Source organism: Prionailurus bengalensis, chromosome D1 (assembly GCF_016509475.1).
Source record: "Prionailurus bengalensis isolate Pbe53 chromosome D1, Fcat_Pben_1.1_paternal_pri, whole genome shotgun sequence".
Taxonomy (NCBI): domain Eukaryota; kingdom Metazoa; phylum Chordata; class Mammalia; order Carnivora; family Felidae; genus Prionailurus; species Prionailurus bengalensis.
The window spans coordinates 100554890-100626978 of record NC_057346.1 but is presented as its reverse complement, the minus strand read 5'-3'; the positions used below and the strand labels follow the sequence as shown (position 1 = coordinate 100626978).

The window sequence follows — 72089 nt, the reverse complement described above, 5'->3', positions numbered from 1 at the left end:
CCTGACTCTTGTGGGCAGTGGGGCTTGCATTCACTGGTCCCATAGGACTGCAGCAAACAAAGAAACACTCCTTAACCAGGTCCTAGAACAAAGGAAACAGACAGAAATGCCCATTCCCCAGTCTTTCCTGAAAGAGGCTTATTTATATACTTTAAAAGCTACTGCCTAAGGGTCTGGCTTTCAATCAGCCTGTTTCTTGATGAGATCCTCCCCTTTGGGACACTTACAGGTCGTGGCTCACCCTCATCTACTGAAAGCCACTAAACACAAAGAAAGCATCTTGCACATAGGTTTGAGAGAAAACCAAAAGCTCAGGCCAGGCTGAATAATTAGGTTCATTTCTTACAAGACACCGCTCCATCAAGACTAGGAGAGATGGCTCTTTTATCTAATGCACAGAAACCAACAGAGAGTCAAGGAAAACAGACAAACAGAGGAATATGTGCCAAACAAAAGAGCAAGATAAAATTCCAGGAATAGGCCTTAATGAAACACAGTGATTTATCTGATAAAGAGTTCAAAATAATGGTCATAAATATGCTCACCAAGGTTAGGAGAACGATGCATGAACAAAGTGAGAATTTCAACAAAAAGAAAATATAAGTACCAGAGAAATCACAGAGCTAAAGAATACAAAAACTGAACTGAAAAATTCAATAGAGGTTCAATACCAGACTACATCAAGCAAAAGAGAGGATCAATAAACTCAAAGACACGTCAGTGGAATTCATCCAAAAAGAAAAAAGTATGAAAAAGAAGATAACATGAGGGGGCTATAGGATATCATCAAGCAGACCAATATTCACATTACAGGGGTCCCAGAAGGAGAAGAGAGAAAGAAAGGGGCAGAAAGCTTTTTCAAAGAAATCATGAAAATTACCCTAACCTAAAGAAGGAAAATAGATGATCCAGACCCAGGAAACTCAGACAGTTCCAAATAAGATGAATCGAAAGAGACCCACACTGAGACACTTTGTAACTAAATTGTCAAAAGTTAAAGACAAACTTTAAAGCACCTAGAGAAAAACGACATGTTACATATAAAAGAACCCCCATAAGATGATCCACACATTTTTCACAGAAACTATGCAGGCCAGAAGGGAGTGGCATGGTATATTCAAAGTGCTGAAAGAAAAAAAAACTACCAACAAAGAATACTCGACCTGGTAAAGCTATCTTTCAGAATTGAAGGAGAGATAAAGAGTTTTTTGGACAAGCAAAAGGAATCACCACCACTAGACCAGCCTTAGAAGAAATATTAAAGGGAGTTCTTCAAGCTAAACTGGAAGGATGCTAATTAGTAACATGAAAACATATGAAGGTATAAACCTCACTGCTAAAGGTAAAATACAATTAAATTCAGAATATTCCAGTGCTGTAATGGCAGTAGGTAATAAATCACTTACAACTCTAGTATAAAGGTAAAAGACAGAAGTACTAAAAATAACCATAACCCCAATAATTTGTTAATGGATACACAGGTAATTGTGACATCAAAAACATAAAATGAGGGGAGGAGTAAAAATGTAGCTTTAAAGGGATACAGGAGTACTGATGCATAGGGGCACTTGTACCCCAATGTTCACAGCATCACTCTCAACAATAGCAAAATTATGGAAAGAGCCTAAATGTCCATCAACTGATGAATGGATAAAGAAATTGTGGTTTATATACACAATGGAATATTACGTGGCAATGAGAAAAAATGAAATATGGCCTTTTGTAGCAACGTGGATGGAACTGGAGAGTGTGATGCTAAGTGAAATAAGCCATACAGAGAAAGACAGATACCATATGGTTTCACTCTTATGTGGATCCTGAGAAACTTAACAGGAACCCATGGGGGAGGGGAAGGAAAAAAAAAAAAAGAGGTTAGAGTGGGAGAGAGCCAAAGCATAAGAGACTGTTAAAAACTGAGAACAAACTGAGGGTTGATGGGGGGTGGGAGGGAGGGGAGGGTGGGTGATGGGTATTGAGGAGGGCACCTTTTGGGATGAGCACTGGGTGTTGTATGGAAACCAATTTGTCAATAAATTTCATATATAAAAAAAAATGTAGCTTTAGTATATAATTGAACTTAAGTCGTTATGAGCTTAAAATAGACTATTATAAACACAAGATATTTTATGTAAACTTCATGGTAACCGGAAAGCAAAAACCTGTAGTGAATACACAAAAGAGAAAGGAACATCACTACAGAAAATCATCACAAGGGAGCAAGACAAGAAGAAAGGAAGAAAAGAATTACAAAGAGCCAAAAAACAATTAATGGCAGTAGTTAGTCCATACCTAACAATAATTACTCTAAATGTAAATGGACTAAGTTATCCAATCAAAGATACAGAGTGGCGGAATGGATTAAAAAACAAGACCCAACTATAAGCTGCTTACAAAATTCTCCCTTCAGCTTAATGATACACACATTGAAAGTGAAGGAATGGAAAAAAATATTCCATGCAAATGGAAACCAAAAGAAAACAAGAGTAGCTATACTTACATTAAGTAAAACAGACTTTAAGCCCAAGACTATAATAAAAGACAAAGAAGGTCATTATATAATGATAAAGGAGTCATTGCAACAAAAAGATACAACATTTGTAAATATCTATGCATCCAACATAGGAAGACCTAAATACATAAAGCAAATATTAAAAGACCTGAAAGGAGAAAGAGATGGCAATAAAATAATAGTAGAGGACTTCAACACCCCACTTTCATCAATAGATAGATCATCCAGACAGAAAATCAATTAGGAAACATTGGAGTTAAACTACATGTTAGACCAAATGGATGTAACATTTACAGAACATTCCATCCAAAAGCAAAAGAATACACATGCTTCTCAGGGACACATGAAACTTTCCCTAGGAGAGATCACATGTGAGACCACAAAACAAGTCGTAATAAATTTAAGAATACTGAAATCATATCAAGCATCTTTCCAACCACAATGGTATGAAACTAAAAATCAATTACAAGGGCACCTGGGTGGCTCAATCAGTTAAGTGTCCGACTCTTGATTTTGGCTCATAATCAATCATGAGATCTAGCCCTGCATCAGGCTCCATGATGTCAGCACAGAGCTTGCTTGGGATTCTCTCTCCTTCTCTCTCTGCCCTTCAGAGAATAATTAATTTATTATTATAAGTTTATAATAAATAAACTTAAAAATTATATAAAATAAAAGAAAAAATAAAAATCAATTACAAGAAGAGAACTGAAAAATTCATAAATATACAGAGATCAAACAATATGCTACTGAATAACCCATGGGTCAAAGAAGAAATTAAAAGAGAAATTTTAAAAATATCTTGAGTCGATAAAACAGAAACACAACATACCAAAACTTATGGTATGCAGCAAAAACAGTTCTGAGAGACGTTTATAGCAATAAATATCTACTTAAGAAAACAGAACAATCTCAACCTAACTTTATACCTCAAAAAACTAGAAAAGAAAGAAGAAACAACACCCCAAATTAGTAGAAGGAAGGAAGCAACAAAGATCAGAGCAGAAACAAATGAAATAGATACCTAAAAAACAATTGGAAAGATCAATGAAATTAAGTAGTTTTCTGAAAAAAAAAAAACAAGTAAGTTGTAAGTCTTTAGCAAGACTTACAAAATAAAATAAAAGATGGGACTCAAATAAAAAATTAGAAATTGCAAATGATATCACACAAATACAAAAGATTATGAGAGTACTATGAACAATTACATGCCAACAAATTGGACAATCTAAAAGTAATGGATAAATTCCTAGAAACATACAACCTTCCAACCTTCCAATACATAAAGAAATAGAAAATCTGAACAAACCAATTACTAATAAGGAGATTGAATCAGTAATCAAAAACCTCCCAACAGGGGCACCTGGGTAGCTCAGTCAGTTGAGTGTCTGGCTCTGGATTTTGGCTCAGGTCATAATCCCAGGGTCATGGGATCGAGCCCCTGGTCAGACTCCATGCCTGGCATGTAGCCTGCTTGGGATTCTCTCTCACAATCTCTCTGCCCCTCTCCCCTGCTCACTCGCTCTTTCTAATAAAAGAATAATAAATAATAAAAAAAAGGGGTGTCTGGGTGGCTCAGTTGGTTAAACATCTGACCTCAGCTCAGGTCATGATCTCACAATCCAAGAGTTCAAGTCCTGCATCAGGTGAGCTCAAGCCCCACTTCAGGTGAGCACAAGCCCCACTTTGGGTGAGCCCCAGTTTTCTCCCTCCCTCTCTCTCTCTCTGCCTCTCATGGGATTCTCTCTCCCTCTGTCTCTGCCCTTGCTCACTCGTACCTTCTCTCTCAAAAAAAAAAAAAAAAAAAAAAAAACCTCTCCCAACAAAGAAATAACCTAAGCATCCATCAACAGTTGAATGGATAAAGAAGATGGGGTACACAAATATACAATGGAATATTAAGTCATAAAAAGGAACGGAATCCTGCCATTTGCAACAACATGGGTGGGCCTTGAGGTATTATGCCAAATGAGAAGTCAGACAAATACTGCATAGTATCACTTATATGTGGAACCAAAAAAAAAGAAAAGAAAAGAAAAAAAATTAAGTCAAATTCATGGAAACAGTAGAAACCTGGAAACAGTAGGAGGTGGTTACCAGAGACTGGTCGGGGGGGGGGGGGGGGGGGGGGGGGGGAAGGAGGAGTTATGGAGAGGTTGATAAAAGGAAACAAACTTTCACCTATAAGAAGGTAAGAAGAATAAGGTCTGGGGTTCTCAGGTAAATCATGGTGACTGAATTTGGTAACACTGTTTAGTGTAAGTGAAATTTGCTGAGAGTAAAACTTGAATGCTCTCACACACACACAACCAAAAAAGATAACTGTGTGAGATGATGGATTTATCAATTAACTACATGGGGGAATCCTTTCAAAATGTACATGTATATGTATATCAAATCACCATAATGTACACTTTAAATATCCTACAATTTTATTTGTCAATTATACCTCAATAAAGCTGAAATTTAAAAATAATTTTAAGAAATAAAAAAAAAATGAATGGTGCTATGGACAGAACTGTCTCCCAGAAATTCATATGTTGAAGCCCTAATCTTCATCATGACCGTGATGGTATTTGGAGATGGGGCCCCTGGAAGGTAATTAGGGTTAGATGAGATCATGAGGGTAGGATCCTCTTGACAGGATTAGCAGCTTCGAAGAAGAGGAAGAGAGAGAAGGCACTGGGTCCCCCTCCATCCCCACCCCCCAACCCTGTGAAGACACAGCTAGAAAGCAATTCTGCAAGCCAGGAAGAGAACCCTCACCAGGGAACCAACCCCACCAGCACCCTGATCTTGTAACTTCTGGTCTGCAGACCTATGAAAAATAAATTCATGTTGTTTAAACCACTCAGTATGGTATTTGTTATGGCAGCCCAAGGTGACTAATAGATACAGGCTATGTATACTGCTATTAAAAGAGCTTCAAAATATATCAAGCATTAAAGGAAAAAAAAAGCACATTAAAAAACATTGTGCAAACATGATACTATAGATGTAAAAAAAATAATACTAGCTTGTTGTTCAAATCCATGTATTCTCAATTGTTTCCATTAACTCTACACAACTCAGATATCCGGCCTCTTCTTATTTAGCAGAAAAAGTTCTCTGCTGCTACAATCATCATCAAGGGAAGGAAAAGAGCCAATTAGTTCCCTGTTCTGTGAGATCTATGCTCTATCTTCTGTGGCCTGCACCCAGCTTTGTGGCATGATGACAGTCTTTGGCAACTAATTATACTCCAAGGAGCTGAGGCAAAGAGTTAGGAAAAGTTTGCAAAGAAGCAAATTAATGTCATCCCTTGGGGGGATTTCAGAGCTGGGAATTCTTTGACCTCCTTGAGATCCCCAGGAGCTACAGGCAAGTAATTAAAGGTGTGACTGGAGGCCAGTGAGGACAGGGAGGAACCAGACTCCTCCTATAACCACACTGTACACCCAAACCAGGACTCAGCACCCCCCAGTCCCCCTGTTAGAGCCACAGAACAAGACATTTAGAAGCAGTTGGGTCACCATGCCCAAGCAGAAGCACAGAGGCCATTTCTTTCCCATCTACTCCTTCCCCACACAGGTGTCTCTGGAAAGAGGGAAGATGCCACCACTTACGGAATCCCTGCTAGGTGCCAGGCACTATGCTAAGCACTGTATCTATGGCTTGCCCAATATGGCACAGAACACCAGCACTCACCAACACCCTCAGCTCTCCTCTGCTTCCTGGGTACCCAGCTAAACGCTGTTTCCCTGTCAATGGAATGTGGCTGAAAACGATATATGTCATTTCTGAACTTGACCCATAGAAACCTCCCAGGGGCGCCTGGGCGGCTCAGTTGGTTGAACCTCCGACTTCAGCTCAGGTCATGATCTCACGGTTTGTGAGTTCAAGCCCCATGTCAGGCTTTTGCTGACTGCTTGAAGCCTGGAGCCAGCTTCAGATTTTGTGTCTCCGTCTCTCTCTGACCCTCCCCTACTTGCACTCTGTCTCCTCTCTCAAAAATAAATAAACATTAGGAAAAAAATATTAAAAAAAAAAAAAAAACCCTCCCACACACTGTTTTCCACGTTCTCTTCCTCACCTGCCAGCTAGAAAGTTAACACTCTGAATGACCTTCATAGGTTTGGGTGAGATGGAATGGAACCTGTACCAGCCTGGGTCCTTGAATGGTGCCAGCTACTTTAAATTGTGACATGGCTATTAAGCCATTGAGATTCTGGGACTTGTTGGTTATAACAGCAGTTAGTTTACTCAAGTCATACACTCTAGCTCACCATCTGGAAAATACAAATGAAATCACATTTTTTATCTACACAACTAATAGCTCAAGGCCACACTTGCCTTATTAACAGAAGTCCACTATCTCCCCCACATAATGCTGGACCCCTTCTCCATCCCAAATTGTCCAAGAACTGAGGAATTCTCAATCCAAAGGACTGCTGCTGCCAAAGGCCATGTAGGAAGAGAGGAATTAAAAATCTGACCAGGCACTGTCTTTGGTCGTTGCCATGTAATTGGTCCTGGGTCATCTGATGGATGTGGGTCTACCGCCCAGGTCTAGACCTCACCATGGCAGGGTCGGACTCCATACTTGAGTCCCAAGGTCATGGGGTTCAGTATGGCTGGTACAGCCAGCACATGCTGTACAAATCAAGCCCCCACACAAACCCTGGTGCTGAACCTACATCACCAACACTGGCCCCTCTTTCCTTCATGGAGGGCTCCCTCTTGCAGCTTTTAATATTCATTCATGTTGATGGATCATGGTCAATGTTACCAGGAACCACCAAAACAGGTTTCCTTAATTGCAAATCTCAGAGACCAAAAGTTAAGGGCTTCCGTCCTTCCTTCCCAGAAAGCCCCTTGCTCTGTGTGCAAAATTGTGCATACCAAGGGGAGAGGTACTTTGTGCTCTGCCTCAGGAAAGACATCGTAACAAAAGGTTCCTACACTTACTATATCTGCATAACTAAGCAGGGTGCTCAATTAACTTCTCAGAACAAAGACATCTACTCCAAGGAAACTTCCTGCCTCTGCCTATACAGAAAAGCAGTTAGCAGTTAAACTTGAATTTTGAACAAATTATCTCACTTAAGCTATGAGTAAACGCTATTATGTTCCACGCATTATCAGTAAATGCTATTATTCTCACAAAGACCTAGAGGTTCCAAGAAGCGAAGTGACTTGTCTATAGAATCGCAGGCAAATCGGTCCGTCTGACTCCAAAGCAGTTTCTGAGGATCAGGAATCTTGGAGTGGCTTAGCTGGCAGGTCTGGCTCAAGGTCTCCCAGGAGGCTACAGTCAGCCTGTAAGCCGGGGCTGCAATCATCTGAAGGCCTGACTGGAGTTGGAGATTCTACTTCCAAGACCACCTGGCTGCCGGCAAGAGGTTCAGTTCCTTGCCACGTGGGCCGCTCCCAGGGCTGCTAGCGAGAGTGAGCTGCAGAGATGTTTACAACCTAAACATCTGAGATGTTTACGACCTAATCTCAGAAGCAACACACCATCACTTCTGCTACATTCTGCTGGTCACACAGACCAACCCTGGTACAAGGCCCAAGGGGACCACCTGGCTATGAGGACCAGAGAGTAAGCATCATTGGAGGCCATCTTGTTGCTTGGAGACCACACGGGATTTTCCCCCTTCTTTTTATCTAAATTTTTCGTATACTAAATTATAAGGGGGAAAGCTACAGAGTGCTGGCAAGGGCACTTCCTCAGCCCTGTTGATTTTTAGGCATCCCCTCTCTGCCTTCTAGTTACTTTAAGGATCCTATTTTCTTCCATCTCCCTCCCACAGTTGAACCAAGAATGGCTTCCTCCGCCCAGTCCTCTGGCTCCATCTAGTGGCCACATCCGAAATGGCTGCCCCAGCCAACGCTTCTCAGTTTTGGGGTCCAAGGATTTACCTGCCTTCAGGAAAGTGACTAGGATGATTTTCCTCAGAAGTCCCACAGATCGACATCCAGCTCCAGAAAGGAGCTGTGAAACCCCGGAAGGGATGGATGAGCTGTCAGAATTTTTGAGACCAGGGACTAAACTTGCCTCCTCCTTCTGCTCCCCAGATGTCAACCAGCCCTGCTCCCTGGCAGGGCAACACTCAGCCAGAAGCAGGAAGGTGCTCCCTTGTTTCCTCCAGCTTTACTGCTCAGAACCTAACATCCAAAAACTTAACGTTTTTTAACAAACTGCTAGCAGCAAGAGGGACTCAAAACCGGCCTCAGGTTCACGCTCATTTTAAAGAACTTTGTAAAACTTGACAAATATATTTAAAACTCTGTTGTAGCTACTTTTTTTCATCAAGGAGAAAAAAAATTAGGTTTTAACTAATTGGGTAGTCATTGAGAGAAAGTAAAAAATTTAGGCTGATAGATACCTCCGGGTTCTGTTTATAAATGCCTGGTTAAGAAATGGACTATTTTAAGGTGATGGGTATTAAGAAGGGCACTTGTAATGAGCACAGGGTGATGCATGTAACTGTTGAATTACTATATTGTACACCTGAAACTAATATAACACTGCATGCTAACTAACTGGAATTAAAATTGAAACTTAAAAAAAAAAAGACTATTTTAAATGAAATCTTCTACTCTTGAAAGAGATGACTAAGAACCAAGCCTCGGAGTTGATTCAAATCCCAGCTCCACCAAATACTAGCTGTGAGGCTGTTTTAGTTATTGCCACAAAAATGCAACATAATAAGAGATCCCAAAGTCATAGATTCTCCTGGAGTAAATCATTCTCATGGAATCGTAGGTCAGCCAGGGACCAGCTAACTAGGCAGGGCTGGACCCAGGTGGCTCTGTTCCGAGGCACAGCCCAGCTGGGCTTGGGTGGGGCAACTCTGCTACTCAAGTGTTCATTCCAGGGCTCAGATTCACAGGGCAGCAGCTGCCTGGCGGGGGTATTTTTCACGGCAATGGTTGAACCACAAGAGGGTGAACAAAATCAACCAAAGTGTCTTATGATCTAGGCTCGGGACCAGTACGGTCACTTCTGCTCACATCGACGAACCAAAACAAATCGCCTGACCTCATGCTGATTCAGAGACAAGGGAGGAGGAATGTACTGGCCCATCGTCATCCTCCACGAAGTCGGACCCGATCACCCGCCTACCTCTCTGGCTTCATATTGTGCTCTTAGGTCCCCTCTCAGCTAAGCTCCAGAGACTGCAGTCTCCTGGATCCCTCTTCAAAGTGCCAAATTCATTCCTGCCTCAGGGCCTTGGCACACTCTGCCACTCCCTTCCAATCCTTTCTCAGTCTAGCTGCAATGTGTCAGCGGGTAGGTTTAATCCCTTTTAAACTTCCTGACTCTTCAGTAGGCCCTAAAATTCTACAGGGGCAGCGATCATGCCTGCTTTGTTCTCAACTGTACATACCCAGGGCCCACTGCCAGCCCATAGATGATCAACAAAATTTAAGTTGATAAATGAATAGCTACCATCTACTGGACGTTTCATGCATCCCAGGCAATATGCTGAGTGTTACAGCATCAAAATTTTAACCACATTCGTATTTGCAAAAACCTGAACCGTCATCTCTATTCTTTCTGAACTTACCTTCAAGCCTCCTCTTTGCTGAGAGGCAGAGTCTGAGACATGAGGGTAAGTAAGCCCAGAAACTTCCCAGTTGAAGGTGTGATGGCCAGATGACATCGGGGCTCAAAACACCCTTGGGAAGATGCCCTCGTAGGGGCTGGGGTCTTTAAACTTCCCCAGCTTCAACAAGACATCAACCCACCTCTGCTTAGGTACGAGGGTTGTGTATTCAACAAGGCCCACAGACTCCACTCCTGACACTCGGGGAGAACTTCAGCTTTCGGCCACCTAACGCTTATCAAAAGCAGGAAAGTTTGTGATTTCCACTCAGTCCATTCGGGCAGGGGAAGAACAAAAGCTCAGGCCTCCAAACTCGGACCTGTCTACCACCATACATCCATCAGGAAGCATCGCTTGTAAAGCAAAATACTTTCTATCCTCAACCAGGAATAATTAAACGGTAATATGCTCCAGATCTGTGCTTTCTTGCCTAAGGAGAAAAGTCATTACAGTCGTGGCCTCAGGCAGACCTGGACATACCAGCAGTAAGTAGCCTTCCTGGAAAACTGACCTTCCTTCAACACAGCATTTCACAGTCAACAGCTCAGGCATGTGCTGGAACTGTTACTAGTTATTTTGCACTTGGCAAGCAGGCCAGCATGTAGCCGCAGTCTCCAGATGGTTGGGAGAGGCAAGGAGGATGGGGGTGGTTAGGAGGGAGAGACAGCAGGAGCCGGCTATGAGCAAGGTCCTGGAGGAACCTGGAGGAACCCCCAACCACTGCTGAGGACCTAGTGGGGCCTGGCGGCGGGGAACCCTGTCTCCCCACTGAAAGGGCTGTAGGCGCCCTGTTCTGTGTGGTAAATTCTACCCCTGGCTCCCATTAACAGGGCTCCATTCCCCTCCACCAGCCCAGCGTCTGGTAGGTGCCCTTCCTTCCAGCCCGTGTGACACCACGTGATCACCATGCAGCTTCCATCCAGAGAAAATAGTGAAGGTAAATTGTGTGTGTGTGTGTGTGTGCGTGTGTGTGTGTGTGTGTGCGCGCGCGCACGCGGTTACTTACGTATCATGTACACGCACACCTGGAGAAGTGTGTCAGGCGTGAGACTGCTTCAGGAGACCACACAGTCCCGGAGCTTCTTCCCTTCCAGGCTCGTCCGCCGCCCGCGCGCTCACCCTCCGGTGCTCCCGCTCCGGCCTCCCCGACACGCGCAGGGTCCCCGCGGGCGCAAGGCCTGGGCTTTCACGCCCCCAACCGCCCCCCCCTTCTCCTCCTGCGAACAGTCCGCTTAAGACTCGGCTCAAAAACCACCACCCGTAATTCCGGAATCCGGTTCCCTGTGCCTTTAAACCTCCCCTGGTACCTCGTGCATTCCTTTTGGGTTTGAGGCACCTGGGGCGGCTTCTTACGCGAGGACCTCTGCTGTATTCATCTTCGTTCCCTGGCCGGCCTGTGGCGTGTGCACCGCGGCTCTGGGAACGGCCTCTAGTCTCCCCGCAAGCAGGCATGCGCGCCGAGCACGCGCCGAGCACGCGCCGGAAAGCTTTCTCTCGTTGGCATGGGGGTGTGCACCGCCTGCCGTGTGACAGCCACGAGTTCATGCCTCCGAGGGTGAAATGCTGGTTTTCCTTACACCTGCATGACCCAACATACTAAAGCTTTTACTTACATAAAATAATTCACATAAAAGAGGGGGATCTGTTTCCCCCTCTGTTTTTGCTCCATGAAGGCAAAGGTTTTTGTCCTTTTTGTTTGTGGTTGAACCCGCTATTTTGCTTTACCAGCCACAGAGGCAGAGTGGCTGGTGCATCACAGGCACTAAGGGATAGTGGCTGGTGCATAGTTGGCACTCAAAAACTGTCCAGATTGCTACAATGTCCCAGAAATTCTAGGATTCCCCAAATCCATCACTGGAAAAAAAAACAAAAAAACAAAAAAAACAAAAAACCTCTGAAAATCCTGGGGACTTGCCTAAGGTATGTGTGCTGAGACCAAATGGCACAAATGGAGTGTCTGTCCATCTGTAGACCCATGTGTCTGACCCTGTGAAAGCACACGCAGCCACATCTCAGATGCACACTCACTTCTTCTTCCAAGTCTCCTCTTCACTTAGTCTCCCTGGATGTGTGTTTTGGGCTGGATTATGTCTCCCCAAATTCATAGCTTAAAGTCCTAACCCCAGTACCTCAAAATGTATTTGGAGGTACTGTCTTTAAAGAGGTGATGATGGTAAAATTTAAGTCGTTAGGGTGGGCCTTAATCCTTTATGACTGGTTTCCTGATAAAAAGGGGAGATCAGGTCACAGACAGACACAGAGGGAAGACCAAGTGAAGACACAGGGAAGATGGCGGCCATCTGCATCAAAGAGAGAAGCTTCCGAGGAAACCAACCTGCCAGCGCCTTGATCTTGGACTTCTGGCCTCCGGAACTGAGAGAGATTAAATTCCTGTTGTTTAAGCTTCCTGGCCTGTGGCACTTTGTTGTGGCCCCAGCAAACTAACACAGTGTACAACATCCAAAAGGGACACATGTTTTTGTTAAGAACGCCCCAATTAAACACAGGCCCGTACACTGCTCAGGAAACGAAATGGTGAGGACCTAAAGTAAAAAGTGGGACAAAAAAGAAACAAAAGGCACCGTGTGTTGACACTTTTTATATTTGGTATTTGTGAGTCTTTTAAAAAAATTTTTTTTTCAGGCCATTTTTTCCTTAAAAAAAAAAAAAAAGCAACCAACAGCAATACTCTGTACAAGTATAACAAACATTAGAAATATGCATCATTCCAAAATAGTTACAAGAAAATTACAGTTTTAGAGTCCATATCAACACATCCTGTTCATACGTGCCCCCGAGGGAAAAATGCTACAGTATGTCGAACACTTGGCTGCTATACAGTCTGAAAACGCAGAACTTGGACTTTTGAGGCAAACCAACATAGTCACCAAGCCTTGTTTAGCGCAGTAAGTGCAACCCAGCACTGCAAAAGAAAACCAGCCTTTTTCATCTCTGATGAAAAGCAAACATGAGTCAGATGCAAAGGTGGCCCCACCCCCAACGAGCCTCCGGCTCGACGAAGCACAACTCCAGTGCAGTCAAATCTGCCAAAGTCCACCGGAGGTCACTAGGTGCCCACAGGGAACAGACTCCCAAATGTCACTTCCCACCGGTGCCAAACGTCACTAGGTTTACCTTTGAAGGCAAACGTCCTCACTCTTGGGAGAAGGTACCGATGCCCCAAATCCCCCAGACCAACTGACCACCAACCTTCAGGCCTTTCACTGATAACTAATCCCACCCTGGCCATTTTTCTGTGTGCAACAGGCAAATAGGAAAGCAGGGGTGATCACACCATCTCCGCGATTCCGCTGGACTCCTCAGATTTTAGTTCATCGTTCCTGGGAGGCTTTGGGGCAGGAGCTCGAAAGCACCTTCTCTTTTCTATGGCCAATCCCCAGCCCGTGTGTCCTTTATATTTACACAATTATCTTCCCTTTTCAATCACTGTGCTATAAATACCCTCACCACCCCCACCGGTCCCCAAACCCAGCCCTCTTCAGGATGCAGAGAAGCATCGTGACCTTCACATGACCTGCCATGTGGAATCCAGACCTCTCTACCACGAGCCTTCCTCCCAGGACTGGGAATGACATCTGAGAGTGGCTTAGCTGGGGCTCCTGCCCATTTCCCAAACCCATACCAGGCGGAAGGAAGGAGAGTTTCTGGGGTTTTGTGTGATTTTACACAATATGTTTATAATTATTGTTGCTTTAGCCTTCTAAAGGAATTTTTGGAGCCAGTCCTTCCCTCCGATTTCTCTGTGGCAGGGAATGTAGGCAGGGCCGGGCAGAGCATCTTTGTCAGAAGTGACTTCTACACCCCCATTCCAGTGGCTTCCTGACAAGTAAAGTGGAGAGGGGCATGACCCACAGAACTGCGGCCCCGGGCAGGGACCTCCGAATGCCATCATGGAACTCTGAGAGCTGCACGCATGGAGGGGCAGACCAGTGTGAAGGTTTGGAAGCAATCTGCCCAAAGCCAGCTTCACTCAACAGCCCGGGACGGTGTGGCTTCCCTGATGCAGGCCTAAAGAGCCGAAGGCCCCTCTGAAGGGGAGTCAAGATGGCCCAACCAGGCCCGTACAACCCACTCCTCGCAGGGCCTGATGCTGAATGAACTGCTTGCCACAAGAGAGAGCAAAGGATTTGGCGAAAAGTGCAATTTCTGTGTGGGAAGTAAGTCCTCCCCAGACACTGACACGACCACCTCCTCTCCTTTTAATCCTTTTAGTACCTCAAAGGGAAAAAGGGGACAAAAGACGTACAGGCGCTAAGCCTCTGAACCGAATCAAGGGCTTTCAGTACGTTGTGGTTCACCCTCCATAACCCACTAGCACGTCCAGTCAGTTCTCAAGGTGCTAGCAAGTTGAGGAACACGGCAGCGTCGGGAGACGGGCTCCCCCAGGTCAAGAGTGACCGGGGCACCCGGAGAAGACCCCGCTCCCATTTTCACTAGGACACAGTTGTCCTGAATTTACAGCAGGATTTATTACTGTGGAAAACGGCCACAGGAATCCAGGGACTTGGTAATTCCTTCATAAGACCTTCTCTACTTCATTGCCTATAGGAGGATAAATTCAAAACCTCTTCAAAATATAACCTGAGCCACAATATATAATAAAAAGAAACAAACCCTTTCATGTTAATGCCTTGAGAAGTTTACAGATTATGTACCAATAAAATAAATCCTCATAAATTCTGAAATTCTTGGTGGATACACACCTGAAGCAAAAAAAAAAAAAAAAATTAATCTACATTAAAAAAATCAAAAGTAATTACAGCAGCAGTATAGTGAAAAGAGGTTTTAAAAATAATTACATCTTTGATACAAATTCAAACTCTGTACACCTCAATTCAAAGGAATGACTGTTTTAAGAGTTTAGTATATATATATACAGTAGATACCGATATGTGTCACTGCAGATAGACTAAAGCCAGTGGACTTTGAGGGAGGAGGGATTAATCAGACACTGTTTTCACACTGAAGTGTTCACAGATTGCCACGCTTTTAAACACACACACACACACACACACACAGACACGGACACACAGACGCACATAAAATGCCAACCTGAGTAAAACGTTACTAAAAACCTAGAGCATCATGAATCACTAAGTCACATATTGCACCTTTAAATAATCCTTCTTACCAAATACAGAAATGAGAAAAAAGGATGAAACAGGGACAAGAGAAGGAGATTATATCACTGTAGGGTTCCTCTGCTTTCCCCCACCCCCAGAAATTCTCAAGGTGATACTTGGTTTCCACTCTCACTCAACCAATGGGCTGAAAATGTGGCCAACAGAAATGTCTTTGGGGAAAACCGGGAGAGAAAGGGGAAAAAAAGAATAGAGCACGAAACATGGGGGACGGGGAGGCCTCCTCTAGTCAAATGAGAACAGGAATGTTACCGAGAAGGCTGAACCTCAGATACTAAACTACTGTTTAAATATTCCTTATATTCCAATTATGAGATTCAATACAAAAATAGAGATATCTACTGAGTTTTGCCTGTGGAAGCATAATTCAGAAAAGGCACATGTTCAAATAGAAAACCCAGGCAGAAGAGGTACCACGTACCCCTCCCGACATGATAATCATCCACAATCATGTATTTTCCATCAGCTAGATTCCAAGATACAGTAGGTAAAAATAGATCTCTGATACTTAAAATATATTCAACCCAACACAATCCTGGCTTTAGCATGTGAATCATATAAAATAGTCTTTTTTAAAAAGAATCTGTTTTGAAAAAGAAAAAAAAAATCATAGCTCACTTTTCCTGGTGTTCCATAATTCTCAAGGAAAAAAAAAAAAAAGTGAACTCATCCCATTGGTAGTCAGGAATGTAGTTGATTAACTCAACACCCATCCACAGCCCCTGACAGCCCCAACTTCTCATTTGTCATGTTCTACATGTGCAGCTTCACACCCTCAAATTAGTTCTAACAAAACAGAACAAAGAATAAGATATTAGACATATAAAAAACATGTCGACATCGGGGCATTTTCCTTCGCTGTGGGTGTGACGGTCCGGTTCACTCCAGAAAGGTTTTACTTTGGAACTAGGCGATGTAACCATTTGTCTTTCCAAACGCAGTCACTGGTGCAAGGTTTTCATAGATTGTCATTGCAGTTGTGTTCTGATAGATAAGATCTACTTTTGAGTCCTTCTGGGATCTGATGATATCCAAAACACACTGGTTGAGGAAAACATACTGGTCCTGTTAGAAAAGTAAAAAGAGAAAGCAAATGAGCAGAGGTCCCAGAGATTAGCACCCAAGGTTACTTTCAGATGACCACCACTCCCCCAAACCCATCGGCCCCACAATGAACAAAGCCAACAAGATTTTCTTGGTTAGTGAGCATGGGCGGTGTAAGGAGTCAATTGTGATTCTCAACAGAGGGGGCAGGTTAAGGGGGATAATCTGGGTAGAGTTGGGTGGGGACCACCCTCAGGCAAGCTCGTCAGAATATGCAGGTAGCCATTAAAAAAGGAAGAGGAAAAAGGTATATGCTGAAAGATATCCAGGGTGCTGTAAGAGAAAAAAAAAAAATCACAGGGCAGAATTAGATATAACATAAAATCCAATGAAAAAAAATATTCCATGTGTCAATATCCAAGATATATTAAAAAAACCTACACAACTCGACAGCCAAAAAACAATCTGATTAGAAAACGGGAAGAGGAACTTAATAGACACTTCTCCAAAGAAGACATATAGATGGTCCACAGACACACGAAAAGATGCTCAACATCACTCATCATCAGGGAAATGCAAATCTAAACCACTGTGAGATATTACCTCACACCTGTCAGAAGGGCTAGTATCAAAAAGACAAAAAACAACAAGGATCGGAGAGGATGTGGAGAAAAGGGGACCCTTGTGCACTATTGGTGAGAATGTAAATTGGTACAGCCACTATGGAAAACAATATGAAAGTTCCTCAAAAAATTAAAAACAGAAATACAATTGTGATCCAGTAAGTCCACTACTGGGTATTTACCCAAAGAAAACAAAACACTAATTGAAAAAGATATGTGAACCCCTATGTCTGTTGCAGTATTTTTTATAGTAGCCAAGATAGGAAAGCAACCCAAGCAGCCATCAATAGATGATAAATAAAGACGTGGTATAAATACGCAATGGAATATTACTCAGCCATAATAAAGAATGAGATCTTGCCATTTGTGACAACATGGATGGATCTAAAGGGTATTATGCTGAGTGAAATAAGTCAGACAGAGAAAGACAAATACCATACGCTTTCACTTATGCATAGACTCTAAAACTCAAAACAATCACACAAAAAAGCAGAAACAGACCCATAAATACAGAGAATTGGTGGTTACCAGAGGGGAGGGGAGGGGCGAGGTGGGCAAAATGGGAAAAGGGGAGTAGGAGGAACAGGCTTCTGGTTATGGAATAATTAAGTCACGGGGATGAAAGGCACAGCATATGGAATAGAGTCAATGGTACTGTAATAACCTTGTGTGGTGACAGATGGTAGTTACACTTATGATGAGCAGAACATATAGACTTGTTGAATCACTCTGTTGTACACCTGAAACGAATGTAACATTGTGTGTGTGTCATCTGTACTCAGTTTTTTTAAAGAGCACCAGCCATAACAAAAAAAAAAAAAGTACTGTGTGTGTGCGTGTGTACATGTGTTTTTCTACAGATGTACATAAAGAGACCTATAGTGATATACACAAACTGTAAGCATTGGCTACCTCTAGGGAAGAAAAAGTAAAAGAGAAAAATACATTCTATATAATCCTGTTTTGTTAGATGTCTTAATATGAACAAGTTTACATTATCTTCAAACTACAAAAAAAAAAGGACCAAGAAAAGAATTTGTGGGCAGGTATAAGATTTCTGTGTTTCTTCAAAGGAGATAAAAGACTGAGTTCTACTCTACATAATTATAGCAGGAAAAAAAAAAATCTCTTCTGACCAACACAGGAGGTGAATTCTACTCTTTCTTCCACAACCATGCTGCTCGCCCAAAAGCACACGATGTACCCAGGCCTCCAGAACATTCCCTGCTAGACTCAAAAACACAGCACATATTCATGGAGTTCTAAATTGGTACAGGGCGACAGCCTGATACAAAATTAATATTCTGCTCTCATCCCAGTCAAGACACATTCCTTCCTACAGCGTTGAAGAAGGCGATTTCCCAATATACTTGCTGAGAACATGACTTGAAAACAATGTTTGTCAGGAACATTTCAGGGAAAGCCGAATCCAACGGGTCTTACCCAACTGACATTGTAGATACTAAGCATGAAGTTTCTCAGCTGGCCAGCCATCCTCCGGGGACTATGATAATTGATGTTCTTTTACATTCACAGGGCTAGGTGAGGATACACTGCTATATGAACATTACGCCTATTTCATTCACATTGCTAACATTTGAGAAGTCCGTTTCATCAGCTTGTTTTAAGGAGGGTCAGACCTTCTCAGAAACAAAGCATGAAGATACCAGTTTTAAGAGTTTACAACCCGGAAGCCAGAGTTCAGAGAACTGCTAAGATTATTTGATGAGTTAGTGGCTGCAAGGTAAGGAATCCAGGTATGATCTTGGTGTGTACTGTTCCATTGCTGGTATCACTACCACCGTATCACCATATCGGATAATTCAATCGCAGTTAAAGATCTAAAAGAAGTCCAGTGTTACCTCACAGCCCAGAACCAGAAAGACCTAGAAGGGTGAAGTGTTTCAACACAAGTATGTGACATGATGCAACCTTTTGAAAACAGGATTGAAAAAGCGGACTGCCAAACACAGCTCAGCCTCACCTCTGTTTGCACCATTAAAGGCCTGTGCATTCGAAGGTCATACACAATCCCATACACATCCACAGTGTTCTCGTTCTCTATCTGGTAGATAAGACGATCGATGGCAATGAACGTGCCTGTCCTTCCAACCCCAGCACTGAAGAAAAAAAGACATGAACACATCACCATGGGTTACCTCTAACCTAAAATGCTCAAATGTGCATTTGTGCATGTATCTTGCTCCCCTCCACTATCAATGCCCAGGATCATGAAACATTTGCTCAACTAAAACCTCAGCAAATTGGATTACACTAGCTTGGGACTGGGACCCAAACCCTAAAGTTCATTTTGTGTCAAATATCACAAATAAAACCTCTTGCTAGAGCTGCTTGAATCTCAGTCCCATTCAAGTTATTAACCATAACCCAGGATGGCAAGTTTCATCAATTTGTTTCCCATAGGGCAACAAAGCCCCTCTTCATCTTTCCTAAATTAATTGCTTTAGCCTAAAAGCTAGCTAGTTGTCTTATTGGGCTAGAGCAGGAAGTGGGGACAAACTTTTTCTGTAAAGGACCAGATAGTAAATATCTTTGGCTTTGCACACTAAATGATCTCTTTCTGCCATTTTAGCATGAAAGTAACTACAGGCAATATGTGAACAAACAGGCATGGCTCTGTTCCAATACAACTTTATTCGTAAAGGGATTATGGTAATAGTTTCACAGGTGTATACTTGCCTCCAAACTCATGCAGTTGTATACATTAATTTATGTACAGTTTTGTATCCCAAAAAAAAAAAATGTTTTAAATAAACCAATAAAATGAACTAAAACTATGCATTTCAACTTCACTAAATAACAAACCAAAATGCTGAATGAAGAAAGCAGGTTGCAGAATGATGTCTACATCATAAAATCTGGCAAAAGCTTAAAGCTATATAAAACCACAGATATACATACATATGTAATAAAATATAAAAGCATACAAGGGAATGATTCAGATCAACTTTAGAACCACGTTTAACTGTGTAAGGACACTGATAAGTAGCAACTTTATATCTGGAACATATTATTAACAAAAAGAAACATGGCCTCATGCCATAGTTTATTAGATTATTACTCTATATTTTTGTAAGGTTGAAATATCTTTTTTTTAATTTTTTTTAATGTTTATTTATTTTTGAGACAGAGGGAGACAGAGCGCAAGAGGGGGAGGGGCAGAGAGAGAGGGAGACAAAGAATCTGAAACAGGCTCCAGGCTCTGAGCTGTCAGCACAGAGCCCGATGAGGGGCTTGAACCCACGAACCGTGAGATCATGATCTGAGCCGAAAGTCAGATGCTCAACCGACTGAGTCACCCAGACACCCCTAGGTTGAAATACTTTATAAGAAAATGTCATAGGGGCACTTGGGTGGCTCCGTTGGTTCAGCATCTGACTCTTGATCTCGGCTCAGGTCATGATCTCACTGTATGTGAGTTCAAGCCCCGTGTCAGGCTCTAAGCTGACAGTGCAGAACCTTCCTGGAATTCTGTCTCTCCCTCTCTCTGCCCCTCCCCAACTTGTTCTCTCTCTCTCTCTCTCTCTCTCTCTCTCTCTCTCTCTCTCAAAATAAATAAACTTAATAAAATGTTATAAGTAAGATATAAATTAGAATATATTATAGTCTTAAAAAAAACACAGGCAACCTACCAGATCTGGCCCATGGTTATAGTTTGCCAACCCCTGTTCTAAAAGCCTCAGGGCTTAGGGAATAAGTCCATGGTCCCTTATCCAAACCTTTCTTAAATTTCCAAATGCCTGTTGCATTCCCTCTCACGCCTTGCTTTTCTAAAGTGTCCTCATTTATTGGGGCGCCTGGGTGGCGCAGTCGGTTAAGCGTCCGACTTCAGCCAGGTCACGATCTCGCGGTCCATGAGTTCGAGCCCCGCGTCGGGCTCTGGGCTGATGGCTCAGAGCCTGGAGCCTGTTTCTGATTCTGTGTCTCCCTCTCTCTCTGCCCCTCCCCTGTTCATGCTCTGTCTCTCTCTGTCCCAAAAATAAATAAACGTTAAAAAAATTTAAAAAAAAAAAAAAAACTATTAAAGTGTCCGCATTTATAATGGCGTTTGAAATCGGTCCTACATGGAGCACCATCTGCATACCTGCAATGCACCAGAATGGGAGACTCAGGAGGACTCTGCTTCATGTAGTCACGGACAAGGTACCGAAAATTGATGAGCAGGTCGGTGGTGTCGGGAACGCCGTGGTCCGGCCAGGAGGTGAAATGAAACTGTCGCAGAGGGTGACTCTCACTTGTCTGGAGCTAAGAACCCAGGAAAGAGAAAAGGGCACGTGAAATGGAGCAGCATCCGAAGGCTGGGCCGCATGGGATAGCTGACAGGTAGCTACAGAGGAGTGGTTACAACTAACAACTGCAGTGTTACGTTGGTACAGCAACTGAGAAAGTGCTTGCTCACCAAATCCCCACAATGTGCCCAAGAGGGAGGGTTTATCATCCCCTTTAAAGATTCTGAAAAGTGAATCAACTCCCCCCACTCAGCCTAGATGCACTACAAGTGCATCATCCTCTGATCCTGAGTTCAGATCTTCCTTTCCCACTACAGGTGCCTGCCAGTAATGCACTCACAGTCTCACAGTCCTATATCTACACCTTCTTAGAGCTTCATGAAGCCCGTCCCTGAGCCCACATGGGAAGGTCATCAACCAAAACACCAAAAATGAACTATACTGATGCAACTCTGATAATCAGAACCTTTGGGGCGAGAGCTGCCTCACAATCTGTGAGCCTTCCGGAGAGTCTCACGAAGCGACAGGCAACTGGCGAGCACCAAGGAAGTATTTAGAATTGCAAGAGTTTGAGAAAAGACCATCCCTCCTCAAAGGAAAAAAAAAAGAAAGAAAGAAAAAGAAAAAGAAAAAAGCATCTATTTCAACATCAGACAACAGGAAGTGGATCTCGTTATAACAGTTAGTTATGACACAGACTAGTTTCCTACCGCAGATTGAAGCATGTACCTTTTGTCATCGGAACTCCACCCAGGCTGGGCCATTCCTGCCCTGGATTCAAGTGTTCTCACTACGTCCATCCCTGGCACTGACCTCACCCACGTACCTACATCTGGACTGCAGGCATTTCCATGTCCTTTATGACAGCTACCTTTTGAAGCTTTTTTGTTTTGTTTGTTTGTATATATGTTATAAAAGGAGTGTATTCGCATTGTTCAAAACATGGAAAAGAGTAGAGAAAGGGGCAGAGTGAGGGACAGGGTACTGGGAAGTCTCATACACACAAAGGTGACATTCACAAATTTAACCGAAAGTGCTGATCCAAAGAAGGACAGCAGTTATGTGAGATATGGAGAGGAAGGGGTGGGGGGAGTTCAGACCTTTCAGTATTTATCTCTGTAGAGGGGCAAGGGGGCTCAGGTTAGGGGTGGCAGTCAAAGGAAACTTTTAGTTCTATCTGTTGCCTTCCCGCTTTTAAAAAAGAAAATAGATCTGGGGCACCTGGGTGGCTCAGTTGGCTAAGCGTCCAACTTTGGCTCAGGTAATGATCCCACAGTTCGTGGGTTTGGGCCCCACGTCAGGCTCTTATACTGACAGCTCGGAGCCTGGAGTCTGCTTTGGATTCTGTGTCTCCCCCTCTCTGCTCCTCCCTTGCTTGAACTCTGTCTCTCTCTCTCTCTCAAAAATAAACATTTTTTAAAAAAAAAGGAATGGATGCATGCATTTTGTGTAATCAAAAATTACTATTTTACTAAATGCTCTGTGGCATCCTGGATTCGATCCACAGGATCGGGCTTTAGCGGAAACAGGAACAGGAAAGGGCTTTAGCAGAAAAATGTGAAACCCAAATGAAGTCTGGAGTTTAGTTAACAAAAATGGTAACAGTCACGGTAATTTTCTTTAAATAATGTAGACAATTCCACCCGTGATTCCCCTCTTTAAATAATGTGGATTCCCCTCCACAAGGGCGAACCCCTAGCACTGAAAGCAACAAAGGATAATCCAATCTGTTTTAAATGGACGAAATCTATAGAAATAAGTATATTTTAAGGGCTTCTCAACCACTATTATCAGCGTGTGATAACAGCTTGGGCAGCACTTCCAGAGGAGGAATTGAAATGTTAACTGAAACCAGGACATCTGAGGCACAGCCAATCAGTAAAGAATTAATACTTCTGTATCCGTGCCTTATGGAATCTTCAACCTAACCTACCAGCACCCCCATAAAAGTCAACACCACTGAATCTACTCCCAGGCTTTTCTTTTGTGCACTATTCACAATATGCATAAAATTTTGTCTGCTGGTATGTTTCACTTAATTGCATTCTCACATCTCCTCATGGTAATTATGCAGTCTACACAGCCATCATTTCTAATAGCTAAATAATGATACACTGCGAGATAACCTATAGTTTAGTTATCCATCCTCCAAAAGCTAGAAATTTGCACGGGTTCTAAATTTTCCTCCATTAGAAATAGTGCTGAGACTCCTCTTTGTGAGTAATAAGCCTTGCCCTATATTTCAGATTATCTCTTTAAGACAGAGTCTCAAACTTGGAACCCCCAGATCAAAGGACAGTGGTCATTTTTATGCTTCCTATATCAACTGCAGAAGGGTTATACCAATTTACACGCCCACCAAAAGATATCAATGTTGCTTCATTGTCCCTAACCACCCTTAAGAAAAAAGGCAGGGGCACCTGGGTTAAGCCCAGTGGGTTAAGCGTCTGATTCTTGATTTCCCCTCAGGTCATGATCTCACGGTTCATGAATTCGAGCCTCGCATCGGGCTCTGTGCTGACATCGTAGATGGAGCCTGCTGGGGATTCTCTCTCTCCCTCTCTCTCTCTGCCCCTCCCCCACTGATGCTCACTCTCTCTCTCAATACAAATATATAAACTTTAAAAGAAAGAAAAAAAGGACACATAATCTGCCTACACAATGTAATTGGATTTTTCAAATAACCTTTGGGGGTTAAGGCCATGTGCATACGCCCTGAAATCCAATTAATGTAACTGCTCTCATAAACTGCTCCCAAGGCACACTGCCATTCCTGGTAACACATCTGCAAGTAAATAATCCAAAAGGGCCTTGATTTGTACCAAAAACTCTATGAGCAAGTCACCTGAAGATAGAAGGAACAGTTACTGCTGCTGATCCATTCTCTTACGATCCATTTTGTTTAGGAATAATTTATGGGGGGGGGGGGGGGGAAGGAAGGAAGGGGGAAGGGAAAAGGGAAAGGGGAAGGAAGGAAAGGAGGAAAGGAGGGAGGGAGGGAGGGAGGAAGGAAGGAAAGGAGGAAGGGAGGGAGGAAGGAAGGGAGGAAGGAAGGAAGGAAGGAAGGAAGGAAGGAAGGAAGGAAGGGGGAAGGGGGAAGGGAAGGGAGGAAAGAAGGGAGGGAGGGAGGGAGGAAGGAAGGAAGGAAGGAAGGAGAGGGAGGGAGGGAGGGAGGGAGGAAGGAAGGAAGGAAGGGAGGAAGGGAGGAAGGGAGGAAGGGAGGAAGGGAGGAAGGGAGGAGAAAAAGAAACAGACTGACAAATAGAACAAACTGGTGGTTGCCATATGGAAAGTAGGTCAGGGGATGGGTGAAATAGGTGAAGGGGCTAAAAGGTACAAACTTCCAGTTATAAAATAAATAAGTCACAGGGATGAAAAGTACAGTGTAGGGAATATAAATGCTATATGGTGACAGATGGTGACTACACTTATTACAGTGAGCGCTGTGTAACATGTATAATTGTTGGGTCACTGTGCTGTACCGCTGAAACTAATATAATATTATACGTCATCTATACTTCAGTGAGAAGAAAAAAATAACTTATGAAATTTCTCAATACAGTAAAGCTAAAGAGTTGCCTTAGAGTGTATGTAGATAGTTTTATTCCGTAAAAAGAGAGCAAAAGTATTTTTCTGATGCATAAAAAAACATATTGGTTAACATCAACCTAAAAAGTATCACCCCAAAACTAATATATAGTCATCTTTTCTGAGACCTATCCATCTCGGCCTCTTACTTACATTTTTCACTGTGAAGTCTCTGATGGTCCACTGTGGAAGAACAATTTCTGAGGTCATTGCCACAGTTATGTCCCCATAGTCCTGAGCTTGCTTGGAGGGCCAGTATTCCTCACATTTGGTCTAGAATAAAATTGCATTAAAAAAAAAAAATTGGGTCACATCGTCTGTCATCACTAAAGCCTCAAAAGGGAGACCAGATATTGAAAACTGGCATCAGAGGCTGGGAGTTCTGTTTGACTCCCAAAACTGTTTTTTCATTTACAATTATTGCCAACTCTTTTAAAATTGGGAGGTTTCTCATAAAAATGCAGACTTCTGGCTTCTCTTGAGAAATCAGAAGATCCGGCCAACACTGAGCCCCAATTTCTGCATGAAAATGGACTTAGAGGGGCGCCTGGGTGGCGCAGTCGGTTAAGCATCCGACTTCAGTCAGGTCACGATCTCGCGGTCTGTGAGTTCGAGCCCCGCGTCAGGCTCTGGGCTGATGGCTCAGAGCCTGGAGCCTGTTTCCGGTTCTGTGTCTCCCTCTCTCTCTGCCCCTCCCCCGTTCATGCTCTGTCTCTTTCTGTCCCAAAAATAAATAAACGTTGAAAAAAAAAAAGAAAATGGACTTAGAGCAGAACAGACATTGTCCCTTGTCTGGGGACATCGTGTCAGCCAGTTCCACTTGGCCCCTAGAGCAGCCAGTCCATAACTATTCACTGGACTAAATTCAGACTGACCCATAACCCCTTGCAGCTGGAAGAAACGAGGACTTCGCCCAATACTTTTAGATCCACGCTAATTATAATACAAATACAGACACCAATAAAGAGAATCAAATCAAATCACTCTGGGCCTTTGATTTTCATAAGCTGGTGGGCAGATGTGAACAGAAATAAAAACCAGGAGGGGCGCCTGGGTGGCTCAGTCGGTTAAGCGGCCGACTTCAGCTCAGGTCATGATCTCGCGGTCTGTGAGTTCAAGCCCCGCGTCGGGCTCTGTGCTGACCCCTCAGAGCCTGGAGCCTGTTTCGGATTCTGTGTCTCCCTCTCTCTCTGACCCTCCCCCGTTAATGCTCTGTCTCTCTCTGTCTCAAAAATAAATAAACGTTAAAAAAAAAAAGAAACAAAAATCAGGAAACATCGGTTCTCCACGAATATCCAAATCCCCAGATTTGGTAAATGATTACACACACACACACACACACACACAGTCTCCCACTCTCTCTCTCCCTCCCCACCCCCTCTGAGAGGCATACTCTACTGCAGGTGGCTTCCAATTATCTAACTTCTGCAGGTGGCTTCTATTATCTAACTCACCTGGGAGGTCTGTTTTGCTTTAAAAACAGATGCCCAGGCCCCACCTCCAGAGCTGCAGACTCTGGTTGGGGACCTGTATTTTCAAGAAGATCCCAGTTTCTAGATCACTGCTCCCAGAAAGAACACACGTCTTGGACACTCAATGACATAGACCTGATGCTCAGCTCAGCCTCTTCCCAGCTGGGTTTCTGTTGCCACCCTGTAGGCAAGTTCTTAAACTCTCTGAGCCTCAGTTTCCCCATCGATACAGTAATTATACAGGAGGGTTGTTATAGGAAAGAAATAACATAAATGGAGTATCTAGTGCAGAAAGCTCACTGCCTCCCTTCCCTTTTCATCCAGAGTCAGTAAATCTACTTCCCTCCTGACTTTCGATACACAAGGGTGCACCTAGGTTCATTCTCTTCATGTTCTCCATTAATTTAACTATGTCATGTTCATTTGTCTAACAGATATTTAACAGAATGTTCCATGTACCAGGCCTGAGCTCCACAACACCATAAAGTTTATCTGCATTCACAAAGTTCTTTTGTTTGCACAACAGCCTATTCTCCGGATGCAAGGAGGTGGTGGAACCCAAGCTTCTATATCGCAAGCCCCGTGAAGGTGGGAACCAGTTCTTACCGTGTTTTGTGATCTTTCCCTCCCCCAGCTCCAGCCCCTAGCAGAGCACCTTACACATACTTGGGGCAGGATAAACATTTAAGTTAAATAAAGAACATTAAAAGAGGTTTCGGGGCACCTGGGTGGCTCAGTCGGTGAAGCATCCAACTCTTGATTTTGGCTCAGGTCACGATCTCACACTTCATGAGACTGAGCCCCATGTTGGGCTCTGCGCTGACAGCGTGGAGCCTGCTTGGGATTCTCTCTCTCTGCCCTTCCCCTGCTCACACACACTCTCTCTCAAAGTAAATAAACTTAAAAAAAAATTTTTTAAAGGGGCTTCAATGGGTTCCCACAACCACCCAGGGCAGAACTGCTCCAAGTGCGCACTCCAGAGCAGCAGAAGCAGCCGCACCAAGAACTCTCCAAAATGCAGTTCTGGGGATCCCAGCCCAGACTGCCCGAACCAGAAGCTCTGGAGGCAGAACCACCCTCCAGGGGATTCTGATGGACTTTCACGTCTGAGAAGCACTGGCCTAGGGAGTGAATTCCTATTCCTCAAGTAACAAACCCACAGGAAAACATTCCCAGAGCAACGTTAGGTCCTATTCCTTGGGTACAGAATTTCTGAAGTCAGCCTGTGTCTTTCAGGTCTTCTTAGATGCATTTATGGAGACATGGGATTTTATTACAAGAAGAAATCTTATCTTTGGTGGAAGCAGCCGGGGGGTTTCAGGCCATCACAGGGGAGAGGGGACTGCTGAGGTTTATCTGGGGAGAAGTCTGAGATTTGGGGTAAAGTAAGGGTTCCAAGGCTAAAAACTGGGTTTGATCACTGAGTTGGTCGAATCTATCATCTCACAGATGAACAAGCTGGATGCTTAGAGACACAGAGCTGAGACAGCCGGAGCCGTTTCTGCTCCGGACTGGGAGCTTTGCGCTGAGCGACCCCAACTCCTGTTCCTTGTAACTCTAGCTGCAGCAGCCTCATGAACAGAGAACACTGATATTCATCCACAAAAGAAGGCAACACTAAAACTCTTCTTTGTTTAAACTGATTTTTAAGCGTTTCTCTTAGAAAAGAAAAATACAGAAACCGAGTTTCTAAGACTAGAGGTGATGTTTGGGGGAGTATTTTCTTTAAAAAACAAAAATGCTTCTTAAGATATACTTTCACTGGGGCGCCTGGGTGGCTCAGTCGGTTGAGCATCCAACTTCAGCTCAGGTTCATGATCTCATGGTTCATGAGTTCGAGCCCCGTGTTAGGCTCTGTGCTGACAACTCAGAGCCCGGACCCTGCGTCAGATTCTGTGTCTCCCTCTCTCTCTGCCCCTGCCCCGCTCGTGCTCTCTCTCTGTCTCAAAAAATAAATAAACATTAAAAAAAATTTTTTAAAGATACCCTTTAACCACAGCCAAAATGAATTAATTAATTTAATTTAATAATTTAAATCAAAAATACTTACCCTTCCCTGTTCGACACATTTGGTCAACATAACAATGGCATATACATTTTTCTCCCAAACCATACGCCAAAAATCTTTCAGAGTGTTGGGTAAAGGCCCTTGGGTGGCAATAAATTCTTTCTTGGAATGGTAGCCCTAAAACACGGAAAGTGACAGAAATTCAGCGTCACAGAAACAAAGAGGAGCCCTGAAGATTTCATCCTTACAAGCCGTGCCATGGGAACGTCCCCCCACTTACAGGCATGTAGTTGGCATTGATGTAGTCGTCAGTTGAATGGGCCTGGACAGAAAGCTTGACACGGGAAATATCATCTATGACATTAACAGAAAAAAGGTCCCCATTAGAAGCAAATGTTTGAGGAGAATTACATATAAGAGAGAAAAGTACAAAATGGCAACACATTGTGAGGGTGTGCTGCGTGGCATTTTACAGAAAATGAGATGACCTTAATTTGACCCTCACAGTCAGCCTATGTGACTGGCACAGAGAAGTTCGGCAATTACCCGGCAAAGCTAGTAACTGGCAGAACCAGGGTTCGAACTCAAGCAGCCTGACGCTGGGGTGCAAGCTCCTAACCACACCAGACCACCTTCTGAAACAACACAAACCTACTACTATTAACATCCTTGGGTGTGTGCCGTGAGCCAGGGAGTGCACTGAGCAATCTTATTTATTCCTCAAAACCACCCTACCGGCCTGTGTGCCCATTTTACAAACGAGGAAACTGAGGGTCAGGAAGATTAAGTGACTTCTCCCAGCACTGATGTCTGGTCAAGAGCAGTCAGAATTCAACTCTAGTGCCCTTTCCACCATGGCAGGGTAAACACCCAAATTTGCATACTTTATTTCCATAGAAATGTTATTAGGACAAGACAGTACCAAATTCCAGAATAAACTGAATGTGTAAGACTATTATAGATGGAAAGATCTAAAACACAAAAATTCTCATGTTTTCTAAATACTATCATCTCAAAACCACACAAACGTGTCCAACTCAAGAAATGAAATAATAACTTGAGAATTTCAAATGTCAGGCGGAATAATCAGCAGCACCACGTGTTTCCCTGTCTTTGACTATATACCATCTCATCCTCCTCTTGGACAAAACAGTATGACAGTTCCAAGCTCGGTTACCAACATGACTCATAGTCTAGAACTTTCCCAATAAAAACAGTACCCGAGGGGCACCCGGGTAGCTCAGTCGATTACACGTCCGACTTCAGCTCAGGTCATGACCTCGCGGTTTGTGAGTTCCAGCCCCGTGTCAGGCTCTGTGCTGACAGCTCGGAGCCTAGAGCTGCTTCAGATTCTATGTCTCCCCCTCTCTCTCTGCCGCTCCCCCACTCTCACACTGTCTCTCTTTCTCAAAAAATAAATAATAAACATTAAAAAAAAATTAAAAAAAAACAAACAAACAGTACCCGAACTCTGGATCTGAAAACCTCTGCAGCAACTGTAAGATCAGGCCAGTGATCCTGGGTTAACCCTGGATACGCAGGATGGAGGCGTATCCCACTAGCCTGATTTTCAAAACATTTTTCCTGGAACAAGGTTCAATGCCTGCTGTCAATACAAAGGGGATGGGGGGGGAGGGGGCACAGGGAGGAGATGAAGAGAAAGCACACAAGCTAAAAAATCCTGAATCTAAACAGAAGTTAATGTTTTAGGCCAGGAAAGAAAAACACAGCCTCAAATATAAAACGACAATGTCTCTAAATGTCCTGGTGTAAAAAGTATCAGCAGAACCTAGAAATTACGCCTAAATCAGAACACAGCTGCAATCGACTGATACGTCTTTGTACCGTAATTCTCATCCGAAAGAAAGACCGCAAAGAACTTTTCTGTGGAGGAAGGTTCACATTTCATCTGAATGGATGATGTAACAAATAATTCTTATTTTAAACCCAATTTGTCGTTAGCCCCATGCATTCGGCAGATATTGTTAATTCTCAAAATGTGAATCCAGATACAATTCATAATTAGCAGTGGGATGCATTCGGCCAACCAGAGATGTATCCGGACAAGCAGAAAGCATTACTCCCTGACTGTCCTCCTCTTACCCACTTCCTTTCTAGAACTATGTGAGCTGAAATAAAGGGGCTTTGAGATAGAGGGGATAAGAGCACAGACTCTCACCCTTACCCTGAAAGAAATGACAGACCTAATCCAGAGCCAGGCCTGCCTGCCACGGGCCTCTGTGTGACTTGGGACAAATCACCTAGCTACCCTGTGCCTCGTTTCCTCATCTGCAAAATGAATATGCTACCACCTACTGTATAAGGTTCTCATGAGGCCTGGATTCAAAGGAATATGCCTAAATACAAGGCTAAATTAGCACACCGCAGGTGACTCCTGAATAATTGTGGAGGTGGTTAGTAACTGTCTTGACCCCACTTCCCTCCACTGTGAGAGGGGCGATGGCCAGGGACAGACAAAAGGGAAGATCGTGTGGGAAAAACAACTCACACGGCAGAACGTTATTATAGCGATTCTTTCCTCTGTTCTCAGCCAGTTCCGCTGTATATTTAGGTAGACTAATTCCAACAAGCTTCAGATCCTGAAAGCAAAACAAATGAGTCATCCATTTAGTTAGTGTCCAGATATTATTTATACTGAGCATCGCGTAGGACAAAACAGTGTGAAGGCAGAGGTGTTTTGAGTTAAAGGTATGTTGGAGTTCTAACCCTCAGGACCGGGGAATGCAGCCGTATTTGTCATCAAAATAAGATGAAGTCATAGTGGATTAGGGAGGGGGAGCCTTAATCCAACAGGACTGACGTCTTTACAGAAGAAGAGGCGCTGAGATAGACACTCAAGGGGAGGCGGCCATGCTGAGGTGAAGGCAGGCACAGGACTTAGGTTGTTACAAGCTGGCTGAAGCCAGGCGGGAGCTTCCTCTAGAGGCTTCGGAGGCACCACAGCCCTAGCAACAGCTTGATTTAGGTCCACTGGCCTCCAGAACTGTGAGAGAAGGATTTGCTGTTGTTCTAGTGCTTTGTGACCACAGCCCTTGGAAACTAATGCAGAGGTTAAAATAAAAGAAAAAGGATAATCCTTGCCTTCCAGGTGCTTACACCCCGGGAGAGAGGCACAGGCAGAAATAACTAACGTCAGGGTGCCTGGGGTCTCAGTCAGTTAAGCATCTGACTTCAGCCAGGCCATGATCTCGTGGTTCTTGAGTTCCAGCTCCCCATCAGGCTCAGTCTGACAGCTCAGGGCCTGGAGCCTGCTTCTGATTCTGGGTCTCCCTCTCTCTCTGCCCCTCCCCCCACTCATGCTGTCTCTCTGTCTCTCTGTCTCTCTCTCTCTCTCTCCCTCTCAAAAGTAAATAAACATTGGGGCGCCTGGGTGGCTCAGTCGGTTGAGCGTCCGACTTCGGCTCAGGTCACGATCTCGCGGTTAGTGAGTTCAAGCCCCGCGTCGGGCTCTGGGCTGATGGCTCAGAGCCTGGAGCCTGCTTCCGATTCTGTGTCTCCCTCTCTCTCTGCCCCTCCCCTGTTCATGCTCTGTCTCTCTCTGTCCCAAAAATAAATAAACGTTAAAAAAAAAATTTTTTAAGTAAATAAACATTAAATTTTTTTGTTAATTTAGAAATAACTGATGTTACAACGAGGCAGAATTAAATAAACACCACATGTCACAGATGAAACAGGTAGAAAGAGAATTTAAGTCCTCCTGGGCTGTGCTTTGAGTTGCACAGTAGGTTCAATGGCAGGCCCAAAAAAGCCAAGCCCCCTTCCTAACTCCTACAACCTGTGGATGTGACCTTATTTTGGAAAAGAGTCTTTGCAGATGTATTTAGGTTGACAACCTTGAGGTGAGATCATCTTGGATTTGGTGGGTGGGTCTTAAATCCAATAAGTGTCCTTATACACAAGATACCCAGAGGGGAACCATGGGGAGGGGGAGGAGGAGACCATAGAGAATGGAGTGACTGGGCCCTAAGCCACGGAACGCGTGGAGCCACCCGAATCTGAAAAGGCAAGCAAGAGGTTCTCCCCCAGAGATTTGGAGAAACCACTGCCTTGCTGACACCTTGACTTTGGACTTACTATAGCCTCCAGAACTACAAGAGAATAAATTTCTGTTGTTTCAAGCCACCAGTTTGTGGTGATTTGTTATTGCAGCCGCAGGAAACCAATGCAAAGAGGGAGTAGATTCAATAAAGGCAGAGACCACAGCAGGGCAGCCCAGGGAGGGCGAGTGTGCTCGGCCAAGCTGCTGTGGGGGGTAGAGCACATGGGGACTGACAGGCAGGAACTCTTTCCGCAGGACTTCACAGAATGCTCCGGAATCAATGTCGGCCACACAGCCGTCAAGCCCCAGCCCGGAAATGCCAGCCAGAACAGCTTCCTAATTACCCCAGTTAACAGCCCTCAGACTTGAACTTGAACGCCTAGTTTCTCTACCTTTTGCTCTCTCTCCCTCTCCGCATAATCTTCATTTATCAACAAGATTGAACACACAAACCACTAGAAGCGAGGGTACACCTAAGTGCTTGCAGCCCACAGGGCCACTAGGACCCGAGGTCTACCTGACAGAGTTCCTCTCCCCTCTAAGAGGGCCGCCTCTTATCCAGCGCTCCCCCACGCAATAAAAACAGGCGGTTTTCCAACTTGCAGGAGAAACATAAAGCAATTAAGAATACATTATTTACAACCACGTACTTCATATTCTTCTGCAAACCCACAGTTGGAGTCCGCTTGTTGTTTCTTAAAGTAGGCTTCAAAATTCTCCACTTTGATTAACTTGGATCTAAGAAAATAAAAACAGCTTATGAGGACTTTTTTTACATCCAGTGAAGTTCATGCTCAAAACAGAAAAAGACAAGTTATTTAAAAATTAAAGAGGCTACTCACTTTTTAGGTCTTCATCATAGAAAGGGAAAGAAAAGAATAAGAATTAGAAACACCGACTGGATCATGACTCTAGAAATGATAGTAAACATCTTCCCAAAGGAACAAAAACCAGAGTATAATGGGGGGAGGGCATGTCAATAGAACGTTATTTACAAAACAATGAAATGTGTGAATCAGGAAATCTCCCTTCTAGAGCCTGTCATGTAACTGATGGGCTTTGTGACTTTACACAAGGTCTCCTACCTATTGATAACCCGTTTATTTGTTCTCAAAAATCACAAAATATGAGGGGCACCTGGGTGGCTCAGTCGGTTAAGTCTGACTCTTGATTTCGGCTCAGGTCATGATCTCAGGGTTGTGAGATGAAGTCCTGGCATCAGGCATTGCTCTAGGCATGAGCCTGCTTAAGACATTCCCTCCCTCCCTCTCTCTCCCCACCTCTCTCTTCCTCCCTCCCTTCCTCTCTCTCTGCCCCTCCCCCCACCCTCACTCATGCTCTCAAAAAAACAAAAAATCAGAAAGTACATATTTATTGGTAGAATATGGAAGTAAGGTTCTACTTGCCATAGTAGAGCACGGCAAGGAAGCAGGCAGCTTCAGGAGACTAATAAACAGAGAGTCCTTGCAGAAAAACAAAGTTAGCAAGAACTCCTGCATGATCAAGGCCAAATGTGTCAATCAGGAAAAATGACAGCAAGTTCCATCAAAAATTCACTAGAGGGGCACAGGGGTGGCTCAGTCGGTTAAGCATCCCACTCCTGGTTTCAAATCAGGTCATGATCTCACAGTTCGTGAGTTCAAGCCCCTCAACATCAGGCTCCTCTCTGACAGCACTGAACCTGCCTGAGATTCTCTATCACTCTTTCTCTGCCCCTCCCCCACTCGCCTGCTCTCTCAAAATAAATAAACTTCAAAAAAATTTTAAACAATAAAAAATGAAATAAAATAAAAATTCTCTAGATAGTCATTGAGCAGACTGGGGGATTAAATGTTTTAAAGCCATAACTCCAGAGACTTACTTAATTTGAGAAAAGGATACTTCATTATTCTTTGCTTCTTTCCTGTTTTGAAAGAAACAAAGACCCATTAGACCAAGAAAGGATAATTCTGTGTTTTTTCCCTTCAACGTATCTACAAAAGGCCTTTTCCCCGGGCATTAGTTCACATATGGCACTAAATCCCATTCACTAATACTAAGCTTCATGGTCTAAGCAGCAAACACTGATTACAAATCTGTGAAGTAACTCTCTTTCATACCATCCAAAAGTATGGAAGAATCTTGCTCGGGCAACTTTTAGGAATATCTTTGGGTAAAAATACATTAGCAGCTGACCCTTCGGTAAAGCCAGACTCATTTTTTCATGCTGTTTCTTGAGAAAGGCCTTTCTGATGAGTTAATGAAACAAATCAGAAAATATAGCCACTGTAGATATGGAGGCGGGGCATCTGGCATTCTCCTGCATTGCTGGCCAAACCCCATACTGGTGTTAAAAAATAATAATAATAAAATAAAAAAATAAAAATAACCCTCTGGAGGGCACCCTGGCAGTACGTATCAAAACTGAAAACATGCATCACACCCACTGTCCCAGCAACTGCCCACCTTGGAATTTAGCCTAAGGAAATAATCAGGAATGTGCTCAAAGATTACTGTGGCAAAAACAAAAAACCAAAGAACAAACCTGAAAACATCAGGAAAATTGGTTGAATAATTTCTGTACAATTGAATACTCCGCAGCCACTTAAAATGAAGATTTAAAGCTGTCCACAATGTCTTAAATAATAAAGCAGACTAGAAAATAATACACATAATAGGATTCCACTTGTGTGTGAGTTTCACGATCCTATCAACATTCAGAGTCGTTTTGGGCTGTGATTATGAATCATCCAGTGTCTTTGCTCTTCTGTATTTGTTTTTTTGGGGGGCCACAAGCATGTATAACTTTTATTTTAACAAGAAACAATAAAGCTGCTTTGACCCCTCCCTCAGAAGACGTTTTTTTTACTCTGCCTGTCAGCCCTACAGGGCAAGATGGCGGCAGAGGGACCGGGCAGAGTTACATCAAATTCTCCAACTGGCAGCAGTTGACAACCAGGAATGAATCCCAGCTGATACGCAGGCTTCAACGGCCACACGGTCAGACAGGAGACTGAGCAATGAAGTGCAAACACCAAGTTCAAGTTCATTTCCATGCTTCCTACACTCAGCTTGTGCCTCCTTGCAAGGTGGCTTTAAAGACCTTCCTCCTAGAGGCCCGGTGAGTATGAGATTTGACAGAAGACACAAATCCAGGTGCAGAGTGAGCTAGCAAAACAGAGCTGTGATTTTTTTTTTACTATTTAACTACCTCGAAGGGTAGCTGTACAGATAACAATAGTAGCATACAGGGTCCAAGGCACTGTTGAAGCCTTGTATTTATTTTACGCTCCCCCGTGTCACAAGTTAGGTCCCGTTATTATCCCTACATCACAGACTATGTGGACATTACAGCGAAGCTCCCTAACCGCTAGTCAGTCAGAGCATGTGTTCAAACTTAGCTAACTCTCGAATGAAATCTCTTGGGGTTCCCGGGCGACTCGGTCGGTTAGGCGTCCGACTCTTGGGTTCGGCTCAGGTTATGATCTCACGGTTCGTGAGTTCAAGCCCCACATCGGGCTCCGCACTGACAGCATGGAGCCTGCCTGGGATTCTTTCTCTGCCCTTCCTCTACTCTCTCTGTCTCTCAAAATAAATAAACTTAAAAAAAATTTTTTTAATGAAATCTCTTAACACCTCAACACTGACTTGTGGACCAGAGGGCACTGTTCGAAAGGAGCACTGCACACTGCAGCGTTTGCCCCGACCTGATGCCATAGGGGCTGAGACAAAGTACAACTGGCCAGATAGTGAAGAGCCTGGGTGACGGGGACATGGGAACTCGTGACACGAGTCCTTCCAACTGTGAGAATGTCTGAAATTTTCCAGAGTAAAAAGCTCCTTTAAAACCTAGGGTATTATCGGGGCACCTGGGTGGCTCAGTCAGTTAAGCATCCGACTTTGGCTCAGGTCATGATCTCGCAGTCTGTGGGTTCGAGCCCCACATCAGGCTCTGTGCTGACAGCTTAGAGCCTGGAGCCTGCTTCAGATTCTGGGTCTCCCTCTCTCTCTGCTCCTCTCCTGCTCATGCTCTGTCTCTCTCTCTCTCTCTCTTCCTCTCAAAAATAAAAATAAAACATAGAAAAAGAGTTTTTAATTTAAAAAATAAAAAGTAGGGTATTATCAGGGTGCCTCGGTGGCTCAAAGTCAGTTAAGCATCCAACTTCAGCTCAGTTCATGATCTCACGGTCATGAGTTCCAGCTCCGCTTCTGTGCTGACAGCTCAGAGCCTGGAGCCTGCTTTAGATTCTGTGTCTCCCTCTCTCTGCCCCTCCCCCGTTCGTGTTCGGTCTCTCTCTCCTCTCTCAAAAATAAAAAAACATTAAAAAAAGAAAAGTAGGGTAATTATTAACATGAGCAACAGTCACCTTTTCTTCCTCCAGAAGATGAAGCCTCCCACAGCCACAATTACCAGCGCACCAAAGATACACCCAAAAACTGCTCCACAGATGACACCTGAGAAAAGTCCAAACGGAAAGCACTTCAGAAGATGTTCACGAACAAACAACCGACCCAGGGTCCTCAAACCAGAATGTGACTGTGTGTGTGTGTGTGTGTGTGTGTGTGTGTGTTAAACGCCTTTGGACATAAAGTTACCCTGGGCATTTGGGATCCGGGTTCCCTATCCCCAGTCCACCATAACAGGCTGGTCTTGAGAAAGTCAGTGCTCCTCTCTTCTGAGTATCCTCAACTGCAAACTTAAAGAACTGGGCCATCTGCGATTTTCAAGTTGTTCTTACCGCTGATGCCTTTCTTCACATGAAATTGCATGCAGCAGCCCAATATATAAAATAGAAAACCAGGGGTGCCTGGGTGGCTCAGTCGGTTGAGCGGCCGACTTCGGCTCAGGTCATGATCTCACCGTCCGTGAGTTCGAGCCCCGCGTCGGGCTCTGTGCTGACAGCTCAGACCCTGGAGCCTGTTTCAGATTCTGTGTCTCCCTCTCTCTGACCCTCCCCTGTTCATGCTCTGTCTCTCTCTGTCTCAAAAATTAATAAACGTTAAAAAAAAGTTATAAAAAGAAAAGAAAAGAAAAGAAAAGAAAAGAAAAGAAAAGAAAAAAGAAAAGAAAAGAAAAGAAAAAAGAAAACCAGGGGGTGCCTGGGTGGCTCAGTCGGTTGAGCATCTGACTTCGGCTCAGCTCAGGATCTCGCGGTTCATGAGTTTGAACCCCGCATCGGACCCTTTGCTGTCAGCACAGAGCCTGCTTGAGATCCTCTGTCCCCGCTCCTGACCCTTCCCCCATTTGTGCTCTCTCTCTCTCAAAAATAAACATTTGGGGCGCCTGGGTGGCTCGGTCAGTTAAGCGTCCGACTTCGGCTCAGGTCATGATCTTGCGGTTCAAGCCCCAAGCCCCATGTCGGATTCTGTGCTAACCGCTCAGAGCCTGGATTTCGCTTTGAATTCTGTGCCTCCCTCTCTCTCCGTTCCTCCCCCAGTCACACTCTGCCTCACTGTCTCTCTCTCTCAAAAATAAATAAAGAATAAAAAAAAATTTTTTAACAATAAATAAATAAACCATTTAAAAAATAAATAAATAAAATAGAAAGCCAGGCAGAAACGCTCTCGTGGAGGTCGGGTGGCAGCAGACAGGATCTCTGGACTGGCTCTTGTTTGGTGGAGTGACCAGTGTTTAAAGACTACGAGCCAAGGGGCACCTGGGTGGCTCAGTCGGTTAAGCGTCCGACTTTGACTCAGGTCACAATCTCGCGGTCCGTGAGTTCAAGCCCCGCATTGGGCTCTGGGCTGACGGCTCGGAGCCTGGAGCCTGTTTCAGATTCTGTGTCTCCCTCTCTCTCTGCCCCTCCCCCATTCATGCTCTGTCTCTCTCTGTCTCAAAAATAAATAAACGTTAAAAAAATTTAAAAATAAATAAATAAATAAATAAATAAATAAAATAAAATAAAGACTACAAGCCAAAATGTTCCACATGGTTCCCGCCACCTCTGACGTTGTGAGACTAACACCCACGTGTGAGCGGAAATACCGACAGCTCTGTACTCATGGGACATAACACCCTTTTGTTTATTGGGGAAGGCTGCAGGGACTCCCTGCACTTTGCTTCTGGGGCTTCTTTCCCAAAGCCAACAACTAAGGAGTACAAAAGCCAGACCAACCAACAAACCAGTTAGTCACGTTGTCTCTGGCCTGAAGGCAGAGTATGTACCCCGCTTGGGTCCTTGAAGCTCCTAAATGATTCTGTGTGACAAAAGACAGCTGTGCTTGACAAGGAGTCTGAGGCAAGACTGTCAGGCCTGCCTCTGAGCCACTGTGTAACTTTGGGCAAGTCACTGCCCCTCTCTGGGCCTTAACAGCCTCATTTCTAAAAGAGGAACGGGACAAGACAATTTCTGTGGCTCCCTCCAACCCTCACATTCAAAGGCTCTATGTACCGAAAGTGAAATTGTGTGCCTGGCACATGGTCACACAAATAACCACACTGATAACAAAGGCCTAAGCAGTGTTTGCAGAGTGGAAGTGTAGCTGGCACTCGGAGAAGGGAGAGTGTGGGGTGGGGGCTCGTGGGGACCTCAGTCGAGGGAACAGACATGGGTCCTGGTGACATCTCAACTTCTAGGAGGAGAGCCCAGCCCTCCCAGGCGGCCAAGACCTGCTTCCTAGAGCCATGTGACTATGAGAATTGATGGAAGACACAAATCCAGGCTTCCTGTGGACACCAGAAGCAAAAACCCACTGAGATGTTAACAGCACCACTGTTCTTTCTCTACCTGGATCCTGGGGCAAGAAAACAGCATCCGAATAGTGACTGAAGGACACATAGCTCTCGGGCCCATCTATGAGTCCGTCATTGTGAGGGTTAAAGGTGATGTTGGTGAAGCCGGCCACACAAGCCCTGTAGGATGACAAGAAGGAAAGAGGCTGCTGAGACACGGCCACCACCCCAGGCACGTAGGGCTTTGCGCTCGGGAGGCTCAGCCCCAAAGGGCAAGAACCACCAGGCATTACCGATAGGAGCCCAGGGGTTCCAGCTTGCCGTTGTAATAGCCGTGCGTGGTCGACTCGTTCCCAACGTCAATTTCGTATTTCAAGACTTCAGACAAGTCCTGAGAACGTCTCTTTTCTTCTGTTGTTATGAGGTATGTCACATAAGTATTTGAGGCCCCCTTTTTGAAATCTTCATATGTATATCTCAAAACATCTGCAGATGGGCGAACAGCTAAGAAAGACACACAGAAGGAAAGTCCTGAGAAAGGGATTCCAGACAAAGGTTTACGTCTCGCCCACGTCTACATAATGACATTGACACTGGGTGATAACGATGACAATGATGACAGAGCACAAGGGTGCTCTCGGTCCAGGCTTTACCTCTGTTGAGTTCTAACTGTTTGACTTACATAATCTCTCTGCACTAAATGATAGCAACTAACAAGAGTCTCATCACATACGTTGACTAGTCCCATCTTACAGATGGGAAAATGAAGGCCGGGAAAGCTAGCAGGACCTGGGCCCAAGGCCACACCACCCACACAGTGGGGTTGATTTCTAACCCAGACCATCAACTTGGAGCGTGTGGTCTCATCCACCACAGGCTGGTACTGGTCATTGTGGTCACTAGGAAATACTGCCTCCTCCTTCATTCGGCAAAGGTATAAGCTTGGATGTTGCTGAAAACCTTTCCAACACAATGACTTGAAACAGACCCCAAACAAAAAGCCAGAGAGACTGAGAGATCTCAGCATTAGTTGTTGAAACTCTGCCGTGCGTTTATGACACCAGCAAAGTCCTTGTGTTTCAGGATCCCCACTCCCCTTGATCTCTATGTCCTCGAGGAGGTGAGGGCAGTTATCATGGGCTGAGAGAACGGACAGAGGTGCCCCTGCATGATTCATATTTAAAGAATCAACAAAAACAACAGAACTGGGTCCTGAAAGCCCAGCCTTGTGCAAAGCACCCACACACAGCTAACAAAGACACCCTCTAGTCATGCCCTCCTTCCCACCAAAGAATGTAAAGGAGCCCTGTCAGGAAAGGGGGTTTGGGGGCCTCCTCCACTCTCAGCTGTGAGGATGGCTCTTTGCAAGTTCCCACCACAAATGCAAATCACTCTCTGTTTTCCTTCAAGAGACAGCCACCCTTTGAGTATGGTGGGGGGGGCGGGTATTTGAGTGTGTGGGTGAGAGAGGGAAAGAGAGAGAGTTGCTTAAGACTAATATTCTGCCACCTCGAGGACCCTGTGTTGTAAAAGAGAAGAAAAACCTAGATCAGAGGTCAGCAAGGTAGGATCCACAGGCCAAATCCAGCCAGCCACCCCTTCCGGTAGACTACATTTTATGGGAACAGCCACACTCATTCTTCACACATCTTCCACGGTGGCTCTCGTGCCACAACAGCAGGGTCAGGTGGCTGCAACAGAGATTGCATGGCCTGCAAAGCTTAAACTCTTTGCAATCCAGCTTTTTACAGAAGGTCTGTCAATCCTGACCTAGACCGTCGGGCAAATAGCTCACCCACCCGCTTCTCAGTGCCAAAGCGTGGGCTACCGTGTAAAAACAGACACGTATTTGTAGCTCTAATGTGCCTCAGTGGGCACAGGAATGGCACCCGGTCACGACACAGCTCACTGGCTGTTTAACCCGTAACTGACCCCTCCTTACCGTCCCCAGTGGTGAGAATGAGCGCATAAGCTTTGATGGGTCCGTGGCTGGCTTCAAACCCACTGAACTCAACCTTTACCGAATTGTGACTGATGGATGTAATATTCGGGGATCCGTCTGGAGAAGGGGGATCTGAAACAGAACGAAACAAAACATGATCACCCACCATTTAAAATCAAAGAAGAGGGGTGCCTGGGTGGGTCAGTTGGTTAAGCATCTGACTTCGGCTCAGGTCATGAACTCGTGGTTCATGGGTTCGAGCCCCGCGTCGGGCTCTGTGCTGACAGCCTGGAGCCTGCTTCGGATTCTGTGTCTCCCTCTCTCTCTGCCCCTCCCCTGTTCGTGCTCATTCTCGATCTCTCTCTCTCTCTATCTATCTCTCTCTCTCAAAATAAGAAATATATATAAAAAAAAAAAGAAAGAAAAAGAACAAAATGATTAAGGAGGCATTTGCTACCATGCTCTCAAGTCCTGCCCTTGCTGTGGGAGTGGTGTGCTGGGCTCATCCAGAGCAAGGGGCAGGGAAGGGCAGTGGAAGGCAGAGCTGGCAGATCCCCCAGCTCACAATGGCACCTCCAGCGTGCCCTGCCACATGCCTGGAGAAGGCTCCCAGCAAACTTGCTAGTTGAAAACAACCTCCCTTTCCTATGTTTCCCCAGCCCCTTCTGACCCAGAGGCGGCAGGTGCCATATCCTGAAAAGCAGGGCAGGAGGAGAGCGACAGATAAAAGGCCTGTGTGGCTGGAACTCAAGGAGGGAGCTGTCCACAGCACCTGCCCACTGCGTGGACGTGGCACCAGATGGCTTGGTCGCTGAGGACCATGATGGAACAGAACAGATACCCAGAGGGAAGCAAAGCTGCAATGGAGAGAAGGCACTTTCTCCTGAGACCTGGCTGTGTTCCTGTTCCACATCCTTCACACTGAAGTCCTCATTTTTGCCTGAGTTGGTTTAAAATGCCAACCAGAGAAACCCGACCGACCCTCTTCCTAGAAACCAGAAAAGCGCGCACAGGAACGTCCCACGCGTGACCCTCCTGATGACGTGCCTCCCCTTTCTGAGCTGAGCTTGTGCGGTCACCTCCAGATGAACACAAAAGAAGAAAATGCTGAATTAAAGATGATGCTTCTATACACACACACACACACACACACACACACACACACACCATACACACATGCACTCTACCTAAATTTGTCTCCCACGTACAGTTTGAGTGTTTTCATTAGTGTGTCAAGATTCCAGGAGGCTGAGAAAGCTGAACAAAAACACCACCGCGAGACTCCCACACGTGCGCTGGCCAGCACGGCAGCCGCCAGCCCCCCGGAACAGTTGAGCTCTGAAAATATGACCAGCCCAAACTCGGATGAGCCACACACATGAAACACGGACTGGACGTCAAAGACTTAGCACGAAAAAAGAATGCAAAGTATCTCATCAGTAATCGACTTCACAGAGATCACACAAATTACTTCACCCAGTGAAACGATAATGTTTTCAACATAGTTCAATAAAATGTGATTGAAATCAATGCCAGCTGTTCCTTCTTACCTTTTTTAACGCAGCTCCTAAAAAAGGTTAAATTCTGCAGGAGACTCACATTTTCTACGGGGCCGTGCAGCTCCGAACCAGGCTTCGGCAACCACTCAAGTAACTGACAGCAGTGACCGCTTGGAGGCGCCGTTCCCAGGTCTATTCGTCAACCGCCTGGCCAGACTTCCTAACACAGGCTCCCAGGATTCCCCCCAGCGCTCTGCCTTTGAGCTGCCCAGAGAGGACTAGACTGTGAGTGGCAGGCTAACTCATCTACCTGCAAGACTGGAAACGCTTTCCCTCTCTCTGCTTATCTGAATCCTATGCTCCAGGGGCCCCGTCTGCCTTACACACCAGTGTCCCTTACCCCAGGCACACACGGTGCAACTAACAAATATTGCTTAAAAGACCATCACTTCAATTCCCCCAGATTTACCCATCCCACCAACGCTTCCTACCTCTCCTGGGGAAATTGCAGCTCTGCTCTTCCAGTAAATAAAAGACGTGTTAAATTTGTATATGAAAATTCATCTGAGGAAAGGGAGAGCTACAGAATAAAAAGTAAGAGAATCCCTGGACTAAGTAAGTGGTCATTATCCAACCCTACCATACTGTTCAGGCTCAGAAACTACTTCTGACAAGTTCCTTCTCTTCACCAGGCACTGAGCGTAGCCCTAGAGATACCAAATCAGATGTGGCTGATGTTCCTCAGCAGCTCAAGAAATGACATGATAAAAGAGAACTGCAAAAAGGTTCATTATTTCCACTACGTTCTAGAGTGCTGCAGAAACCCAAAGGAGTGTGACCCAGGGCCATCCTCTACAGTGTGGACTACACAACTCCAAGGAGCCCCATGCACACTGTAGTCCATATGAATGGTATCCCCTGGAATTGTGTGCTGCACAACCTGAGCAGCCATACATGGCCGCTGTCAAGTGGCCTTCGATACAAATTACCTCATCTAATTTGTTTAACAGTCCTGAAAGCTAATCTTACTTCCCCTTTTTATAACGAAGAAAAACAAGGCTCATAGGGGTTATGCAGCTTCTCTGAGATCGCACAGCTAGTAAAAGGCAGAACTTAGAATCAAACCCAGGTTGGCCTGTCTAAATCCAACACTCTGTCCACAGAACCCCTCCACCACTTTTCAAGTCAGTGTCCCTGTAATAAGAGGCCTTTTTCTCTTACTATGTCAACCACGAATTCTTTGGAAATTGTCCAGAAACATTCTGATACCCTAAAGGAAACACATCCAGGGGTTGAAAAGCACAAAGCAAAACCAACCCGCCAGGCTGATCTAAGACATAACATTGGCAAAGACAGGGCGAGCAAGACAGATAAAAACGAAGCAAAGATATAAGAAGCAACTTTCTTCCAAAGAAATAAGAACGATGAGCCTGACAAGTCTGACTAGGGGGAATCCCCTGTGCAATGAGTGACCACCCACTCTCCAAAAGAGCCAGAGAGCTTATCAATATGGATTCCAAGGAAATAAGAATCTTGACCGAATATATGCTAATAGTGAATAAAAGTACTGTTCAATTTTTCAGTGTGATGGTAATGGCAATATGGTTATGTCTTAAAGAAAGGGGAAAGGAGCCCCTATCTTGGAGAAATACTTCTTAAAGTATTTATAAATAAAATTATAGAATGATGAGGACTGGTTTCAAAGTAATCCAATCAGGGAGGAGGGGGGTATAAATGAAAGAAGACTGGTCAAACTCCGACAAATATTTAACGGGGCGATGATGGATATGTGGGTTTCTTTATGCTTGCCTCTACTTCTGTGTACATTTGAATATTTCTATGAAAATGCTTTTCTCATGTAATATAATAAAGGAACTCACCACCTAAAATAAAATGTGGCAGCGAATTATTCTGTAAAGCAAAGGAAACTTTCGGGATGTTAAAAATGAGTCTCTCTTACCCTGCTCTTCAAGACTTGATTTCTACAGATTTGGGTTAACGGTCTATGCCAGCAGAAACAAATATTTTAGGGGCACCTGGGTGGCTCAGTCGGTGAAGTGCCCGACTCTTGGTTTCAACTCAGGTCACGATCTCACGGTTTCGTGGGTTCGAGCCCTATGTCTGGCTCTGTACTGGTGGGGCAGAGCCTACTTCAGATTCTCTCTCTCCCCCTCTCTGCTTGCCCCTCCCCCTCTCATTCTGTCTCTGTCTCTCAAAATAAATAAATAAAGTTAAAAATATATATATTTTAGCAGAAATTTCAAAAGAAATATGGATTTCTAGGCCACACGTGCAGACCCACTGGGTCAGCGTTCTCCAGGGGTGGACCACAAAGCCCACCTGTGATGCCAGTGAGGCAGGTGTTTTGGGTGGGAGGTGCCGTCTTGTTACAGGACAAGGCAGTGATGCTGATGTTGTAGGAGGTAGAAAAATTCAAACATGTGACATTCGTCCAGTACTCTGTGCCGTTCTCCGAGGAGCAGCTCTCCAGGTCTGTCACATTTTTCCAAGCCCCTCTGCTGATCTCCAGCCCGAAGCCTGTGTTGGTGCCGGGAGGGCAGGCCCACTTGAGAATCAAGGTTGGCTCTTTGGGGACCACCTCGCAGCGGAAGGAGGCTACTGGTGCAGGATCTGCAAGGGAAGCGCAGCACATCATCAGAGTCCGGGACGGGTGCCTTTGCAAACGCCGGCACTTAGAGGGCAGTCGAATCCCGGCTCATCTGTGATGAGGAGACTGCCGTGCAGAATGCTAGAAGACGCAGAGGCTGACATTGAACCAGGCATTACTGAACTGTGTGACCCTGGGCCGGTTACCCAACCGAGCCTCAGCAGCAGGACTGTATGAGGATTCTGTGAAAGTGGCTGTCAATCACCACCCTGGAAGAGAACGGGGCTCTGCGAGAGCTAGCGATATCATAACAGTATGGAGGCGGCAACTCCTTCATTCTGGGGCCCTCCTGACAATCCTTCTGGAAGAGGTAGGGTTAATACTGCCCCACTCTGCCGATGAAGCAACTGAGGCTTCGAGAGGTTGCGTAAGTTGCTGAAGATGACCTGGTTGCTAGGCAACAAAGCCAAAACTGGACCCTGGGTTTCCTGAATCCAAGTCCAGGGCATTTTGTATACACACAACATGCGGAATAATCAATAGTAAATGGGATCAGTTTCTTCATCTTTCAAATGGTGTGTTGTCTGTCTCTACCTGTCTGAGGACCAATAGAGTTTTGTTGACGGCCGACCCTAAACTGCTGTAAATAGAGAGCTCTGTACTAAGGTGCTGGGGGCAGAATACTATCACTGCTTCAGTGCTGCAGTATTTTAAGGCAGGAAAAGCATTAACAAACCACCCATTAACAGCTCCCACACGCTCCGCCAGAGGCCTAGGAAAGTAACCCGCCCAACGCACCGCTACCCCCACAGCCCCTGTTCCAGCCACCCCCAGGCATAAATGCTCGTATGTATTTTTCTCTTGCTCTAGACTGCAATAATTACAGCGAGGGTAAGTCTCGGCAGCAGAAGCCACCCAAATCCCAAAGATCAGCTTCTAGACCAGGTGGATGGGGCCCGAGGAGCAGGGGTGACTCAGAGCTACAGGGATTTCTTTAGCAGCTCCACCTGAAAGGTCAGAGGTCATCAAAGTGCCAGCTCCTACGCTACCAGGGAGGCTGATCCGATGACAGCCCTCCGCTTCCAAATCAGCCTGAACACACCTGAGCAGCTTGGTCTAAGCAAGGAAAGAGGTAGGTACAAAGAGGGGGAAGAATAAGGTGGTGCACGGGCACCGGGGTGACAAAGGTGCCCCCATCAGACCCGTGAGCCCAAGTACTCACAGCCATCTGTAGAACACTCCCTGGGTTGCTCTCTGAAAGCTCCTTAGGTTAAACACAGGGCTACCTTTCTCTTTATAGCACTTTTTACACTGAGAGATAAGGACTGAGAAAGGCAAAAAGGCTGAGCATCCATTTTAACAATATCCTTTTCAATCTTCTTCAGTGGGAAAGCCAAATCATGAACCGCAAGCCTGAATGGCATCCCTCTCCTAGCCCGTCACCTCCCGGGGCCTCACCACCAACCCATCACCCTCTTGCTCCCATTGGTCCACTCCTGCCATCCTGGCCTCCTGCTCTTCCTTCAACACAGCAGGCATACTCCAGCCTCAGGGCCTTTGCACTGGCCTTTCCTCTGCCTATGATGCTCTACACCCTGACAGCCATCTGGCTGGCTCCTTCACTTCCTTCAGGTCTCTGCTCAACAGTCACTTTTTCACTGAGGCCTTCCCAGGGCATCCTACATAAACATCTCCTCTCCCCCTTCTCTGTTCTTTTCCCTCTCCCTAGCAGTAATCATCATCTAATGACTTATTATCTGTCTGTCTTCTCCACCAGAATCGAAGTTCCAGGAAGGCAGAGACTTGGGGGTATCACTTAACAGCGCCTGGCGTATAGTAAGTGTTGCATAAATATCTGCTGGATGAATAAATGAGGAGGACAAGACAGCCCTACTAAGCTAATGGGCTTTCTGGGAGAGTCCAGGGTCTGTTACCACACACGGCCCGAAACCTAATAAACTAAAGCCTGCAGAGGACCTACCTGCAAGGTCAGCACCACACAGGAAAGAGTGCAGGAGGCACCTGAGGCTACTCACCTGTACAGAATGACTGCCTGCCAGATGCCAGTGGTGTGGTGACATTTCCCACTTGGGTGAAGATCTCCACTGTGTATGATGAGCCAGGTATTAACTCAGTGACGGTAGCATAGGTGACGCCAATGTCTGTGACTAGTCGTGTTGCTTGGCTGAAATTTCCATCCTTCCCAATATAAAGGTAGTAGGTATACCTGGGAGAAGCTTCATCAAAGTTCTGCCAATTTAAGGTTGCTTCCGTGGTGCTGGTATTTACTTCAATGTTGGCTACATTGCTGGGCCCTTAGTTTAAAAAAAAAAAAAAAAAGGCACAGATAAGCCTTGAATTCCAGGACTATTTTATTTACTGCATCTGAAAATAGCCTGGCTCCTGGGTGCCTGGGTGGCTCAGTCAGTTAAGTGTCCAACTTTGGCTCAGGTCAGGATATCACGGTTCGTGGGTTCGAGCCCCACGTCGGGCTCTGTGCTGACAACTTGGAGCCTAGACCCTGCTTCAGATTCTGTGTCTCCCTCTCTCTCTGCCCCTCCCCCACTTGTGCTTGCTCTCTCTCTCTCTCTCTCTCTCAAAAATAAACAATAAAAAAAAATTTTTTTAACAATTAAAAATAAAAAAATAAATAAATAAATAAATAAAATTAAAAACATAAAATAAATAAAAAACAATTAAAAATAGCCTGGCTCCTTTGAGGAAAGAATAAATAAAGCTAACATTTGCTGACTCAAAATACACAAGGCTTCCCAAAAAGACATTCAGAAAATAATTATACAGATTAAATCTCAAAAAGAATTCATTTTCCAGGCTTCTTTTTTAAGTTTATCTGAAATATATTTTCCAGATATAATTTCCTATCTGTTTTGGAAATCTGATTAATGAAAGAGAAAATATATGCGAAAAAGATAATACAAACTACCATCTATCTCTACCATATAGTTAGATCAAACATTAGCAAGACGCCTTCCTTACTACTCTGCAAGCAAAGCTCCCCATTTGAGCAGTATCTTCTAATGTCACCAAGACAAGGTGACTCTCCTCTAGTCCGTATTCCCAAGGAAAGAATGGAATAATTATGTTGTCCATGTTTATCGGATCTTTCTGCTTCTAAGGACAATTCCTTAGAAGCTCAGCACCAATGCCCCAAGAGAACACCAGAACCTTTGCGGAGGCCAATGTTTTCAGCTTAAGCAGCTTCAGATTCTACCTGGAGCCCCGAGACACAATGGCCACTTACCTCACCGTGTAACCAATGCTTGCTTCCCACCCTCCAGGAGAATCAGAAAGAACACCACTTACCAGGGTGTCCTTAAGAGACTTACATGTGTACTGTGCCGTGGAGCTGGCCTCCCCCTGGATGTGGTTCACCTCTGGAAAGATCGTGATGTTATATAAGGTGCCTGGAACCAAACCCCTGAGAGTGATCTCTTTGCGAGAAGTGTTCATCTTGTCAGAGCCGCGCTCGGACTGTATAACTAGGTGGTAGGTGTATTCGGAAGCATTGTCCGTACTCTGCCACTCCAACTCCATCCCGGTTGTGGTGACATTGAACACGCGGATGTCAAAGACGGCACTGGGATCTGGTGGGAGGAAAGGAGGTACAAAGGAAGTGCCAAGGACCATCTTAACACCCAGCTTCATTGCAAAGTGTCCAGAGAACTTGCTCTTTTGCCAGCAAAGTCTCAGACGAGTTCACAGAGGGCAAACTCCAAAGCAAGCGAGAAACACGCACACTCCTGTCTTTTGAGAATTTTGGCTCTTCCGTGACACAGATGAGCAAGCTTACCAATCTGTCCTGTGGGTTCTCTGGTCTTTCGCTTTTGTCATAAAAACGCCCCCTTTGGGGGTCTTCTGGGGTGGAGGTCTTATTCAGATTCCTGATCTGAGTGCTGATGACCAGATGGGTTCAGTTGGTGAAAACGCATCAGACTATGCACTTATGACGTGTGTGTTTTCAATATGTATATTACAGCTCAATAAATAGTCTGGTGTGTGGGGGGGTGTGTATGTGTGTGTGGGTGGGTGGGCGTGTGTGTGGATGTGTGTGTGTTTAATCTAACTCCCTGAAAAGAAAACGTTTTCCTGTAACACAGGCATATACCAAAAAGAAAAACTGAAATGGACAGCTGACGTTTGCTAGGTTGAGAGTATTCGAGGCCAGGGTGGAGAAGGGAAAACACACGTACGCACACACCCCAACCACCCTCCCAGCTGGGATCAGAAGAGAACTCTCCCACAGGGGTACTCGGGGTACCCTGCTCCCCCGCATCTCACCTCTACACACCGAACCAGCTGTAATGTGCATGCACAGATCGAGGCCCAGAAATAACCATGTAAGCTACTACTTTTCTGCCCTTGCTTCCAAAACATTTCTCTTTACCTGGGAACCCAAGTCACCTCTTGTGAGAGGAACTGAGTGAGGGGACAAAAGAAGGAAATATTCTCACTGTAAAACCTTGTGTGTATGTGTGTATGTATGTATGTGTGTGTGTGTGTGTGTGTTTTACATGCATGTATCACACGCACGTACTCTCTTCCAAAAAAAAATTTTAAGTGGCTCCTCTGTAAAGGTAGGTAGCTTTGAGAGTCTTCCTTCCCTACCACCAGATTCCTGATGTCACAGGGATTCCACAGACAAAAGACCATAAAAGGACGCCATTATCTGGGTGGCTCAGTCAGTTGAGCATCCAAATCTTGATTTTAGTTCAGGTCGTGATCTCAGGGTTCAAGGGTTCAAGCCCCGCGTCAGGCTCCATGCTCACCACATGGAGCCTGCTTGAGATTCTCTACCCCTCCCACATGCATTCTCTCTCTCTCTCTTTCTCTCTCTCTCTCTCAAAATAAACTTCAAAAAAAGAAAAAAGTACATCATTATCTATAAATGTAAAAAAAAAATAGAAATAACCTAAATATTCCATAAAAGGAGAAGGGCTCTATAAACTGTGATCTGGCTATATAATGAAACATCCTGCAGCCACTAAAAACATAAAGACCATACATACTATGGGAGGGAGGCTACAATATACACTGAGTTAAAAAAAAATAGTTGAAATACAAAATACAATTATTTGTATAATAATTACAACGATGTAAACAAAACCTATGACTGTGGACACAGATGTGAAAGGAATTCAGCGGGGTTAGAAGGCAGAGTTCTTCTTGTTTCCCTTCCTTTCTATGGTGGTAAAATATCCATATCTATAATTTTAACCATCTGTAAATGTACAACTCAGAGGCATTAAATACATTCACAATTTTGTGACACTATCATCACTATCTATACCCAAAATATTTCATCACCCCCAACACAGATTCTGTTCCACTTAAGCAGCAACTCCCCACACTTCCCTCCCTGGTAGCCTCTGTTCTCCTTTGGTCGCTATGAACTTGCCTATTCCAAGAACCTCAGTAAGTAGAATCATACAATATTTGTCCTTCTGTGTCTAGCTTCTTTCACGTAGCATAATGTTTTGAGGTTCATCCATGCAGTGGGTATCAGAATTTCATTCATTTTTATGGCTGAATAATATTCTATTGTGTGGATATACCATGTTTTGTCTATCCACTGCTCTCTGGACACTTGACTGCTTCTACTCTTGGCTGATGTAAATCATGCTACCATGAACACTGGTATACAGATAACTGTTCGAGTCTCTGCTTTCAATCCTTTGAGAAATATAAATATCATATAAATACATATACATACATATACACATATAAACATATGTATACAAACATACACACACACACACACACACACACACACACGTAGAATTTGAACTGCTGAATCATATAGCATTTGTTTCCCTTCCTCAAAATTGCCTTTAATGCTGTTATACTGACTTTAATAATAATGGAAGTTGTTCAACCATAGAATGATAATCCCCGAAGAGATTAGTGCCTTATCACAACTCTTCATGATTCCCATTCAATGGAACTCAATTAGAGGTTACAGTACAAGAGATGTAACTTCTCCTCAACGAATAAGCCTAAATTGCTTTGCAGCTGACCATCAGTCCACACTCTGCTTGAGACCTCATTCTTCAAAGCCAGAGGTCAGTTCACTCCTTTGTCACTCTGGGCCAGTTATAAAGCTCACAGAACTCCCATTTCCTGCTCTGGAAAACAGAGATGCTAACAGTGCCTACCTCGTGAAGTTATGACAAAAATTTTTAAATAAAAGATGAGAGCCCAGCACTTTGTAGACCCCCAATACATTAAGCTATTATCACATTAAGTTCTGGGCATTGGCAAGTCACACAAAATCAAGTGTCCCCCACCACGGTAATCCTCATGGTAGCAACATTCTCAAAAGAAAAACAGAAATATATGTTGACGTTAAGACGCCATCGCAACAGTCTAATCTAAAATTCAGACTTGATGGCACAAAAACAGACACATAGACCAATGGAATAGAATAGAAACCCCAGAACTAGACCCACAAACGTATGGCCAACTCATCTTTGACAAAGCAGGAAAGAACATCCAATGGAAAAAAGACAGCCTCTTTAACAAATGGTGCTGGGAGAACTGGACAGCAACATGCAGAAGGTTGAAACTAGACCACTTTCTCACACCATTCACAAAAATAAACTCAAAATGGATAAAGGACCTAAATGTGAGACAGGAAACCATCAAAACCTTAGAGGAGAAAGCAGGAAAAGACCTCTCTGACCTCAGCCGTAGCAATCTCTTACTCGACACATCCCCAAAGGCAAGGGAATTAAAAGCAAAAGTGAATTACTGGGACCTTATGAAGATCAAAAGCTTCTGCACAGCAAAGGAAACAACCAACAAAACTAAAAGGCAACCAACGGAATGGGAAAAGATATTTGCAAATGACATATCGGACAAAGGGCTAGTATCCAAAATCTATAAAGAGCTCACCAAACTCCACACCCGAAAAACAAATAACCCAGTGAAGAAATGGGCAGAAAACATGAATAGACACTTCTCTAAAGAAGACATCCGGATGGCCAACAGACACATGAAAAGATGTTCAGCGTCGCTCCTTATCAGGGAAATACAAATCAAAACCACACTCAGGTATCACCTCACGCCAGTCAGAGTGGCCAAAATGAACAAATCAGGAGACTATAGATGCTGGAGAGGATGTGGAGAAACAGGAACCCTCTTGCACTGTTGGTGGGAATGCAAATTGGTGCAGCCGCTCTGGAAAGCAGTGTGGAGGTTCCTCAGAAAATTAAAAATAGACCTACCCTATGACCCAGCAATAGCACTGCTAGGAATTTATCCAAGGGATACAGGAGCACTGATGCATAGGGCCACTTGTACCCCAATGTTCATAGCAGCACTCTCAACAATAGCCAAATTATGGAAAGAGCCTAAATGTCCATCAACTGATGAATGGATAAAGAAATTGTGGTTTATATACACAATGGAATATTACATGGCAATGAGAAAAAATGAAATATGGCCTTTTGTAGCAACGTGGATGGAACTGGAGAGTGTGATGCTAAGTGAAATAAGCCATACAGAGAAAGACAGATACCATATGGTCTCACTCTTATGTGGATCCTGAGAAACTTAACAGGAACCCATGGGGGAGGGGAAGGAAAAAAAAAAAAAAAGAGGTTAGAATGGGAGAGAGCCAAAGCATAAGAGACTGTTAAAAACTGAGAACAAACTGAGGGTTGATGGGGGGTGGGAGGGAGGAGAGGGTGGGTGATGGGTATTGAGGAGGGCACCTTTTGGGATGAGCACTGGGTGTTGTATGGAAACCAATTTGTCAATAAATTTCAGAAAAAAAAAAAAATAATAAAATAAAATTCAGACTTGAGGGGCGCCTGGGTGGCTCAGTCAGCAAAGCATCTGACTTCGGCTCAAGTCATGACCTCAGAGTTCATGGGTTCAAACCCTGCGTCAAGCTCTGTGCTGACAGCTCAGAGCCTGGAGCCTGCTTCAGATTCTGTGTCTCCCTCTCTCTCTGCCCTTCCACCACTCATGCTCTGTCTCTCTCAAAGATAAATAAACATTAAAAACATTTTTTTAATAAAAAAATAAAATTCAGACTTGAAATGGAATTACTGCATTTCATCTAAGGTATGCACTTTAGCAGTCCCTTATTTTGGAAACAAACCTTTCAAGGAACTATCAATGCCTTCACCCAACCAACAGAGTTGAAGAAACCTACACAAGGAGAATCTCAAAAGCCCAAATGATTTCATGTGTGCCTAAAGGAATTAGGCCTCATTTTTTTATTCTTCCCTTCTATATAAAAGATTAATTCTCTTGCAATCAAAGCTCAAGGAATAGTGTGTGTTTTCCAAGCTTTTCCAAAAAACGTGTTTCAAATTTTAAAAACAACAGTAATGAATATTAAATTGTTTTGATGAAATAATTTTATCAAGATCACTTAGCCTCAAAGAATAATGCTGTTTATGAAAGACTGTATATAATCTACAATCTACTTTTCCAACAACAGGGGAGTACTTGAATAATTTACAATACATCCATATCATTGGTTCTTAAACTTTTGAATCTCAGGACCCCTTTACCTCCTTAAGAGAGAATTTTTATTTATGTAGGCTATATTTATATTTACTGTATTAGAAATAAAAAATGAAGGGGTGTCTGGGTGGCTCAGTTGGTTAAGCTTCCGACTTGGGCTCAGGTCATGATCTCACGGTTCATGAGTTGGAGCCCCACATCTAGCTCAGAGCCTACAGCCTACTTCGGATTCTGTGTCTCCATCCCTCTCTGCCCCTCCCCTGCTCATGCTTGCTCACTCTCTCTCTCTCTCTCTCTCTCTCTCTGTCTCTCTCTCAAAAGTAAATAAACACCAAAAAAATTTTTTAAAGAAATAAAAAATGAAGAATTTTTAAAACATAAGAATACACAAGCATACATTCCATTAGCCATCAGAGTGACGATGTCATCCCTTGTCATATAGCATCTGGAAAGCTCCATTATACACTCATCGTGAGAGAATAAGATTAAAAAAGCCAAATAACACTTTAGAAGCAGTATGATAATAATAATAACAACTCATCAACTCCTTGAAAGAATCTAGGGGACTCTGAGAGATCCCTGGATCACACTTTGGGTAACAATGATCTAGCCCACAAGTCAACTAAGTTTTCCTTTAAGGGACACAGAATAAATATTTTACGTATTGTGGGCCATATATTTTCTATTGCAACTGCTCATTTCTAGCACAAAAGCAGTTATAGATAGTATATAAACACATAAGCATGGTTGTGTTCTAGTAAAACTTTATTTATAAAAACAGGCAATGGCCAGATGTGGCCCATAGGCCATTATTATCTGTTGACCCGATTTAGACAATGGAATGCCAGGATGATATTAAAATTATCCTGTAGAAATATTTATACTGGCAGGGAAGAACACTCATAATAAGCTGCTATGTGGTAAGAAGCAGATTATAAAACCACATGAATAAGATGACTTCAATGTTTGTAAAAGAAAAAATATATAGGGGTCCCTGAGTGGCTCAGTCAGTTGAGCATCTGACTCTTGATTTCGGCTCAGGTCATTATCTCATGATTCATGTGATGGAACCCCACAACTTCTCTCTCCCTCTGCCCCTTCCCCACCCTAAATAAATAAATAAATAAATAAATAAATAAATAAATAAATAAAAATATAGGCACATATTTAAAATTAGAAAAGTTATCATTGATTACCTCATACATCAAAAATACACCAAAAGTTACCAGTGATTATTTCTGGTTGGTAGTTTACTATGTGATTTTCTTTTGCTTGTCTATGTATTTTACATAATGAATATGCATTACTGTCATTATAAATGTTTTTAAGATTTTCATTAGATAATTAAAAGCAGTATTTGGAAAACCTGGCATTATAAATTATACTGATTTCCTTTAAGAAACACCACTGTTTTACAGAAAACACAGCCTATTTGCTTACCAGTTCTATTGTAAACCGTCTGGGACTCCCCTTCAGTCCCATTTGGTCCTTGTGGAAATATTTCAAAACGATACTTGGTTCCAGGGTATAAGCCACCAATGACAATACTTTGGTTTTGGGTGGCTGTTTCCAGAGGAGATTTTCCAGCTCCTTCCTCTGTGGTAAGTATCTTGAAGAAATCTGCGTCATTGCTGCTCCAAGCTAAGCCAATTTCCCTTGTGCTGACACTCGTCACTCGAAAGTCGGAAACTGGACGGGGGGCTGTGGGAAGAGAGTAAACAACTAGATTTAGAGCCTGGTTCTACAGAAGACAGGGTGACTGAACCTCACAAAATATTTACACTGAGATTATATGCACACTTGGGACATCCGACCTTTCTCTCTTCTTTGTATTATCACCTACAATGCCCTTAGCAACTGGTATTTTTGGCTACTGAGAAAACAGTTGGCTACAAGAGCATAGAAAGTGCATGCTTAGGTTGTACAAAGTCATTCACCGGAAATGAGAGGAGGGGTAAACCCACGTGGGCACGGGCTAACACTCTGGGGTAGGACCTTGGCTGTTGCTGGCTGCTTTATCTCAAATACATTATTAGGCCTCCCAGAACCTCTGTTTAGAAACATGCAGTAGAGGCTGCTGTTGACCCCTAAAACCCATTCCTTACCTGGCTTTTCCCTTAGTCATACAACCCCAGATTTTTAGCTGTGTACCTGGCTGTCAGAAGTAAAGACTATATTTCCCAGCCTCCTTTGCTGCTAGATTAGCCATGTGGCTGAGTTCTGGTCAATAGGACGTGAGCAGAAGTACCGTATGACTTTTAGGAAGTATCATGAACGCATGGAGCACTACCTTCTGCCCTTCCTCCTCCTTGTAGCTGGAATGTAGATGCAATACCCAGAGCTCAGGCTCTGGTGGCTGTGGTGGCACCTATGGCTTCCTGATCCCCGGATTACAGCTCAGAACATATATTCCTGGAGCCAACACCTACAGTGGGGGTTGCAGACTGTGACAAAACTGCACCCCTTAGTGTGGGAGCCATTCCTGGGTCCCAGCCTAAAGCCTGCTCCCCCAGCTGTTAAGAGTTGAATCGTGTCCCTTCAAAATTCATATGTTGGAGCCCTAACACCCAGTACCTCAGAAGGTGGTATATTTGGAGACAGGGCCTTTAAAGAGGTGATTACAGTAAAACAAGGTCATTAGAGTAGGTCCTAATCCAGTATATGACTGGTGTCCTGGTAAGAAGAGGAGATTAGGACACAGTCATGCACAGACCAAAGGACAACCACGCGAAGACACGGGGAGAAGACAGCCACCTTCCAGCCAAGGAGAGAGGCCTCAGAGGAACCCAACCGTTCATCACCTTGATCTCAAACTTCTTGCCTCCAGAACTGTGAGAAAATAAATTTCTGCTGTTTAAGCTCTGCAGTCTGTGGTACTTGTAACAGCCGCCCTGGCAAAATAACACACCAGCCCTCCCAATAACTCTGCAAACCCTCGGCTCCCAGGATCGAGTTCCTTTGGGCTGAAAAAAAGCGCGTAAAAAGCTTCTGTTTCCTGCCACGGAGCCCTGGCTAGCACTCCTCCATCCCGTCCTGCCTAGCACTGGTGCTGCTTCTACAAGGACAAAGAAACAAACTCCTGTTTTGTTTACGCCGTGCATACTCGGGAAGTTTTTTTGTTACTCACAGCCAAACCTAATCTGAACTAATAAAGGGACCGAAGAGTAAAAGTGTAGAAGGTGAGGAAGGGAAACCAGATTCCACTTACCCCAAAGAGCCAGTCCAGAAGACGTTTGTAAAGGTGCCTAAGGTGCACTTCCTAGCAAGCAACAGACACCCAAGTGAAGCATTCTGTGAAACGAGCCCTGGGTCCAGAGCCAGGCATCCCTGGGACCCACGTCTCTGCTCTGCCACTTTGCGCCCTTGGGCAAATCATTCGGCTGGGTGGGGCTGCAGCCTCCTTATTTGTCAAACAGGGATCCTAATACCTACCATGGAGGCCATCGCAATACCCATAAAGCGCCTAGTACGGTACGATACTGATACTGTTATACTATGTACTATTGGTATACCATTATTGCTTTACTTTAATTCTCGGACCTTCTTTGGAACAGAAAGCATCTTTTTTTAATGTTTATTTTTGAGAGACAGAGAGAGAGAGAGAGAGAGAGAGAGAGAGAGAGAGAGAGCGCGCGCAAGTGGGGGAGGGGCAGAGAGAGAGGAAGGCAGAGAATCCAAAGCAGGCTCCAGGCTCGGCACAAACCCCAGTGCAGGGCTCGAACCCACGAACTGTGAGATCATGACCTGAGCCGAAGTCAGACACTTAACTGACTGAGCCACCCAGGTGCCCTGGAACAGGAAGCTTTTTATTTGCTGCCTGTCATCTTCTCTTTAAAGCACAGGTAAGCAAAGAAAGGGTGAGATAGATCTGTGCCCTGCTTCATTATAATGTCAGTATCCAAAAGACAGAGGGACATGAATAACCAGGTTCTTTTTGTCTCCGTGCATCATCTTGCCTCTACCATGCTAGAATGAATGGTCATTACAAGCACAGGCTGGAGTCAGCCCAGCTGTTGGATCCTACCTCTGCCACGTGTGTAACACCTCCCTACAGCACCTCTCTCAGCCACGGCTCCCTGATTCATAAAATAAGGCTAATTCCAACCATGTCACAGGTCTGTGAACACGACATAAGACAGTGCAAGGAGGGGCTCCTGGGCGGCTCAGTCGGTTCAGGGACCAACTCTTGATTTAGGCTCAGGTCATGATCTCATGGTTCATGGGATCAAGCCCTACATTGGGCTCTGTGCTGACAGCGTGGAGCCTGTTTGGGATTCTTTCTCCCCCCTCTTTCTGTTCTTCCCGCGCTCACATGCTCGCTTGCTCTCTCTCTCTCTCTCTCACACACACACACACACAAAATAAAATTTAAAAGTGTAAAAAAGTAAAATAAAAAGAAGATAGTGCCAGGAAAGCATGTACACCATGTTCAGCACGTGGGGTGGGTCAGTCAACGATCATCGTTACGACGGTGCACATCCGGAAGGAGGTTAGAGTCCCTGTGGGCTCACACACTGAGCTGTGTTTTCCTCGAGGGTAGGGACAAAGCTTTGTCTCGTACCTGGGCCTGGCACAGAGCAGGCAGGTGAGAGAGGTCAGCAAAACAATAGTGAACTCACGGGTGTACACTTGGAGAAAACCCGGCACGCCCTCGGAACTGTTGCCAAGGAAAGGGTGCACCGTGATGTTGTACAAGGTACTCGAGTTGAGCGAAGTAATGACGACCTGAGTCTCATTGACATGGAGGGTGAAGGAATCCGTCTCCCCAGTGACTTGTATCTTGTAGGTATAGACAGAGGACGACTCGTTATCATTGATTTTCCAGGTCAGGGTCATGTTTGTTGCGTTGATGTCCACAACTTCAACGTCAAACACTTGACTGGCGACTGTGAAGACAGAAGAGGCATTAACAGTAACCAGAATGGCCAAGCCAGAGAGAGAGACAGAGACAAACCATCATCAGGGCCTGTCATCCATTATAAGAAAGATTCTCAGCAATCATGCCTTCCTCTGCTACACATTTTCACCACAACATACATCAATGTATGGGGGTCCCAGCAAGTGTCAGACATCATCTTCAGTGAAGAGACAACCTGGCCAATTGCAACTGCACAGTTACCGCTTTGTTCTTCTTGTGAGTACTCTTAGAGATATGACAGGCTCTTCAAACAACAACATGGACTCTACTCATGCCCTGCCCAGGTCCTGGGGTGACCCAGAAACACTCTCAAGCATATATGCTTCCAGAATGAACTATACAGGACCCATTAAAGATCACACACTTTAGCGCAAGGCAGGTCCGGGCTCCAAGGTTAGTTCTGCATTAATGGCTAGGTAGTTCTGAGGAAAATCATGTGAGCTCAGTCTCCTCATCTGCAAAATGGGGTAATATTCCTAACCTCGAGAAAAGGTAACACAGAGCTCTAATAATCTGCCACTGGCCCATCCTACCCTCCCAGTCCATGCTCTCCATCCCCTGCCTGCTCTGTGCCCTGGAAGGCTGACCCCTACATGCTGCATCACTGTGGCTGGCAGGAAGGAGGGGCCCTGCCAGAGGCCCTGGGACTGGGTTCCACCTGCAAGCAATGTGAGCAGGCGACCTGGAAGCAGAGGAGTAAGCAGTGAAGTGTTTCTCCCACAGGCCTCTGCTCGGGCTGCCTGTTCTGACAAGGCTGCCTCTTCCACTGCCCCAGCCCCCACCAGGTTCCAGAAGCACCCCTTCTTCCCCTTGCTCATCAGCCTTAGAGGTGACTTCCTACCACGACTAATCTCAGGTGTCTCAACGTGCTCTGATGATTTCCTTAACCCCATCCCACCTAACGAGATGCTTGAAAAATGCTTGGTGCGAGACATGTATTGTGTGCATGTATATACATCTAGATATGCACATATACACACACACACGCCACACAGAGAGGGTTAAAGTTACTATGATTATTACTTATCAAGTGCTAAGACAGTTCACACAAACCAGGCCATGTGTATCCATATATCTGAGAGCCTAAGATGCAATCACTATTTTTTTTTAATGTTTATTTATTTTTGAGAGAGAGAGAGAGAGAGACACACAGCGTGAGCAGGGGAGGGGTAGAGAGAGAGGGAGACACAGAAACTGAAGCAAGCTCCAGGCTCCAAGCTGTCAGCACAGAACCCGATGCAGGACTCGAACTCAGGAACCACAAGATCATGACCTGAGCCGATGTCAGATGCTTAACCGACTGAGCCACCCAGGTGCCCCTGCAATCACTATTTCGTTCTGTTCAGACAGCTTTAAAAGCAGGGAACCTGAGGCCCACGCTAACCCACAAGACCCCTTTTAGCAAGTCAGGCAAAGGGCTCATCCTCTGGATGGAGCCAGCCCTGGGGTACATTGCTCAGCGAGGAGCCCATTCACCCTCTTGCACAAGCATCTTGTGTGTAGGACGGCCCCACCGCTGTCAAAGGGAGGGCCCCTTCTTCCTCCTCCTCCTGCCCCACCCTCTAGACACCGAGCCCTCCCACCTGCCAACCTGCTGGGTCACTGAGGGTCCCCAGAAGCCAAGCGGCCTGTCCTATAACTACATCCTCCCCTCCTCACCCACACACTGGCATCACCGGTAGAACAGGAAAGAAGAAAGGAGGGCACAAGTGGACCCTCCTTCAAGGTGGACACAGGGAAAAGCAATAATTCTTTACATACACAACCTGTCATAGGCGTCCAGCCCCTGCAAGTAACATGGCCCGGCTAGTAACTGCCTCTGACAGAGACACCCAACTCATGAGCATACGATCACAACTCTCCAGGAACAAAGTCGACCCCCTCCAGAATTACCAGGGTCCTCGAGCTGTCACCCGCTCCTCGTACCTCTCTACCTTCATACCTCGGGGTCCACCACCTGCACTTTCACTCATAATGTTTCCTCAGTGGACATGTCTTCCTCCCTCTCTCCCTTTATCCAAATCCTGGTCTCTCTTCAAAGCAAGTTCAAATCCTGCCTATAGAAGAGGCCTTCCCTCGGGATTTGATGCTAAGATCGTGCTCCAGCCTTCCACTGTCTAGAGCACTCAGGGGGCAGCTGCAGTGGACGGTGGTCACGTGTCACCTGTGCGGCACCCAACAGCACCAAATCCCCCATGGGAGGAGGAAGTGCTCGTCATCCACGTAGAAGCCGGAGGACCACACTCCCTTCCCCAACGCAGCCATCCAGAAATCACGAACGTGACAGCGTCTCCATCTTGGGACTCGGACTCCTGAGGGTGTTACCAGGTCCCAGCTAGTAACCAGGTGTTACTAGCCTCCCAGAGTTTCCTGGATCCTAGTCTTATTTTCTGCCCTGTATCCCCCAGCCTGCACCCCTTCTCCCTCCATTCTATGGGTCTCCGACAGCCTTTGAGAACAGATATATTTTTGGGTCAGGTAACCAGAGTGGGAGTTCGTGTTGCCTCAACCAAGTCCCTGAGGATGACACTGGTGCAGCATTTATTCCTGAGCCCACGGGGCCTGACCATGGACTTGTCAATGCGTGGATGTCTCTCTCGACTCCCCATCTATCCTGAACTCCTCTTAGCAAGGAACCATGCATTTCTTTGCCCCCTCGTCAGCACCAATCCGACACACCTCCAAATATTGGTCAGTTTACAGAGCGGAAATACCATTAAATTATAGGTAGGAAGAGCAATGCACATATCAACAAGCTTCCACAGAAAGATCAGCATGCATTGGAGGGGAGGTCAAAAAACAAAACAAAACAAAACAAAAAAACCCCAAAACAAGCAACAACAACAACAACAACAAAAAACACCTCATGTTCTTACCTGAAGGGGAAAATACTTAACCAACAAATGACAAGAAGAATAGCTAATTATAAGAGAAAAATATTACACCAGCTTGTCCCACTGGCCTGGGTGCAGAGACACGAAAGGAAGACACGAGGTAGCACCTCGCGTCTGCACGTAGCAGCTGCCCGATACGCGTTAGTGAGCTTTTGAAAGAAAGAAGCGTCTTGGCCACGGAGTTAAGAAGAAACTCACTGGATTTGCTCTGTCCGAAATCTCTTCCAGAAAACTCCCTCTGACAACACAAGTACTTGTGAAGCAAGAGATAACGGAGAGACGAGAATCACAGAAGACCAAAGTGGGTGCTGGAAAACGCGGGCTGAAGACATTCTACAAAATTCAACATACCCGTCCTGAACGTTATGCGCTGGGGCCCTCCTTCTGTGCCATCTGCTGCTTGAGAATAGACAGCGGCACAGTACTGCGTGTCGGGCACCAACCCCGTAATCAGGACTTCCGTGTCTCCGGTCAGAAGATGGTCCGAAGACAGGTCCACACGTTTGAGCTGGTATCCAGACACGGGGGCCGTGTGGTTCCGGGGTTGCTGGGAGAAGCTCTCCGTGGCGTTGGCATCTACTTCCATCACAAAAGTCAAATACATTAACTGCAACGGAAGCACATGCCTGTCCGCCCACAGCACCTTCCCCATAAGAGGACACATCAGGCAGCACCCACAGTTACTACACCACAAATTCTTCCCTTCCTCCCCCACAGAGAGACACATCCTCCTAGAAGGACCCTGATTTTCAGCAGCTCTTTCGCTCTCTACTTGTATCCCACGTACCACCCCCCTTCTCTTTCCAACTCGGCTGTTTTCAGCTCTTCCCCTTCTTTGAAGAAAATCGTCTCCCACCCAGCTCCAAAGGTGGTCATCTAGGGACGGCCATTGGACTCAAACCTGGCTAATCTGATCTCACTCCGGGAATTTCTCCCCTGGGCCAGACCCCTTCTGATAGGAGGTGAACTGGGGGACCTGCTGGTGGCCATTTCTCCCTGAGCTTTGGGGCAGGAGCCACTCTGAAGTCAAGGCCGATACGGAAGGAGGCAGGCGGAGGAGACGGGAGTCCCCTCATCTCTTGCTTCAGGGCCTTACTGCCCACAGCAGGAAAGCAGACATGAGCCAACAAGTTGCTTTTCTAGCCCAGGCTATTTAAAGTCTGGTTTCTGTCAGTTGTGGTCAACAATCCTAACACCCCCGTCGTAGTACTATTTCCTGAAGTGCAAAATGGGAATTAAGCACTTGTTCTTCTCAATTCACAGGGCTGCCTCTGAAAATGCTTCAAATCTGTAAATGGCTACTCCACTGCCAATGCAGAAGACATCTGCTAGCCTCGCTTGCTAAGTTTCGCTTTTCGCAACAGATGTGACAAGTTCATCCGAAGGCCCTACTTGGGTTAATGCATCTAGTATTTGTTGAACTGAAAGTTTAAAGAGCTAAAGGGGCCAGCTCCTTTCCGGGATGCCAGACTCAGAAAGCTTCAGCCCCTGTTACCATTCTGAACCCCAATGATCTGACCTGTAAAATAAGAACATTTCCCTCCTTCCTCATACAGATGTGGGGTAAAACTAACAGTCTGGAGCAAAGCCCTCTAGAAATTCTAAAACTGTATACAAGTACAAGAACAATATTTCTTAAAACTATTAAGTTACTGAAAGTCAAAACCAGTATGGCACTTTTGTAACTCACCTAAGCCACTATCTGTAACCGAGGACTCTCTCCCTTCCTCATTTGATTCTGAAAGACACTGGGTGACCTTGTGTCGAACCCCTGGTGTCAGGTGTGATATGTTGACCACCAAGACTTGAGGCAACTCCTTACAACTTTCGACGCCTTCAAGGAGCATCCAGCAGGTGGCAGTGTCATTGCCATTCTTCCAGGTAATAGCAACTTGCGTCACACCCACGAAGGAAACACGAAGATCAGAAACTTGACTCGGCTCTATTTTAAAAAACACACAATGGGCATTGATGGAACAAGGTATTTGCAGTCACCTTTCATTGGGAATGACTGGGGTCACTGATGTTCCAATGTGACTCACTAAAAATACTTTTTTTATATCAGGGTCCTGTGCAAGTCCATCATTTCACAGCAGGAAATGATACAGACAAGAATAAACCTGTAACCAAAGATTTTTAGGATCTCTGCTCTGCTCCACAACAGTTAACTTCCACAGTGATTTGAGAGTCTTCGAAACTGTCTTCAAAATTGTCAAACTGCAGGGGTGCCTAGATGGCTGAGTCGGTTCAGTGTCTCACTTTGGCTCACGTCATGATCTCGCAGTTCATGGGTTCAAGCCCCAGGTCTGGCTCTGTGCTGACAGCTCAGAGCCTGGAGCCTGCTTTAGGGTTATCTCCCCCTCTCTCTCTCTGCCCCTCCCCCGCTCACACTCTGTCCGTGTCTCTCTCTCAAAAATGAATAAAAACATTTTTAAAAATGGGGTTTTTTTTATTTTAAAAAAACAACAACTAAGCACTTAGTCCACAACCAATAAATGGTAGCTGATGAGGAAGGCCTTGTCCCGGGGGGCTTTCAGGTAGAGGGGCTCAACAACCAGGCTGGGTATTTCCCGCCACCTTCCCACCTCCTCTGGCCTGTGTCATCTCATCCCCATCACCATTGCCAAATTCTATCTTCTTTTTCCTCCTTCATTCTCTTCCATCTTCTCCCTGCCCTCTCCACCTGTCCCCCTCTCTTTCACGATAGAGCAAACCTCTATCGTAGGAGGTTTTTTTTGCCTCTGAACTTGTGCTCTACGGAGCGACAAGAGTTTTTTGAGGGTACTGATGACACCCCACTCCTATGGGTCCTCTCTCCTCTCTCTCCAGTTCTTTTTCCTTATGGGGCTTCCAGGCAAGATTTTATTTAAAGAAATAGTTTCCTGGCTTGAAAAAAAAAAATCCTGCTGAAAACCGATGGTTTCATTTGCCTGTTCCATGTACAGAAGGTGCCATGGGCTCCAAGACATCAGGCTTCCAGGGCCTACCAGCCAAAGAGATCACATCCCCAGATCAGAAAACCAAAAGAAGAGCTCATTTTTAAATGTTTGGTTCTTCCCAGCTTAAAAGAGCTTCTTGTCTCTTTTTTGTACTTTTGATTCTTTTCTGCTTAAAAAAAAAAGGGGAGAGAGCTAAATCTGCAGCTATAACACGTGCCTCAGGGTACTGACATCTAAGCTAAATAAAAATCTAAACCTAAGCGAGTGTCACTGGGCTATCATTTCATTTGAAACACACGCTCTTCTATAAAGCACACCAAACTTCCAGGCCCGGCAAATACTCCTGAGAATATAAACAGCATTAACTTCCCTGCCGGGCTTAAGAAAAGCCTACTAATTACAGACACCATCAAGACACATGTCTAATGGGGTCACTGCTCCCAAGTCTTAGCAGAAAAGCAAATACTAGCCAATAATAATAGCAAAAGATTTTTAAAAGTGGACCTACTTAAAACCTCCCAAAGCACCCAAGACCTGAATACCAAATGATCCGAATTGATCAGGTAATGATTCAGGTATCACCTGAACTCCTGGGCTTGAACCAATATGGCATCTTTTCTCCTCCCCTTCCACCATTAACGAAAACCAATCTCTCCCCCACAGGCAACGTGAATGGACAAGGCTCTAGGATACAGGGTGAAAAGGAACGTCTCACGATCATTCCTGGGAGCTCATCTTACCTGTCACATCATTTGCGACCGTGGAATCTGCCCAAGTCTTACTGACTGTTTCTGAAGTGGTGAAGGATGTGTATGAAGCTGTTGGGCTAAAGCCTGTGGTGTTATCCCCAGCTTGACCTTCACCTTCTGTGTGCGTGTACGTAGAAGCAGCTGAGTCCGTGTTTGTCCATGCTGGGGCCACACTGGTTGGACTGATGGACACAGCTTCAATGTCAGACACAAACAAGGATTCTATTTTAATATGGTTTCCCAAAAGAGGAAAGAAAAAATTATATTTAAAAAAGAAATATAAGAGTCAGGACTGCTCTGCATCTCTACTTTTCAGAAGTGAATTGTGCAATCACAGAATTTCATTTCCCTCTATTTCTCCTCCTGGACTTTCTCCCCACAAACTAACTGTAGATACATTTATATATATATATATACACACACACACACACACACACACACACACACACACACACACATATATACATGCGTGTGTGTTAGTGAAACAGAAGGCTGCAAAACAGAAACCAAAATGACAGAGATTGGCAATGTTGGCTGTCACTTGAATACAGATTAAATCTATACAGGAGCTGATACAAAAAAAGACGTTAAGATGCTGAATGAGTCTCTCGCCGTTCTTAGAATACACTGTGTGTAGAGAGGTTTTACATGGTGCAGAAGATAACTTTCTTGCCAAACCCTGATACTAGGAGGAAGCTCCGCCATTTTGGGGCACAAAGATGGCATGAGACAGAATAACATAAGGAAAAAAGAGCTGGTCTTCGAATTCAGAACCAGACATACGGGCCCACTCTGTCCCTTACCTCTGTGACCTAGAATCAGTCCCTTAAAGCCTCCCATTCTGGAGTTCCTCTATTGGCAGCTCTAATAAACTATTTTTAACATAAAGGATTATTTTTATAATATGGTAACCAAAGTCACTGGATTTGGACATTGCAAAAAATCTGAGTTCAGAATCCCATCCTGTTGGTCATTAGCATGTGATTTTACTCAAAGCCCTGGGAGAACATTCTAATCATTTTAGAGCAATGGTTCACAGACTTTTTAGTTTGCATTTCATTTTTCTTTCCCATGTTCTAGGCTTCAGCTGTGATCTGGTATCAGTCACATCTACAGCCACTGAAATCCATCTCAGTAAGACACCAGGAAACTTTTCAGTGATAAACTGTGACTGATTTGAGCAGTCAGATACGGCGGTCACACAAACTAATAAAATGGCACCTCCCACTATATACTTGCTGTACAACAGGTTTTCATTATGATTTTTAAAACGAATCACAGTTCTCTCATCTCCCCTTTGCCCCCTTTTCTCCATGCACATAAGTTTTCTTCTTTGGCACCGATGATTCAAGGCTACACAAGGTACCTACCAGTTTATTTACCAAACTGATTAACAAGCAAGAAAAAGCAACCGCGGAGCTCTTCTCATTGTTTGTACAGACCTTGCAGAATCACTGTTATTAACTGAGATTGCCTTTATTACAAGGTTTCAGCAAGATCTGCCCCCTTGGCGTGGCACTGGAAGAACATTCTAATTATTTTATCTCTATGGTTCACAAACTTTGGGATCTTACCAATCAGGAAAAAAAAAGTCCCCAAATTTTGAGGACAGACAAGAGCTACCAATTTTTATTTATGCTAAAAGGTACATTTTTTAAACTACCAAATACGGTTATATTTATTTCTTATAGAAACAAATAATGACCAAAAAAATAGTAAGGACATAATCCCAGAATATATCTTGCTTTCAACTAAATATGTTTAGCATCACTTAAATCTTACTATCATAGTCTTAGTTTTCTCATTCTACTCTAGACTAGGGAGAACTTCAATGGGCCAACACTAGTTAGCAACTGGAACTCAGCCCTCCACACGGAAGCAAAATATATAGGAGGTTACGTCTGGTTTTCCAAAGGTTACATACACCCTGTATATCACTTTTAAAAATCATGGAGCAATGTATCAGCCCCAAAAAATATGTATAGGAAAACAGCACATAAAATAAATATAAATCATACTGCATTGTGACAACAAAGTCTTTAAAAAATCACCCACAGATGTAGGCTGGGGAAAGTAAAAATCACAGAAAATAGAAAATTTTTGTCAAAGTTGCGCAAATGATTGAATTCTTTCTTTCCCGTGCTGTTTCCACACTCACCCCACTTCTAAAATAAAACTGGAAACTAAGAGTTTGAACAAATTTGCATTTTCTGTGATTTTCACATTGCTGTTAATGATGCTGTGTCCAGCAGGGGGCGATAACGAACAACACAAGAGAAGACAGGGAAGTGCTACTTACCGTCACCTGCGCACACCATCTGTAACAGAAAAAAAAAAAAAAACGGAAGTCAGTGCATTCATTCAGCCACGGAAAATGCAAATCAGGAATAAAGCAGTTGAGAATTTAATGATAGGGATGGGGTGTTAACGACTACATTAAAAAAGGCCTACTGGCAGGGACTAGGGTGTGGGGACACTGAATAAAGGAACTCAGTGAAACCAGAGGTCAGTTACAAACAATGGATTAACTCAGTTATATGGAGGCCGAGCCATCCAGTGCTCTTCCCCACACATACATCCAATACTGGGGCAGCTCCCAGGTCAGCCCTCTCCCCTGCCACTGCATCATGAATGGATGCACAGGGACATAGACGCACAATCAAGATTCTCTAGGGAAGCAAAAAGGAAAGCAGGACCATAACACCCCTTCCCCACAGCCATTTTCAGGTCGCACGTACAGAATGTAAAGCCAGGTGCACAACCGAAGAAATCTACTGGGTTTGGGATTTTCCTTGTGCAAAAATTCACCTTCTTCCTTCTGTCGGTAGGTGGCGTAATTTTTTTTTTTTTTTTTTTTTTTTTTTTTTTTTAATTACATGGCATGCAGCTTTGGGAAGCATGAATGCTTGAAACAGAGGAACCTTCAAGATTATTCAGTTGAGTGTCTCAATCTGCCACCTTTAGATACCCGGAGGAGCCTCAAAGATACGCATCATGATCCATAAATTATTTCCCCATACTTTAAAAACCTAAAATAATTTGAAGTTGTACATCTATTGTTTAGTAAGCACACTTTTTTGGTTAACAGGATTTTTAAAAGTATGGCCTTCGTAAAGAGGAAAATAATCAAAAGGGATTCTAGTGGAAAAAATGTCCTCCAATTTCCCATCACCCTTAAATAAAACCCCAAGTCTTAACCACAGTCTACATATCTCCCATGATCTCATCACACCCTTCTCATTGTTCCTGAGGCTGGTTCTCTCTTACAGCCTTTACACATTGATTCCTTTCTCCAAAAATACTCTGCCCCAGACCTTCCTGTGTCATGGCCTAAAATGCCACCTCATCAGGCAGTCCTTCTCCAACCAACCAGCGGAAATTAGCACCTCTCACTCTCCATCACATCACTAGTATGTTTCCTCCTTGGCAATTTACCTCAATTATCTTCAGCCTCCTCCAACAAAAATGTATGCTCCATGAGAACAGAAACCTCATCTGTGCCCTTGCCTAGAATGGTGCATACAGTAGGCACTCAGTAAATGACACTAAAGGAAAGAATGAGCCTCTTGTTTTGGAAAGGAAGTAATCCCCTAAGGCCTACAGGTGGAAAAACACTTGCCCAAGGTCCTACAGCAAGGCCAAGGCGGGACACGGCCAGGAGCCTAAGCACTCAACCCAACCCAAAGGAAATATCCTTCGGGCTTACCAAATGGAGAAGGCAAAGACAACATTCACTTTCATCTCACGGGTTACGCAGATGGAAAAAAAGATCTGCTCGGCACCCTATCTTCCAGGGGCCCAGGCACCAATCCCCAAAGGAAGCGGAGTCTTCCTCCTCACTCTTCACACCCCACGAAATTCAGGGCCCACACCTGTTGCTTCTCCTTTCCTACCCACCCACCCACCGCCCCCCCATGCTTTCCATTTCCACCCCCACCCTACCCCCTCAAGCCCCTCTTCGTCTCAGGCCTACACTCTTTCAGCTCATCTTCCTGCCTCCAGCCCCTGCCGACCATCCATGCCAGGCATCAATCCACTAGTCCCTGGATGGACCACAGGAGAGAGAAAGACGAGGAGCAGGTTGCTAAGCAAGTCAGCACAGGCAGCAAGCTTTTTCTTTTCTTTTTTTTTCTTTTTTTCCACCCAGCAGTTGGAAAACATAAACTACCTGACCTCAAGACCCTAAAATGGCCTGTCCCAGCCCTCTGCAGTGTTATTATCTCTTCATATCTTCATATATGCCTCTACGTGTTGTATCCTGAACTGGGATTCATGCAGTCAACCATCCACCCAAACAGCGCCTACAAACATTGACGATCGGGGCCTGGTCTCTAACTGCTTTTAGGAAAGCAAGGGGAATAAGACATGTCTGTAAATAAGTCCTTCAAGGTAGAGTAGAAAGTACTGACAGGTCATTGACTAAGCAATTCTCAAGCGCCTGCAGGTGCCAAGTGCAGTGTAAAGCCCCAGAGCTAAGACAGACAGACAGACAGACAGCCTCTGTGCCCTGCGGGGCTCACGGCTGAGAGAGACCGTTGAATCAAATGACAGGACAGACGGAAGGTGCCCCTAAGGTAGGTACCATTCGCAGAAGGAAGTCAGAGGAGGGCGTACACGGAAGGCCAAAGTCAGAGGAGGGCGTACACAGAAGGCAAAGAGTGTCTGTGCCTTTCGATCTGTGTCCTGTACAGCCCTAGACTCAGTAAGCGTTGACTGGCTGATGATCATTACATGGGACAAACAGCTCTGAGTTCTAGAGGGCAAGGGTCACCATCAATATGCACAGAGCCTGACTTGTCAGGCACTGTTCAAGTGCTTTCAGACATTAACTCACTCAATCCTCCCAATAACCCTAAATGTAGGAGCAGGTCCCTCGTGGGCCAGTGAGCTGCAGCATCTGGATTTGAACCCAGGCAGTCTGACTCACGGGCCATGTCCTTAACCACCAGCCACCCTGCCTCCCGATGTAAAGCAACTGGTGAGAAATATACCAGGACTTAGGGAAGGTTTAAATATCAATTTCAGGGGCGCCTGGGTGGCTCAGTCGGTTGGGCGGCCGACTTTGGCTCAGGTCATGATCTCACGGTCCATGAGTTCGAGCCCCACGTCGGGCTCTGTGCTGACAGCTCAGAGCCTGGAGCCTGTTTCAGATTCTGTGTCTCCCTCTCTCTGACCCTCCCCCGTTCATGCTCTGTCTCTCTCTGTCTCAAAAATAAATAAACGTTAAAAAAATTAAAAAAAAATAAAATAGGGGCGCCTGGGTGGCGCAGTCGGTTAAGCGTCCGACTTCAGCCAGGTCACGATCTTGCGGCCCGTGAGTTCGAGCCCCGCGTCGGGCTCTGGGCTGACGGCTCAGAGCCTGGAGCCTGTTTCCGATTCTGTGTCTCCCTCTTTCTCTGCCCCTCCCCCGTTCATACTCTGTCTCTCTCTGTCCCAAAAATAAATAAACATTGAAAAAAAAAATTAAAAAAAATAAAATAAAATAAAATAAAATAAAATAAAATAAAATAAATATCAATTTCAAAAGCTATCAATGTCAAAACCTTTCTTCCTTCTACCCTCCAAAAACTCCAGCAAGCGAAGTGAAGAGTGTTCCTGACAAATCGGGGTACAGTTTCTCCCGGCAGCCCCCCTCAATGTGCCGCACAAACACACCAGCCGTGTCTCTTCGCGGCTCAGCGTGAAACGATCACACGGCTTCCATCTTCCCTGGCCTCACTCCCCCTTCTTTTCCTTCATCTTGACCTCACTGGGCCTGACTTCCTAAATAAAGCGTCAACACTTCAATCCTTTCCTCAGGACCCGGGGGACCTAAAAAGCCCAGACTAAAACATGAGACAAAGGGACACAAGAGAAGTCCATTAGGGGGCTTCCGAGGGAAAAGCTTGCTCACTAAGAAGAAGGAATTACATGGAAGAAAACGCCATCCTAGTTTGCCACACTTCATCGGATCTGCCCGTGATGCCTGGAGCTGCTACAGCCTCGGTGTGACAAGGAGGGGAGAAATCGCCTACCTGCTGAGGATGGTTGATGAGGAGAAAGGGGCAAACACCAGGATCCTCGTGCTACTAAATCAACCCATCGTACACTTGTCCTACCGCAAGCCTTCTTGCCTAGGGAGATGCAACCCCCCTTTCATTTGGGGTTGTCTAATATTTAAAATCAAAAGAACACTGGTTGGCACAATAACAACAAAGGTAGCTAGTTTTCGCGTGAACCCTCATTTTTACAGATGAAGAAATTGAAAGGCCAATGATCTGTCGTCCAGCGTCACAGAGCTGGACAGGGAGAAGTAAAACCAGGATGTAAGCCCCGGTCTGCCGGACCCCTAAACTTTTGCACTGATCACAGGAGAAAAAGACCCTTGCAAACAACACCCCCACAAGACACCTAGCATAGGAGAAACTTTGTGATTAGTTTTTAAAATAATACAATCCAGGCACCTGGGTGGCTCAGTCAGTTAAGCGTCTGACTCTTGACCTTGGCTCAGGTCGTGATCTCACCATTGTGAGATTGGGCTCCACACTGAACATGGAGCCTGTTTAAGATTCTCTCTCTCCCTCTACCCCTCTCCCCTGCTCATATGTTCGCTCACTCTCTCTCAAATAAAATAAAATAAAATAAAATAAAATAAAATAAAATAAAACAATACAATACAATACAATACAATCAACAGAAAACTCATCCTTCTAAAATTAGCTCCAAGCCTACTTGTACCAGGAGGTGAAACAGGTTCACACACCAACCATGAAACTTAACTGCAGAAAAGAGGAAGCTGGGGACAACTTCCCAGCAGTACCAGCTAAACACAATGAGAGTAACCTCTGGTCCTTCCCTTTCTAAGAGGATCCAGAAGAACTCTAGTGATTACTAATCAAGAAGGCATCCAGAGAAATCATCCTGTATTCAAATGCCCTTCCACAACTGCTCCCTAACCCAGAGACCCTAAATCCTGATAGAAAAAGAAGGAAGCTTTCCATTTTACTGACTCCCCAAAACAACCCTATAAAATAGAAATTATACTCCCCACTTTACAGATGGGGACACAAGGGCTCAGAGTACACAACCCGAGGTCACACAACTA

General features: G+C 44.8%; 1 protein-coding gene across 3 annotated transcripts; it reads right to left on the bottom strand.

Moving 5' to 3' along the window:
* Nucleotides 1-12683: 12683 nt before the first annotated feature.
* PTPRJ (protein tyrosine phosphatase receptor type J) lies at nucleotides 12684-67809 on the bottom strand. 3 transcript variants are annotated; one of them, XM_043582515.1, is made up of 23 exons: nucleotides 67305-67809; nucleotides 64997-65200; nucleotides 63008-63259; nucleotides 61669-61896; nucleotides 58125-58391; nucleotides 54946-55206; nucleotides 48357-48614; nucleotides 47046-47324; nucleotides 44742-45032; nucleotides 40903-41034; nucleotides 39254-39464; nucleotides 39016-39140; nucleotides 36655-36742; nucleotides 34170-34211; nucleotides 33151-33159; nucleotides 32959-33046; nucleotides 30758-30848; nucleotides 28529-28602; nucleotides 28291-28425; nucleotides 24922-25041; nucleotides 21036-21196; nucleotides 18915-19050; nucleotides 12684-16328 (listed from the first exon to the last, which is right to left on the bottom strand). In XM_043582515.1, the coding sequence occupies exons 1-23, from the start codon at nucleotides 67321-67323 to the stop codon at nucleotides 16170-16172; spliced, it is 3630 nt and encodes a 1209-aa protein (XP_043438450.1). In that variant the 5' UTR covers nucleotides 67324-67809; the 3' UTR covers nucleotides 12684-16169. The 3 variants fall into 3 exon arrangements, with proteins under 3 accessions (XP_043438450.1, XP_043438448.1, XP_043438449.1); XM_043582513.1 differs by having other exon boundaries at nucleotides 64997-65227; nucleotides 67305-67349; XM_043582514.1 differs by having other exon boundaries at nucleotides 61669-61893; nucleotides 64997-65227; nucleotides 67305-67349.
* Between the last annotated feature and the right edge of the window lie 4280 nt (nucleotides 67810-72089).

What these genes read in the sequence shown, in the direction of transcription:
- PTPRJ (XM_043582513.1), bottom strand. An exon ending in TTTCTTGCCCCAGGATCCAG is followed by an intron (nt 36,743 to 39,015) that starts GTAGAGAAAGAA and finishes GACTTTTCTCAG; the next exon opens with GTGTCATCTGTGGAGCAGTT. An exon ending in AATGTGTCGAACAGGGAAGG is followed by an intron (nt 25,042 to 28,290) that starts GTAAGTATTTTT and finishes ATTTTATTCTAG; the next exon opens with ACCAAATGTGAGGAATACTG.